Here is a 61,563-nt window from a genome sequence, read left to right as displayed (position 1 = left end):
TCTACTCCTGAAACTGAAATGCTAAAAAAAAAACCCGCTTCACTTTGATGATTGTCAAGACGTGTTCATTTGATTGTGTACTGAAGGTGGATTTTCAGGAAGGGAAATATGTTGACTTGGAATACTTAGCGACACTAAATTTAGGTTTTAAAATGTTCTGTATCTTTTGCAGTATCAATGCTTTGCAAAGGGGGGGGGGGACGTGTAATCAAGACATATTTCTGCAAAGAGGGGCTACTCAGGATAGAAACAACACAATCAGATTAGAATTTAAATACGGCAGAAAGAGATCCCTGAAATAATTCTGCATCTCCATACATCTTCAATAAAGGGCAGTTTGTGCCACCGCAGTGGTTTCCATAGCTCCTCAAAGGACCTCTGCTTCTCTCAGACAGGAAGTAGGAAGTGCGAAGGTCACAGGCAGAGTGCTACTGGAGCAACTGGCTTGTTGCCTGGGAATAATTTTTTTGGTTGAGGAGGTGTTGTGAATTACTGTACCAGGACCATTTTTTCCGGAAGCATGTTTTGGGCAGTGGGAAAGGGAGATGGGTGGGGGGATACAGCCTGAGTCTTACTCCATGCCGGCAGGCTGGAGATTTATAGTTGTAGCCGGGTGACACGGTATAGCCAAAGAGCAATAATAATGTTGAGTGCTTTGGAGGAGAATGCTGAACAAGAGCCAGAAACAAACTGGCGAAAAACAAAGATGGACGATCTAAATTGTGCATATGTCACTATAGACTATTGCAGTATCTACAACTGATTTGAGCTGTAAAGGGCAGAGCCAGTCTGCAACGAACAGAAGCAGCAGAACACAGCAACACAGAAAATAATCAGGGCCAGACTAACCCATAGAGATAATCCTGAATGAATGTTCAGACTCTTGTGGTCTGAACTGTGGCCACAGCATGACTTCCCCTGCCCTGTAGTATGCACAAGGTGTAGCAAGAAACAGTAAGGACTCCAGTGTTTACTCAACTTCAATGGTTACACCTTGCCTGCCGTGGTGTGGTGCAGACGACTGTCTCTGACCTTCTCCCAGCATCAGACGGATCAAAGGGCTTAGGCATGTTGACTTGTTGTGTCTCTTCTGGAGGTGTCATGGACATGTATTGAACCCTGTGTCATCCTTTTTTGCCTGACAATCTGTTATTGCTTCATTTTAGTCTGATCATCATTGGATTCTCTGTTGAGGGCTTGCCTGATCGCCACGCTAGCTGTTTCCCAGCTTGACGTAGGTTATGTTTCTGCCATTAACAACAGCAGCCTACAGTCTGGCCACCCCGGATAGTGAATTGTCCCTGTAGAAGCAGAAGCATATGTGGGCTGGATTATTGCTGGAGAGCAACAGTGTTGTTGTTGTTTCAGTGCATAGCGTCTTGGATATGTGAGAGGGGCCTCTGGCACGCTGAGACTCTGACAGCTGTGTTTGTTTACCAGGAAGAACCACATCACGTCAGTCAGTGGGATCCTTAAGCTAAAAAACTGTCTTATTGGAGGGACACCAGGTGGTAGGTCTAGGAAAGGCCTGCTGGGGCGACCAAAGGCTAGCAACAGCACAGGCCAATTCGTTTGACACATATGACAGTGTGACAGTTCGGATGGAGCCTTAATGCATTGGCGACCATTGTGGCTGTGTTGTGGCCTACCATCAGTGTGACATCCTTCACTATACAGTACATGACCATGGCATTTTGATGTGCATTCGGTCCCTTGAAAACCATGTGTGTAGTGCGTTATTTTGTGCAACACATGTGGGGTCTTTCTGTATAAAGGTGATGTATGTTGTTCAGTAAGTGTGTGACCTACCACCCGCTTTCATGGCTCAATGGGCTAGTAGTATCTGGTAGTATGTGATTGTAGGACACACCAGCTTCTTGAGCGGTCATGGAGATGTACGGCTGATGCCTACGGGTGCAGTCTCTGGAGTTACTGTAGGAGGCGCTCTGGGTATCCAGGGAACATTCTGGTGGGGAATGAGACAACCAACTGGAACGCGTTGAGCTGTGAAACATCAGACTCATGCTTCACTACACCCTCCTCTGCGTCTCCCGCACACCCACACACACGCACACACACCCACATACATACACTCACATTGACGCACACACGCACACGCGCACATACAAATTATCCACATCTGGAGAGGAAGGGGGCTGTGGTGTGATTGTTACAGTACTGTAGCTCTCTCTAAATCTGAATTTCACTGAGCATAGAATTTAGGCCTGACTGAATTTCACTGAGCATTGAATTTAGGACTAACTGAATATCACTGAGCATTGCATTGATCCTTTGACATGATCTGAGACAGATTTGATCATGTAGAAAGATGTGTAAGTATGATGTCAGTATGATGTCAGTATGCTCTCAGTATGATTTCAGTATGCTCTCAGTATTCTCTCTGTATGATCTCAGTGTGATCTCAGTATGCTCTCTGTATGATCTCAGTGTGATCTCAGTATTCTCTCTGTATGATCTCAGTGTGATCTCAGTATGCTCTCTGTATGATCTAAGTATGATCTCAGTGTGATATGTATTTACTGTACATTTCCAATTGATTCCTGAAATATAATATGTTTTATTTATTGATGACCTTGTTCCTGGAATTGAGAATACTCTCCTGATGGGTGTGCTGTGTTTATATCTTTCAGAATGTCTGGGCTCATCATTCTATAGAAGCGGATAGTGGAGGTCCCTCTGAGGCTCTTTTGACATTTTCTTTTGTATGTCTCACTTGGCTGCTTAGTTCTCCAATATTTGTTGCCATTTCTTTCTGACTCAACCTTTATTTCTTGATGTATTAGATGGTTGTCAATGGTTGTGTACAACAACACTTGCAATAGGAAATAGAGAGTGAGAGAGAGATAAGTACACTCCAGTGTGCGATTTATGGGGGGCCAAGGGGGGCTCAGCCCCCGGAATGAGACATGAGCTCCCCGAAATACAACAAAAGTTGTATTTGAACCATTATCCTGTTTGTTTAAAATGAAATGTTATACTGCTACAGTGGTAAATATGAAAATACAAGCTTAGGTTCTTTCATCGCATTCATCTCTCTACTCTGCCTGTCTCCATCTTTCTCTGTCTGTCTTGAGCTTTCGCTAACGAACTTGCAACATTGTTTTGACTGGGTCAAGCCCACTAGCGAACTTGTAACATTATCAACTAGGTCCAGCCTGCTAGTGAACTTGCAACATTGTTTCAACTGTATACTAAGTATTAGTTTCTGTGTTCTGCCTCTGAAACGCAGAGGTCTATAGTCTGCCCTGTAGATAATCATGGCATTCTGCAATAAATGGTTGGCTGATAGGGTATTGGCCAGAATGGTTCACCATGCAAAAAGGCAGTTCTGGTCCTGCCTCTTCTGGATCTTCTGGTAACCTATTGAAAAGTACAACAATGATATAGCAAATTAAGATTCATCATGTGTGCCTTTAATTTTCATGACAAAACAAAGTAGCCTAACACACCTGTGGAAGTGTCGTTTTTTCAGGGTCCAACTCCAGCTCCAACTGACAGGTTGAATACCATGTGCCTTATTTTTTATATTTTATTTAGGGGTAAGGGTGTGGGCTCTAGATGATTCTATCATCCAATCAGGGCAGTACATACAGTACTCATTCAAGTGTTTTTCTTTATTTTTACTATTTTGTACATTGTAGAATAATAGCGAAGACATCCAAAATATGAAATAACACATATGGAATCATGTAGTAACCAAAAAAGTGTTAAACAAATTAAAATATATTTTATATTTGAGATTCTGCAAAGTAGCCACCCTTTGCCTTGATGACAGCTTTGCACACTCTTGGCATGCTCTCAACCAGCTTCATGAGGTAGTCACCTGGAATGCATTTCAATGAACAGGTGTGCTTAATTAAAAGTTAATTTGTGGAATTTCTTTCTTTGAGCCAATCAGTTGTGACAAGGTAGGGGTGGTATACAGAAGATAGCCCTATTTGGTCAAATACAAAGTCCATATTATGGCAAGAACAGCTCAAATGAGCAAATAGAAACAACAGTCCATCATTACTTTAAGAAATGAAGGTCGGTCAATCTGGAACATTTCAAGAACTTTGAAAGTTTCTTCAAGTGCAGTCGCAAAAAAACATCAAAAGCTATGATAAAACTGGCTCTCATGAGGACAGCCACAGGAAAGGAAGACCCAGAGTTACCTCTGCTGCAGAGGATAAGTTCATTAGAGTTAACTGCACCTCAGATTGCAGCCCAAATAAATACTTCACAGAGTTCAAGTAACAGACGCATCTCAACATCAACTGTTCAGAGGAGACTGTGTGATCAGGCCTTCATGGTCAAATTGCTGCAAATAAACCACTACTAAAGGACACGAATAAGAAGAAGAGACTTGCTTGGGCCAAGAAACATGAGCAATGGACCAGTGGAACATGAGCAATTAGACCAGTGGAAATCTGTACTTTGGTCTGATGAGTCCAAATTTGAGATTTTCGGTTCCAACCGCCATGTCTTTGTGTGATGCAGAGTAGTTGAACGGATGATCTCCCCATGTGTGGTTCCCACCGTGAAGCATGGAGGAGGAGGTGTGGGGGTGCTTTGCTGGTGACACTGTCGTTGATTTATTTAGAATTCAAGACACACTTAACCAGCATGGCTACCACAAATTCTGCAGTGATACGCCATCCCATCTGGTTTGCACTTAGTGGAACTATCATTTGTTTTTCAACAGGACAATGACTCAACACACCTCCAGGCTGTGTAAGGGCTATTTGATCAAGAAGGAGAGTGCTGCATCAGATGACCTGGCCTCCACAATCACCTGACCTCAACCCAATTGAGATGGTTTGGGATGAGTTGGACGGAGTGAAGGAAAAGCAGCCAGCAAGTGCTCAGCATATGTGGGAACTCCTTAAAGACTGTTGGAAAAGCATTCCAGGTTCAGCTTTTTTAAAGAATGCCAAGAGTGTGCAAAGCTATCATCAAGGCAAAGGGTGGCTACTTTGAAGAATCTAAAATATCAAATATATTTAGATTTAACACAGTATTGGTTACTACATGAGTCCACATGTGTTATTTCATAGTTTTGATACTTTCAGTATTATTGTACAATGTAGAAAATAGTACAAATTAAGAAAAACCCTTGACTGATATTGTATATTCAAATGTATATCCCCATGCCCACACATTTGGACTGAGCATTTCAGTGGCCCAAGGAGGCTGAGGGAAATAAATTAAGAAAAATATTCTGTTCATTGAAAAATAAAATTAAAAGACTGCATGCGGTCCTGAATTCAGGCAAGAAGAGTGTAGGCCTACTAATGACAATCGCCAAATGTTACTCTTTTAGGTGTTTTGTAACAGATGTCTCTTTCCATTCATTAAATGGCGGGTACACAGTACAATGTTTGGATGCTGGAATTATTTTGGAGTGGACAAACATGTGCAGGTAGCCTACTTTTTGAAGTGATTTGTTTGACAATCAGAAGAAAACATGACTGGTTGTGTTCATACCCCCTTAAAAGCTAATACATGTTTACCATGAACCATGTCAGATCCCAGGAAAAATCGTCTTTTTATTCATCTGAGTTTCATTTATCTGCATGTCCAGCCCTTATATCCAGCCTCACAATGAAGTGTTTTACCATCTTCTTTTCAGTACAACAAATAGAACACAAAACCATTTGACATTAACAGTTGCATTCATGTGTTTTAACTCAATTTTATTAGAGCAATAAGGTCCGCCAATGCAAAAACCTGATAAAAATGTATTTATATGACTGCTGTAAGTACAGAAATAGTTTGCTCATGTCACGCCCTGGCCTTAGTATTTTGTGTTTCTTTATTATTTTGGTCAGGCCAGGGTGTGACATGGGTATTTATGTGGTGTGTTTTATCTAGGTTTTTTTTGTAGGTTAGTGAAGTAGTCTAGGAGAGTCTATGATTGCCTGGAGTGGTTCTCAATCAGATGCAGGTGTTTAGCGTTGTCTCTGATTGGGAACCATATTTAGGCAGCCATATTCTTTGAGTGTTTCGTGGGTGATTGTTCCTGTCTTTGTGTTTGTTGCACCAGATAGGGCTGTTTCGGTTTTTGTATATTGTTCATTTATCATCATCATCATCATCATCATCATCATCATCATCATCATCATTAAAGCTGTATAAAGATAACCACACTGCATTTTGGTCCTCTCTTTCGACAGAAGAAAACCGTAACAGCTCACTGGGAAATGAATATCCAACTACGGTAGTCAGTGACAACTGTGTGGAGTTTGTGACCGCAACTACAGTGCCTTCGAAAAGTATTCAGACCCCTTGACCTTTTCCACATTTTGTTACGTTACAGCCTTATTCTAAAATGTATTTTTTTTAAACTATTTCCCTCATCAATCTATACACAATTCCCCATAATGACAAAGTGCAAACGTATTAAACCTAAAAAACAGAAATACCTTATGTACATATGCATTCAGATCCTTTGCTATGAAACTCAAAATTGAGCTCAGGTGCAACCTGTTTCCATTGATCATCCTTGAGATGTTTCTACAACTTGATTGGAGTCCACCTGTGGTATATTCAATTGTTTGACAGGATTTGGAAAGGCACGCACCTGTCTGTATAAGGTCCCACAGTTGACAATTCATGTCAGAGCAAAAACCAAGCCATGATGTCGAAGGAATTGTCCGTAGAGTTCTGAGACAGGATTATGTCGAGGCACATTTGCACAAAATTCTAAAAAAACGTTTTTGCTATTTCATGATGCTATATTGTGTGTAGATTGAAGAGAAATTATTTTTTAACATTGATTTTAGTATAAGGCTTTAACGTAACAATGTAGAAAAGGTCAAGGGATCGGAATACTTTCTGAATGCACTGTATGTGAGCTTATTACAGTATAGACACTATGTCCTGGGATTTCCAATGATCTTCAATGTAGCGGAACCCCTTACCTTCTAACGACTTTTGTGTAGCTAGTGAGCGTCCTAGAGCAAAACATGTCACATGTCCTTCTTCGTGAGAGTCTCAGCTTTTCATAGATATCTTTTCAGAGAAAGTTCAAACTACTCGAACTCCACAGACTTTTTTTTGTTTAAAGGACACATACCTTTTTTAAACACGTTTTTAAAAAGGGTTAGAAGTCCAACATGTGCCTGCGATACAGGGGGGACTCATTGGGTTAAAATACATGTCTTTACTATAGGTCATATTAAGCCCATAAAATAGGAAGTCCTGTGGAAAAAAATAGAGACCCCCAAATGTTACGGTATAATTCACACTCTGCCCTGATCCCAAGCCTAACAGTTTCAGTAACACAGACCCCTCCCAGCTTCATATTGAATGATAATCGTATTTCCGTAATCCTCAGAAAATGTGATTTACACAAGTCTAGAATATTTCAACCTTTTTAATTAGTAAGAGTACTGATCATGTATTTAGTGTTTACTCCTGTTTTTCACATCTTGAGTGCTGTTTCAGAGCAGGGGACAACTGAGTAGGAAATACATATTTATTGTGTATTGTCTTATCTGCCAAGATGTCAAAGTGTAATATTTTTTCTATTTTGGTCCATTTAGTCTTTCAGTGATGTTTTGTGTTTTATTTTTACTATGTGTTGTGTATTGTGTGATCTATCTAGCCCATACAGGTAGTGTTTGTTTTATCTGGGGACCCATCATTAAACTGTATGGTTTTGGTGTTGAATGCTGAAAGGGAAATGTGGGGGATGGGAGGAGAATAGAGGGGAATCAGGGGTTGAGGTTTGGGGGAGGGGGATTTTTTTGAATATTTGTGCTTTGTGAGTTGCCTCAGGGACATTCGCTGGTATTGTAACAAAAAAAGAGTTCAACCTCAATCAGTCTCCCACTGCACACTTACGCTTGAACATGTCCATATTCATACGGACATGAGTGTAACATGACAAAGAGCCAGAGGGATGGGGGATAAGGGCAGTAGCTCTCTGCTTAATATATTGTACTGTTTACTGACGGCACTGCTCTCATCCCACTTGATGTGAAAGAGACACAATATGAACCGGTTGTTTCAATAAGGTCATTTTTTTACAAGACATGATCGGGGAAGAAGAGCGTGCCAAACTCCCTCTGTTATGCATTTTATGCAAATGAATGAGTCACGAATGAGAAATTATTATTAAGAATCAGAAATGCTTTGGATAAGCATATGGATGAGTCGTCAAAGCGTAAGTGATCACTTATGCTTCTGTTTTCAGAAATCGTAGATATCTATGGCTGTTCATAGCCCTCCCTGGATTACTGCATATATGGTGTGGATTGGAGCTCTATCAAAACATGCATGCACTTTGCCCCTTAAAGACAAATTGTTGTGATTCAGATTTTCTGCCATGGTGTTTGAGATGATGCATTTACCTTCGTACAGTATCATTTCTTTCCATGGGGGTGATAAAGGGTGCATGAAGTGTGATCCGCATCCTAAATGTACTCGACCTAACTCTCCTGCTGTGTGTCTGTAGAGTTGTTCAGGGAAATAGGCGCGATGGCCAATGCCTCCACAGATCTGGACAACGCGGAGGCCCAGCGCCAGCTCAACAACAACAACACCCGTCTGGCCAGCAGCTCGGGACACTGGGAAACCGAGGTCACCAGCTCCAAGCTGTTTGAGTGTTCCCGCATCAAGGCCTTGGCAGGTGGGTGGATAGAGAGACTATCCTGGACTAGAGGAACAACAGCACCTTCACCTGCCTCAGTCACAGCTAGATCACTTACAAAACACACAAGCTTCGTAGACCTTCCAGTATACCTGATGGATGTTCAAAGTTGTGGAAGGACTTGATTGATGATCTATCATACAAGGGGCTACTGACAAGGAGGTATGGTTTATATATCAGAGCCAGTGTTGTAGTTCTTGAGTCTAGGACTCGGACTGGACCAGTAGTGACTGGGGACACGACTCAGATGAGAGGTTTAGTAACTACATCACTGATCAGAGCTCTATCCGGATGAACTACAGAAGTAGGAACTTAATTTGATTACTCTTTTGTTGCACCATAGGAAATGCAAACTTGTAGTGTGGTTCAAGGTTTAAAAACTATTCTAAAGTTAGTAATATCCATTTCCATTTCCACTAAAATGGCAGACTTGATTTGCCCTAACATAAAATGGATCAACCCCTACAAAAATGTCCATTCAATTCCACATAATAATTCACATTTCCTGTTGCTGCAGGTTTATTTTCTTGCTGTAGCAAACTGGTTTTTATTAATATCCTACATCTGTAAGCCTTGTGTTTCTTTCATTTCTCCTGCAGAAGAGCGAGATGCTGTCCAGAAGAAGACCTTCACTAAGTGGGTGAACTCCCACCTGGCCAGAGTGTCCTGTCGGATTGCTGACCTCTACAACGACCTCCGGGACGGCTACATGCTCACAAGGCTGCTGGAGGTCCTGTCTGGGGAGATGCTGGTTGGTCAACCCATTCTCTGGTTCACAACCTCGGGCTACCTTTAAGTCAGTAGATGCTAGGAGAACAAGCACAAACGATTCAACAAAGAGCTCTCTCTGCATTGTAGTTAGTTTTTGTTACAAATATTATCCAGTCACGTCTAAATGTTTCATGAATGTTGTCAGCACTGCAGCTACATGTCATGTGTGAGAATAGTCCTCCGCATAATGTGGTTTGACAATTGGATGGGAACAGCATTTTGCACGCTTTCTTTGCCATTGCGTTTTTAATGAGGAAAAATATTGTCTTACTGTAAAGGCATTGAGATCAAAGCAGTATTTCTCCTGTATTTCCCCTGCAGATTGCTTTCACCATTCAAGTATGACTCCTCTCTCTCATTCCCTCTACCTCCTTACCTCGCTGTTCTCTCACCCTTCTCTCCCTCCCCCATCCCTCCCTCCCCTAGCCGAGGCCCACGCGGGGTCGCATGCGGATCCACTGCCTGGAGAACGTGGACAAGGCCCTGCAGTTCCTCAAGGAGCAGAGGGTCCACCTGGAGAACGTCGGCTCTCACGACATCGTCGACGGCAACCACCGCCTCACCCTTGGCCTCATCTGGACCATCATCCTTCGCTTCCAGGTAGTGACCTTGCCCACCCGTCCTGGTGTTGTCTGTCTCTGTCGTTTCCGTTGTGGTTGTATTTACATTTTCTTTATTTTGTCATGCAGCCAACTCCTGTGGGGCCGTACCTGTCCCCTGTTGGGATTGTCCTTAAGACCTGCTGGTAGCTTAACCTCTGCTGAGGTATTTTGGGCATCCAGTTGCTGCAGGCCTGTGTGTGTCTCATGTTGGGGACGGTATGTTCTAGTGCTGTGTAGCTCTATTCCTTCTTTGTCCCCGTGGGGTACTTTTGAACTCAGTCAGCATGTGGATGATGAACCTCATGTGGGTGTGCACTGTTGTTTCTACAAACTCCTGTTTCCGACTGGTACATGTTCTATGGTGTGACGTCGTAGACAATCTGCCCCAAGACAATACAGTTTGAAGTGACTGAAAACCATCAGAAAGGTATTGGGATGTTCAGAAGATCATCGGGCAATCATTTTGTATGATCTTACGTGTAGAAAAGAACATCATCATTGATTTAGTGCCTGGTCTTGTCCACTCTGTTCTAAAGAGTCCTGCCCGGCTTGTGGGCTTAAACGGTTCAGAAGATAGAGCCACATTTCTATGAAGAAAACAGGAACCGCTATGTTTAGTACAACTGCATCTACCAGCTACCAGAGGTTCTATGATCATTGAAAAACAAATGATTTCAGAGTTGCTCTTTGAATCGTTGATATCCCAGGCTGTGTGCAATAGCCTGGGGTACGACATTATAGTACACCTACTTCAAACACAAGAACAAAGTCTTATCGCACATTTTGTCACTCTTTTTCATCAGTCTTTGAGCTAAGGTGAACCCATCTGAGAAAGAGACAGATTTAGCACTAGTTGGGTAAAGGTATCCATCTCGTGTGTCCCAGGGGTAAACAGAAGTAGGCCAAAAATCGGTGTATATTATTGTCATGATTTTGACACAACAGGCATGCTGGTTTCAGCACCGTCTTCATTTAGGAGCGAAAGGGCAGAAATCAGAGTGATTTGTAGACTGGCCAAAAGACTGTATGGAGAAGCCCTGAAACATGCCGCATCGTCACTGTGTGACGTTACTAGCAAAGCTTGAATGTCACTCTGGTCCTGATCGTTGTTGGATCTCAAACAGGTACATACTGTCTGACATCCGCCTCAGAGACATACTGTACACATACAATGGGCACAAGGCCTTACAGGACGCGATACCACAGACAAGTGACAGGCATGTACTGTAAGTAGCGCAAAATCATTTGGCTTTTGTTGTCGCCTCAGGACAGTGGTGGTCTCAGCATAAACGCATGTCTTGCATTATTCAAATCAGCGTTACTCTGTACATATGATTCAGGGACAAAGGCTAGTGGTTCCTACGGCATCATGGGGAGAGGCTAGCATGGCATAGCTTATCGCTCTGCCTTCTAACAGTGATTATGGGTTGACTGGGGCACTTTTGGCCGGCATCCCATTCTACTTCACTGACTGTGGAGCCAGCGAGTCGATGGCCTCTTCAATTTTGCTAGCAGTGAAAGAGGAGAAGCGCGTTATTGGAAACGGATTTGTGCTGTAGGGAGCAAGGGGTGGGGCTCCGGGCAGGGCTTAGATGCAATCAGGGCCTATCCTCCTCCCCACCCTTCCCTCCATCTCTCTCTGCCACTCCTACTTCCTTCTCGGTCACCGATTCTGCAACCGTTTGGGGTTGTCTTGTCACTCTCCCCTCACACTCCTCTTTTTTAGTTTACTACGTCTCTCCTCCCTTTCTGTCTCCCTCTCACTTTCTTTCTCCCTCTCTTCCACCCCTCCCCTACCCTTGGACTGTTTCAGTTTACTTTGCCCAGTCAGCAGGTAAGACCTAGCACACTGCAGCAGGCAGCAGACACAGCGAGAGAAAGGGGGGAAAAGAGGACTCCAGGAGGTAAATGTTCTCCAGGAGCCGATTTCAAGACCCTAGTAAACACTTGACTCCTCCATTATAACTAGTAACTTAACTATTCCTTTCTAGTCGCTTCGCTCCGCGTCGTTGTGTTTGTGCTACTTAATTGTGACCTGCGTGGTGTATGCCTCTCTGTCACTGCCAGATGGTTTGTTTTTCTCAGGACTCTTGTTTATTGTTGGATGATATGCACTGCGATCAAGGGTGTTTCAAATCTGCCTGTTCTGAAATGTGAGCAGGACATTTTAGAGATGGAATGTCCTCATTGGCTCTTGTAAAAAGTCTGTTTGGTTTCTGGGCAGCAGTTTATTTGAAAAATAGTTGTTCAATTAGACAATGACTAGTCCTTCTCTTTATACATACCGGTAGTGTTATTCTATCATCATTTAAATCATAAATAACCGTTCCCTGTAGGTGGAGACTAAACTGTGCGTGCAGTATAGTCCTATAAACCTCCAGTTGCTTTCCAGTGTGAGTGAGCATGTACAGTATGTGAGCGGATGAAGTGCGATTGGTTGATATGGGTGGTCTAGCAGAATCTAGGGTGTCAACCCTCCCATTAACATGTATCATGTCAGGGTGACATGATTGGGCCAATGGCTGTCGTAGATGATGAGGGCGCACGGTGATGTTGTCATGATTCTGTGGCCTTCCTCCCAACATGACAGGCACATGTCTGTGTGCGAGTTAGTGATGAAACATGCAATGCAGTTGTGTGACTCTTGGGTTGTATTCATTACGTCTTGCAACGGAAACCGTTTACCATTTAAGAATCAAACGGAAGCAAACAGAGTAAATGGAACGAAATGGGGAGGGAGGGACCTACCTGAATTTGTCCAATAGAAACTAACTCTTGTTTTCATTGCAAAATATTTTGTGTTTAGAGTAAACGGTTTCTTTTGCACAACATTTTGAAATAGACCAAACTGTTTGCAACGGAATCGGCATAATGAATACACTCCTGGTGTGGCTGTTGAAAGGCACTGGGTTTTGGGTTCAGTGTGTTTGAAACTTACCAGCAACATGGGTGTGTTTCCTAACTGTTTTCTTCTCAACCTCGTAGTAATCTGGTGATTTTACTGAACTGAGGACAGTTTTGAGGCTGATTTCCTTGACCGTGGTTGTTTGTCTTCTGCTCTCCTTCCCTGTGTATACAGATCCAGGGGATTAAGATCGAGTGTGACGACAACAGGGAGACTCGGTCGGCAAAGGATGCCCTACTACTCTGGTGCCAGATGAAAACTGCTGGGTGAGTGTCTTAATTGAACCAAAAGCCAAAATTGAACGTCAACCTCTGTTGACAGGGTGTTGACAGTTGTTTTGCTACTATTGTTTCATGCCATGTCTTTAGTTATATAGGATATATGCATTGGACCAATGGTTGTGAGTGTGTTCTGTGTCCACTGTCCCACAGGTACTCTGAGGTCAACATCCAGAACTTCACCACGTGCTGGAGAGATGGTCTCGCCTTCAACGCTCTCATTCACCGACACAGGTCAGCATTGGCTAAACAAGCAAGTCTTGCTTTATAATATGTATTTATGTGACCATGTAGAAAGTGAACTAAGTGACCTACTTTACTACAGGCCTGATTTGATTGAGTTCCATAAGCTGATCCGGTCCAATGCCACACACAACCTCCAGCAAGCCTTCAACATTGCTGAGCAGAACCTGGGGCTCACCAAACTCCTGGACCCTGAAGGTAAGACTGCACAGAGAATTCAAATAGCAGCTCGACACACTCCTCAGCAATTCATGGGCATTTGGTGACACATATCTCAAACGGCCAAACCTTCGCAGACTTTTAGCTACAGCGACCATAGTTCTGTTTTACACGACCTGGAATGATTTCATGTGAAGGAGTGATTGTTATATATTGTATGTGTGTGCTGTAAGTGTTTGTGTATTGTTGTCCTTCCTGTGTGACTCTGCAGATGTGAATACGGAGAACCCAGATGAGAAGTCGATAATAACCTATGTTGTGTCCTACTACCATTACTTCTCCAAGATGAAAGCCCTTCGAGTAGAGGGCAAGAGAGTGGGAAAGGTAGGAGAATGTTGATACACTATTTAACCCTGGATCCTACTGTACGTGGCAGAACAATTGTCATTGGAACCTGTGTATATATCTCCTACAGTATACATACAGTGATATGTACTGTATGTTTTGAACACATGAGTAACGTGATTCATATGTACAGTGCCTTCGGGAAAGTATTCAGACCCCTTGACTTTTTCCACATATTTTGTTATGTTACAGCCTTATTCTAAAATGGATTAAATAAAACAAATTCCTCAGAAAACTTCACACAATATCTCATAATGACAAAGCAAAAACAGAAATACCTTATTTACATAAGTATTCAGACCCTTTGCTATGAGACTCGATATTGAGCTCAGGTGCATTCTGTTGTTTCCATTGACCATCCTTGAGATGTTTCTACAACTTGATTGGAGTCAACCTGTGGTAAATTCAATTGATTGGGCATGATTTGGAAAGGCACAAACCTGTCTATATAAGGTTCCACAGTTGACAATGCATACCAGAGTAAAAACCAATCCATGAGGATGAAAGAATTGTCCGTAGAGCGCCGAGACAGGATTGTGTCGAGGCACAGATCTGGGGAAGGGTACCAAAAAATGTCTGCAGCATTGAAGGACCCCAAAAACACAGTGGCCTCCATCATTCTTACATGGAAGAAATTTGGAAACACCAAGACTCTTCCTAGAGCTGGCCACCCAGTCAAACTGAGCAATCAGGGGAGAAGGGTCTTGGTCAAGGAAATGACCAAGAACCCGATGGTCACTCTGACAGAGCTCTAGGCTTCCTCTGTGGAGATGGGAGAACCTTCCAGAAGGACAACCATCTATGCAGCACTCCACCAATCAGGCCTTTATGGTAGAGTGGCCAGACGGAAGCCACTCCTCAGTAAAAGGCACATGACATCCCGCTTGGAGTTTGCCAAAAGGCACATAAAGACTCTTAGACCATAAGATTGTCTGGTCTAATGAAACCAAGCCTGAATGCTAAGCGTCGCATCTGGAGGAAACCTGGCACAATCCCTATGGTGAAGCATGGTGGTGGCAGCATCATGCTGTGGGATGTTTTTCAGAAGGCAAGGACTTGGAGAATAGTCAGGATCGGGGGAAAGATTTATTTTTTATTTAGATTTATTTTACTGTTATTTTACCAGGTAAGTTGACTGAGAACACGTTCTCATTTACAGCAACGACCTGGGGAATAGTTACAGGAGAGAGGAGGGGGATGAATGAGCCAATTGTAAGCAAAGTACATGGAGCAAAGTACAGAGAGATCCTTGATGAAAACCTGCTCCAGAGCACTCAGGACAGCAGACTGGGGTGAAGATTCACCTTCCAACAGGACAATAACCCTAAGCACACAGCCAAGACAACGCAGGAGTTGCTTCCGGACAAGTCTCCGAATGTCCTAGAGTGGTCCAGCCACAGACCGGACTTGAACCCGATCGAACATCTCTGGAGAGACTTGAAAATAGCTGTGCAGTGATGCTCCCCATCCAACCTGACAGAGCTTGAGAGGATCTGCAGAGAAGAATAGGAGAAACTCCCCAAATACAGGTGTGCCATTCTTGTAGCGTCATACCCAAGAAGACTCGAGGCTGTAACCGCTGCCAAAGTTGCTTCAACAAAGTACTGAGTAAAGGGTCTGAATACTTATGTAAATTAAATATTTGCGTTTTTTATTTTTTAATAAATTAGCAAACATCCAATTTTTGCTTTGACATTGTGGGATATTGTGTGTAGATTGACGAGGGGAAAATAACCTAACAAAATTTGGAAAAAGTGAAGGGGTCTGAATACTTTCCGAAGGCTCTGTATATCATACTGTATGTTGTGCTCACATCATTGTAGTTGTGTAGGTCAAAACAAACTGATAACCATTCAATCTATTATCTATCCACTATCGAAAGCTATGAATTAATTCACTCCTACGTAGTATCCATCCATGCTAAATGTTTATGTCTTATACAGGTCTTGGACAGTGCCATTGACGGTCAGAAGATGATCGATCGATATGAGGCTCTGGCCTCGGAGCTCCTGGAGTGGATCGAGAAGACCATAGGCATCATCAGCAACCAGAAGTTTGCCAACTCCTTAACGGGTGTCCAGCAACAGCTTCAAGCCTTCACCACCTACTGCACCATCGAGAAGCCCATCAAGTAAGTCAACGCTGTGCAAATGACACATAATAGCACCACATTTAAAAAAGAAAATCTACTGTATAGTGGTCCCGTTCATACAACAGAAGGTTTCAAACTTCAAACTTTTGTTTTATACAAATATCACTAAACAATTTTTGGATGCTTTAGTTTTAGGACATGATTTAGGTTGAGTCAATAGTTTCACCCTTTTATAGTTCTTATAGTTTGATGTTATTTTCTCAGTGAATGCCCCCAGACAAATGCTTTTGATTCGTCTGATTCTCATTTGATGTGTGCTATATGACTTAACTGTTGCGGTATTCAACAACAACAAAAAACTACACATTGATGGGTGTGGGCACAGTAGTACCAGCATGAGTCCCAGCATGAGGCCCTAAGCTGGCATGTCTGGCATAATTAAGCACCCAGTTAGCCGTGCCATGTGACTCAAGCCCTATTTGACCGAAAGGGACTGGATCTAAGTGATGTGACACCCAAATGTGTCTCGATAGACATCTCCTCTGGTGACTAGTATCTCTGAGGCCTTACCCGGCTTCTCACCCAGCCTAGTTGTCCTGGCAGCCCTCGATGGCCAGAGGTGGTCACCTATCATATGACTCTGGAATCTGCTCAGTGATGACTCGGGGATGACCACTTATTATTTTTGAATTAGGTTACAACTAGACAGTGTGTGGAGCTAGGTCACATGTAGTAATGAAGGCCTTTGCTGTGAAGGTCAAGCCTGCAGGAACTGTCACGGATAATCTATTGATGAGTGGCGTAATTCATAGGACTGGCACGATGATTGTGTAAGCGACGACTATGGATGAAGACCGTCATGAAAACCATCATAAGTGTTTTTTTTGTGTGGAACAAACAGCTGACTGACGACATGGCGGCCGGGCATTCGTGCAGTATTCAAACGATTATAACGGTGATCGTGGTCATTTGGCTGACCGATAGTCGTCCTCAAATTCCATGACCGTCACTACCCCTAGTAACTTAATAATAGGGAAAAAATACAGGTCTGTTATCACTTTCTGAGCAGATGGTTATTTTAAGTTACAGGATCTGGGATATGACACCTGTGATTTTAGGTTTCAAACAGAGCCCACTTTGTGCACAGTACTGTGTCTCAGGATGTTTGTGAAACACTTTGTCTTGTGCTAGGTTCCAGGAGAAGGGGAACCTGGAGGTGCTCCTCTTTACTATCCAAAGCAAGCTCAGAGCTAACAATCAGAAACCATACGTGCCCCATGAAGGGAAACTCATCTCTGATATCAATAAGGTAATGAATACTGGTATAAGTGGGAATAAGGAGTGTCTCAAATGCCTGGGCAGATAATGCAACAACTGGACAGGTCTTGGCAAATATAAAATCCTTCTTTATCAATATCAGGTTCTTTAAAATGTAGCAAATCCGTGCAAATTACTCCTCTTTATGTTTTTTACCATGCTGCATTATGGGTACATTTTCCTCTGTTTTTCATTTGGCTAGGCGTGGGAGAGGCTGGAGAAGGCGGAGCACGAGAGAGGCGTGGCACTACGGCAGGAGCTGATTCGCCAGGAGAAGCTGGAGTTGCTGGCCCAGCGGTTTGACCACAAGACCACCATGAGACAGGCGTGGCTCAACGAGAACCAGCGCCTCGTGTCTCAGGTAGGGACCACAGGGCCGAAGTGACAGATGTCTCTAACATATCACACAGGGGCCATATCATCACAGTTATATAGCAATAGTCTTATAGCTGTGGATTGAGAATGAAATGTCTTTAGAATGTCTTTTTTAGAACCAATGGCAAAGTATTGTGTAACATGAATTACTTTTAAATATACATTGGTATATTTAGATGTATTTTCCTATGACTGCATTTCTCTGACTGGGTAAACCCTTCCACAATCACCTGCCTGTAGTTAAGTGATCCTCTGCCTGACTGAATGTCCCGTCCCACCAGGATAACTTTGGCTACGACCTGCCAGCGGTGGAAGCCGCCATGAAGAAGCACGAGGCCATTGAGGCGGACATCTCGTCGTACGAGGAGCGCATCGGGGTGGTGGTGGAGCTGGCTGGGGAGATGGAGACGGAAGGCTACTATGACATCCGGCGCATCTCGGCCCGAAAGGAGAACATCCTGGGCCAGTGGAGCCTGCTGAAGGAGCTGGTGGTGGGGAGGAAGGCCCGGCTGGAGAAGAACCTGGCCCTGCAGAAGACCTTCCAGGACATGGTCTACATGATCGACTGGATGGAGGACATGCAGGTGAGACAAGTATTGTGTCATGCATTTGACGTTACATGAACGCTATACCATCTCTAAGTTGTGTCGACTCAACAGCATAGACTGTGGGTTGACATTTGTGTACACATGAAATGGTAATGTGGAGATACAGTACATGAAAAAACAGTGAGAAACCCTTGAGAAATTGACTTTGACGTTTCAGTACAGGCAGCATAGTCAGTGGAAGCATTGTTGAGTGTCAGGAAGGTGACCAATGTCCCTCTCACCACAGGTCCAGCTCCTTTCCAAAGACTTCGGCAAGCATCTGCTGGAGGTGGATGACCTGCTGCAGAAACACAGCCTCCAGGAAGCTGACATCACAGTGCAGGCAGAGAGGGTGCAGACCCTTAACACAGCCGCTCTCAAATTCACCACCATCGAAGGTAAGACATCAGATGGCTATGTTGCCAGATCATCTTCAGTGAGAAGTGGAATGTGCTTTGATATAAACTTGGTGATTTTGAGGGAGGAAACATTTGGATACGATAGGATTAGAAATACTGACTATTGCTGTTATGTCTCCCATGGTCCTGGGAAAAAGCACAGTTAACAAAAAAAGGAGTGTTTTTGTATTAAGAGTGTGTAGGAGTACAGTTTACTGTACATTGAGTGGTGAAGATGACCATGGTACTTCCTGAGAGACCCACAAGAGGGCAAGTGTGACTTTCCACAACTTATTTTCTGAAGATCCATTTACAATACAGAAGTGAATTAATTTAGTTATTTCAATTTTGTGGATATTACAGTTATTTTGTAAAACTTTCTGCCCGTTTTACATCAGTAGTAGTGTTTTGTTGACATGCAAAGTTAATTGAGTCTTTGGATACAGTCCCCCATAGACATCACTAATAAAGACATGTATATTGAGTGCTGTCCCCTGTTCCCTATTCTCTCTCCTTCCCAGGCTACCAGCCCTGTGACCCCCAGGTGATCTGCAACCGGGTCAACCACGTCAGCACCTGCCTGGAGGAGCTCAAGCAGCTGGCGGCCAAGCGGCGCTCGGAGCTGGAGGAGTCTCAGCACCTTTGGGCCTTCTTCCAGGAGGTGGAGGAGTCTGAGGCCTGGATCCGCGAGAAGAGCTCCATCCTGGCCGCCCAGACCTGCGGAAAGGACCTGAGCAGCGTGCTGCGGCTTCTCCAGAAACACAAGACCCTGGCTGGGGAGCTGCTGGCCCACCGCTCCCTCCTCCAACAGACCATGAAGAAGGGCAAGCAGATCCTGATGGAGAAGAGTTTTGGCACGGGGGGCATCCAGGAGCGCATCATGGAGGTGAAAGGGGAGTGGAAGAGGCTGGAGGACCAGGCGGCGCAGAGACTGGGCCACCTGCAGGAGGCACTGAACTTCTTCCAGTTCAGCACAGAGACGGACGACTTGTTGGCTTGGCTGCAGGATGCCTACCGCCTAGTGTCCAGCGAGGACTTTGGCCACGACGAGTACTCCACCCAGTCACTGCTCAAGAAGCACCGGGGTGTGCGCGAGGCCGTGGACAAGCACCGGCTGCATGTAGTAACTCTGCGCAAACACATGGTGGCGCTGCCACTGCACTACCGGGAGCTGGACGAGGTGCAGTCAAGAATGGGCGAGGCGGAGCAGCTGTACACCGAGGTGGCCGAGGTGGCCGTCCTGAGGCAGCAGTGGCTGCACGACGCACTGGCCGTCTACCTCATGTTCAGCGAGGTCAACGCCTGCGAGGTGTGGATCGACGAGAAGGAGCAGTGGCTCAACAAGATGGAGGTTCCAGAGAGGCTTGAGGACGTGGAGGTCATAGCCCATAGGTACAGCTCCCGTCTGCGGTGGAGATCATAGGGAGAATGTTAGATTTAAGTCAGGCTTTAAGTATATAAAGTTATACATCATTAGGGAATCTGTTCCTTGAACCCTCCCTCATAAGGGCTACATAACACTGTCATTTTAAAACACACATTCTCCCTCCTCTCGTTTCACACTCTTTGTAGGTTTGAGAGCCTGGACCAGGAGATGAACAGCCTGATGGGAAGGATCCTGGACGTGAACCAAATAGTGCAGCAGCTCCTGGACAGTGGTCACCCCAGCTCTACAGAGGTCAGAGGCTGTCAGGACCACCTCAACAGCAGGTAACCCACTCCACTGTTCTCTGACTGACCAACTCCGAGGTGTATTCACTAGGAACCAAACAGAAGCAAAAGGCCAAAACGGGGAAGGACTAAACTGAACTTAACCAATAAGAATGTTTTGCTACAGTTTGCTATGGTGCGCAGTAATGAATGCACCCCAGGTCTACTCCACAACCAGACATAACATAGACCTACGGGTCTCTCTATTTACCCACACAGCACCAATATGTGATGAAAACGTTACTTATCTGCATTGCATAATAACATGGGAGTTATGTTTTGTTGAATAGAGATGCATCAACACAGGATTAAAAAAAAATCTAACTGAACACTAGATAGGCTGCGTTTATACAGGCAGCCCGATTCTGAAAAGATCTGATTCGTCAAAAGTCCAATTCAAAATGAAATGAAAAGATCAGAATTGGGATGCCTGTGTAAACGCAGCCATAGAAACACATCTGTCAATCCATGTACAGCACATGGGGTGTAGTGCATTGATGATATTTTTTTCAAAGTGGCCCAGTTACCTCATTCTTAGATCATTTCCTACCATATAAGGGAAGGGAGGAGGGTTGATAAGAAGAATCTGTTCCACTGTTCTTATTTGGCCCAGATCGGGAGCAACAGAAACCATGATGATCACATGCTCCCTGCTGATAGACCTGGAAGGGGACTGATTGGACCAGAGACCCTGGTGACACCATGGAGAAACAGGCAGACAGATCTAAGGCCAGGGCCAGGGTAGTGGATGATGGTATTGGTGAAATGCTACAGTGGCCCAGTTCCTCCTGACTTTGGCATACATAGCCTATCTCAGGGTGACCATCTGTGTCGACTGCCTGCCACACTGGGTGCAAGACCAACCTGCCCAAAATGTGTTCTATTTGGCTTTACTATATTCTCCCTCAGTCTCAAACTGTTTTAGTTGTGACTAAATATAGCGTTCATTGATATTGTACATCTCGGTGACATAGTTTAGGTAGACTTCGGCTTCTGATGTTCCTGGTTTGCTTAATGCTTTGACCATATCTGGCCAATGGTGCTTAATGATATTGATACCCTTTGAAGCCTCTGGCTATAGGGTTCTGGCATGACGTCATGTCAGATATGCTTCGCTAAATGACTATAATTCATGCCTGTTCTTTTGCATGGGGACCATATTAACAGCCTGTGTGAAGAAAAAGACAAAAGCCTTTGAGATGCAAATGACAACTAACAAGCAAAACCAATGTCCCTCATTAATGCATTTGATCAATTGCACTATTGATTCCATCCTCTTGGGCAAAATGAAAATTGTAACAATATTTAATACTTAGTGTATGTTTTAGTATACTGACTGAATTATATGTGAATTATAAGCTTCAAGCAGATGCAGACTAACCCTGCCCACCTCCCCACCACTGTGCCCCTGTCTGTTACCTCCCCCCTCCACAACCCTGTGCTCTTGTCTCTTCCCCACCCGTGTGCCCGTCTGACCCGCCCTCCCCTGTGCCCCTGTCTGTCCCCTCTAGATGGAACCGCATCGTGGAGATGGTGGAGCAGAAGAAGGACCACCTGGACTCTGTCCTCCGTCTCCAGAACTACCTGCTGGAGTGTGCTGAGATCAAGTCCCAAATCCAGGAGAAGCGCAAGGCCATCGACGCCACTCAGTACGTGGGGAGTGACCTGGGCGGGGTGCTGGCCCTGCAGCGCCGACTCTCCACCATGGAGGGGGCCCTGGCCGTGCTGGAGCCCAAGCTGCTTCACCTGCAGCAGGAGGCAGAGGAACTGGCCATCTCGCACCCGGCCAAGGCCATGGAGGTCCTGGAGCCCTTCGAGGGCATCAGTGTAGAGTGGGAGGAGCTGAAGCGCACGCTGCAGGGCTGCGAGGACTCTCTGATGGTGGCGGGGCGGCTGCAGCAGTTCATCCAGGACCTGGACTCCTTCCTGACGTGGCTGGTGCAGACGCAGACGGCGGCAGCTAGCGACGAGCTGCCCAACGCGCTGGAGGAGGCAGAGAGGCTGATCAACCGCCACGCGGCGCTGAAGGAGGAGATCGGGAGGTATGAAGAGGACTACGAGCGGCTGCAGGCGGTCAACGAGCTGCTGGAGGCCGAGGAGGCGCCGCTGCCATATGCGGCGCTGCAGCAGTGGCTCCAGAAGCTGGATGTGGGCTGGAACAAACTGCTAGAGATGTGGGAGAGCCGGAGGGAGGTGCTGGTGCAGGCGCACATCTTCCACCTCTTCCTGAGGGACGTCAAGCAGGCCGAGGCCTTCCTCAACAACCAGGTCAGTTAGCCTCTTGTTGGACATCCCAACACCAGTATATCCATTAGCAACGTCTAGTAGTTATTCCTACTGAGTCAATTCATCCCAAATCATCATTAGCTTATCTGTGTTATTAGTCAGTAATTCTTATTAAACATACATAGCTAAAGACGGTACAATATGACTTCTGACTGTACTAGATATGGATGCTGTGGAAGTACAGTGCTATTACAGTGAGGGTCAGTGCTATTACAGTGAGGGTCAGTGCTATTACAGTGAGGGTCAGTGCTATTACAGTGAGGGTCAGTGCTATTACAGTGAGGGGCCAACGTTCTATACCCGCTATGCTGCCAGGGAAAACCCCAGGCCTGCACTCTTAGAAAACAAGGTGCTATTTAGAACCTAAATGGGTTCTTCGCTGTCCCCATATGAGAACCATTTGAAGAATAGTTTTTGGTTCTAGGTAGAACCCTTTTGAGTTCCATGGAGAACCCTTTACACAGAGGGTTCTACCTGGAACCAAAAAGGATGTGTAAAGGGCATTGTGGAAATGATCAGACGGTTGCTTTTACAGTTACACACAGCACAGCATATGCCTGTGATTACTAGCCTAGATGTAGAATTCATAGGAGGCTCTATAGCAGGAAATCCCAGCAAGATATGTGTCATGAGGGTTGCCAGGTGTGCTTCATGAGGGTTGCCAGGTGTGCGTCATGAGGGTTGCCAGGTGTGCGTCATGAGGGTTGCCAGGTGTGCTTCATGAGGGTTGCCAGGTGTAGGTCATGAGGGTCGTGAGGATCATGTGGGTCATGAAGGTTGCCAGGTGTGCGTCATGATGGGTTGCCAGGACCGGTGGATAGTAAACCGGCGACGTCGAGCTCTGGAGCGGGAGTAGACATGACAATAAGGTTAAAATGTCAACATGTAGTTCATTTAAAAAATGTTTGTTTTGCATTTATATTCATGCACATTATATCATCCTTTATTGTGCCATGTGTGTGAGTATGTACAGTATGGCGGTCTATAGGCTATGCATGCCGGAATTATGCACACCATTTTATAAAGTGCACTCCATTGCAGAACAGTGTTCCATTCCAGTTGAAATGTCACGCATTTCCCCCGACTGCTCCGTCCGTGTGTCAGAGCAAGTCTGTTCTGGTTTGCTGACATACCTTTACCAGAGACCCAGTTCTCCCTTAGGCACAGAGGCCAAAGGGTTTCATTTTTTTATAATTGTCAAACGGAGTAACATGACTTGTTTTTGGTCCCCCCCCATGTTTCTCTCAACCCTTGTAGCGTGTATCTGACCATACATAAAGGAATGTCCTTACGCTATCGCTTTCCTTTATGTGTGGTTGTGTTGAACACAACAATTCAGCCGTCGCAATTCAGACATCCATTGATCAGGAAAACAATGTAGTGTTCCTTGCCAGTAGTGACTGAAACCTGACCTCATTATAGTCCTTAGAGATCAGCATATTTATCATTCAGCGAAATAGAATCTGCACCTCTTTGCATGTACTAAACATGCTAATGTAGTTATTGCTAAAATGCCATGAGATGATACCCATGTCTGCGAGCACATACTACACACGGGCTTGTTACAGTAATATTCCCATTTTCTCTCTCAGTTTTCACTCTATTCCCTCTAATCTCTTGGACATTTACAAACTCGTCACTGACGTGTGGTTCTGACTCTGTCCATTCTCCCCGTCCCCCTCCAGGAGTCAGCCTTGGCCCACGTTGAGCTCCCCGCCACGGTGGAGACGGTGGAGGCTGCCATCAAGAAGCACAAGGACTTCACCACCACCATGGAGCTCAACCTGCATCGCATCAAGGCTGTCATCGAGGCCGGAGAGAGCCTCATTAGCCAGAGCAACATCTACTCGGACCGTATCAGGGAGCGTGTGGACACCCTCGCTAACAGGTGGGTGGCGACATAGGATTGTTCCATTCTGACCATGCGAATGTATAGCAAAGACATTTTACAATCTTTCTTAAACATCTCTGGCTATGTTTAGAAGGGCACAGGGGCATGAAGATGAAATGTGAGGCTAGTTCGACCCATAAATGACTGAAGATTCACCTGCCCTTATTTATACGGGGGGGGGTGCTGTGGTCAAGTCTGAAACGCATGAGGTATAGGTAGATGTGTCACTTGTCACTTAGCAGAGGCACAACACCATATTTGAATACACTATGGATATTGAAATTGAAAATGTTGTTCATCCTTGAAATACGAGTTAATTACTATGGTGATAATGCAGTGGTCTTGGTAGCAGGTGGGCCTCACTAACACAATGGTACACACGAGGAGACAAAGCATAAGCAACCGAAAAGAAACTCCCCTTGTTAATACTTTCTTTTAACAGCAGAGCATGACATTCATACTGATGGGTGAGGCGAGGAGGGGCCTAGTCAACCCGTATTCAATCCTCCACGCCAACAATAGCATGGGGTGACCACATGTTAGGGAGATATTTAGATGAGGCCGTTGGCCGACTCTCATCTTTACAATGGACTCACTGTTGCTCGGTGTGCTGCACCAAAGCCACCAACCTCATACATGGAGTTACAGTTGCAGATACCAGTAGAGTGATTGCTGCACTGTGTGAATGAATGGTTCTATGTTTCTCTCCTCCACAGAGGCAACCAGAACCGGGAGCTGGCCCAACAGTGGCTGGAGAGGCTCAACGGCCAGTGGGGGCTCCAGAGATTACTACAGGACTGCCACGAGGTAGGACACAACATGAAAAAAAATGTCACAACCAATGCTGGCATATCAATGGAATAACCAATGGGAGGATGTAGGGGTTAAAAAAAGGGCTTGTGTTCAGAGCTGTGCTGTACATGGCTTTGCTTGGGACCACAGGAGGTCAGGCTCAAACCTCCAGATGGATATTGTGTTGCTGGATCCTTCAGTGCTATACTAAAACTCTGCTTAGCTGAAATTGATGACATCTGACAGACCTGTGGTGGGGTCTATCCCTTCCTCAATCTTTATATCAGGGTTGACAACATTTTTTTCTTTGTCTATGTAAGTTCAATGATTTGAGCCAGCCGGCTGCTGTGTTAGATGATTAACTTGGGATGTGAGCGACAGACGAGATTGACTCTTCTGAGGTTTTGATGTGATTAGTTGTCGTTGTTGACCTGCTGGATCTTTCTGACTGGACAGTCAACTTCTGGCATACCCCTTCAGAGAGGCGGACCTAGTTGATAGTCGGTGAATATTTGTCATTTGGTTGTAAAGGAAGATGATGCTTTGCTATGATTGACATGACTTTGACTGCCATGTTTAAGCTGTGCTGTGTGCCTATGTGTCAGAAGAGCCATATTCAGTGTCCAGTGCCGAACCTGGATATTAAAGGTCGACCGATTAATCGGAATGGCCAATTAATTAGGGCCGATTTCAAGTTTTCATAACAATCGGAAATCGGTATTTTTGGGTGCAGATTTGCCGATCTATATATTTTTTACACCTTTATTTAATCTTTATTTAAACTAGGCATGTCCGTTAAGAACACATTCTTATTTTCAATGACGGCCTAGGAACGGTGGGTTAACTGCCTTGTTCAGGGGCAGAATGACAGATTTTCACCTTGTCAGCTCGAGGGGATCCAATCTTGCAACCTTACAGTTAACTAGTCCAACGCAATAACGACCTGCCTCTCTCTCGTTGCACTCCACAAGGAGACTGCCTGTAATGCGAATGCAGTAAGCCAAGGTAAGTTGCTAGCTAGCATTAAACTTATCTTGTAAAAAAAACAATCAATCATAATCACTAGTTAACTGCACATGGTTGATGATATTACTAGATATTATCTAGCGTGTCCTGCGTTGCATATAATCTGACTGAGCATACAAGTATCTAAGTATCTGACTGAGCGGTGGTAGGCAGAAGCAGGCGCTTAAACATTCATTCAAACAGCACTTTCTGGCATTTTGCCAGCAGCTCTTCGTTGTGCATCAAGCATTGCTCTGTTTATGACTTCAAGCCTATCAACTCCCGAGATGAGGCTGGTGTAACCGAAGTGAAATGGCTGGCTAGTTAGCGCGTGCTAATAGGTTTCAAAAGTTACACTGGCAATACTAAAGTGCCTATAAGAACATCCAATAGTCAAAGGTTAATGAAATACAAATGGTACAGAGGGAAATAGTCCTATAATTCCTATAATAACTACAACCTAAAACTTCTTACCTGGGAATATTGAAGACTCATGTTAAAAGGAACCACCAGCTTTCATATGTTCTCATGTTCTGAGCAAGGAACTTAAACGTTAGCTTTCTTACATAGCACATATTGCACTTTTACTTTCTTCTCCATCACTTTGTTTTTGCATTATTTAAACCAAATTGAACATGTTTCATTATTTACTTGAGGCTAAATTGATTTTATTGATGTATTGTATTAAGTTAAAATAAGTGTTCTCATTCAGTATTGTTGTAATTGTCATTATTACAATATATATATTTTTAAATCGTACGATTAATCGGTTTCGGCTTTGTGGGTCCTCCAATAATCGGTATCGGCGTTGAAAAATCATAATCGGTCGACCTCTACTGGATATATCACCTGTTCAAAGGGTTTCATAGTGTGCCCCTGAGCTACCCTATCTAACACAGAGCTTTATTCTGTTTCTGCAACTTTCTCTCTGCGTTGAATAATTCACCACCACTTCCCTATATCATTAATTCAGGGTATAGGGAGTGTGTATCTGTGGTAGAAGGCTTCCCTTCCAGTGTGTGGCCTACTGTATGAGAATGACACACACTGCGACAGTTTGTAAGAATGTGCAGAAGTGTGTTCTTAACTTTCACTCTTATGATACAGCTGTACTGGCTTGAGAAAAAAAGGGTTGATGCACATCCAGTGGTTGGTTGTTACCATGACCCCCCAAAAAATGTAATGTTTTTTTTCTCCCAAATTTTGTGGTGTCCAATTGGTAGTAGTTACAGTCTTGTCCCATCGCTGCAACTCCTGTACGGACTCGGGAGAGGTGAAGGTCGAGAGCCGTGCGTCCTCCGAAACACAACCCATGCAAGCCGCACTGCTTCTTGACACAGTGCACTGCTTCTTGACACAACCCGGGCGGCCCTGGGCCAATTGTGCGCCGCCCCATGGGTCTCCCGGTCGCGGCCGGCTGCGACAGAGCCTGGACTCGAACCCAGGATCTCTAGTGGCACATCACATTGATCTGACCTGACTGTGGACTGGAGACAGAGGCTCATCATCTCTAATAGCAGTGATACACTGGAGTCTATTTGATGATCGCCGTTCTTATATTTCCCATAAGCTGCTGCCTCCCAGTCTCCACATGGGTACAATTAATTTGGAGTCCCAGAGGGGGCTTATCTGCCTGTGACCCAACTGACCTCTCTGGTCAGGAGGGGAGCATCCAGGGGTGGTGCCCGCCTCCAGAGAGTAGGATGCTAAGAGGTTGAGGAGAATAGCGGGCCGTCGGAGAGGAATATACCGTGGACCCTTTAAACCAAAGCAGAGCAGTAAATCTATCAACCCCCCACACTCAGTGATGTAATTTCAAGTGCAGAGCATTCTCCCTGGTGACGCCTCACAACAGCGTAGGATCTCTCTCTCTCTCTGCTGCTCACCCCCCCTCTCTTTCGCTCTCTCGCTGGCTCTCCCTCGATGGCTCGATCCAGTGCAAGCTTTCGATCACCTCGCTCTGCTCAGCCACTGCAGCAGCAGCAGGGTCGGAGATACTGGGGCTTGTGACAGCCCGGAATACAGCTGCGTGCACCTGGAAGAGGCAAGGACTGCAGCAGAGGGACAAACCAAGAGCGAGAGAGAGCCAGGCAAAAGGGGTGGGGGTTGGGGGTGGAGAAGAAGGACAATAGGAATGTGATAGAGGGAGTCGTGAGGTGTCTGGATTTCGTGTCTGGATTTCTTTGGAGGAGCCAGAGGAGCAGAATCTCTTCCCCCCCTTGACACTATCAAACGCCAGCCCCCTCCTCCCGCATCTAATCCCTCCTTCCTCCCTCCCTCACCTCACAGCATTACTAACCACAACCACTGAGCCTCCAGGCTATCACGGATGCCTCCAAATCCCAGCCCAGCTATCTGTAGGTGGGGGCTGAATGAGGGGGAGAGGATAGGGTTCATGGGGAGGGGCAAACCTGCTCCTGGAGCCTGCGAGTTTATTGTTTTGGGGAGATTTTTCATTTCTCCATTTCTCATTCTCTCTCACTTGTCAGTGGTCCGCCTCCTTCTCGTCTATCTCCCTCTCTCTGGGTTGAACACACCAGCCAGAGCAACGCGCCACGGCAACGCAGCAGCAGCAGGGCTAGTGTAGCCTCAACGTCATCTTATCTGGGGTTTTTTTGGGGGGGGGGAGGAGCAGCTTTGCCTTGCTGCTTGTTTGTTTTGATTCCTGCAGCATCTCTCTTTGACTGTGGGGATTTGTGCTTTATTCCTACCTGGACGGGCAGGTCGAGGATGTGGATACGTACCGCTACCCATCACAACTCTATGAGTCGTTCCCGTTAAACGCTGCCTGCCGGTAAATGGAACCGATTTCCCGTTAAATCTCAGGGGACTAGCAGTCGAGGACGAGAGAGACTAGTTCAGAGGATGGGGGTGGAAATATGTGGGTGGCAGGCAGGCGATGGAGATATTGCTTGTACTGATGATGTTGAATGGGCAGGGATATTTGCAAGTCCTTTTGTATGTTTGGCCCTAAATGTAATGGTTAGCTTGCTTTTATAACTAATGTGCCAATGGACTATGTGCTTGTGTTGACGTGTGCTTATGTGTGTTCTGTGTACATGTGAATGAATTGCTGTTACCATGTGTGTGTACAACACGTGTGTCTGCATTCATGTGTCTGCCGTATGTGTTTAATATGCATGTGCTTGACCTCGTGTGTGTGTGTGTGTCTCTGTGTTCATGTGTTTTGGATGATTGCTTTTCTATTATTTCCATGGGTGTTCATTTTTGTTTGCATTTATCTCTTAGGTTTTCACATGACTATGGTCATATGTTCAGCCTGAATACGTCTCTGTTTGTGCTTGTACAGGTATTGTGTGTGTGCGTGTGTCTCTTATGTATGTGTGCATCTATGCTACTCTGCATCCATCTGTTAGTAGCCTACATTGTCCAACTAGATGACAGTACAAATGCATTGAGTGGCATGATCACCCTGTACTGACAGCTCTGTCCCTTGTCCCTCAGCTTGGAGACTGGGTGGCAGAGAAGATGCTCATGGCTCGTGACACGTCCCGCGATGAGACGCAGAAGCTGCACAAGAAGTGGCTGAAGCACCAGGCTTTCATGGCCGAGCTGGCCCAGAACAAGGAGTGGCTGGGGAAGATCGAGAGGGTGAGTACACTACCGCTGGGGCTCCACACAGAGGCTGGGGGTGGGTGTCTACCATGAGCTGATGCTCAGGAATGGGGAAGGGGAGACTGAGCTGGCTGCTCTGTTGGGGGTGGCAGAGTTTTGGGTGTGTGGTTGGGGATGGGGAGGGTAAGTTGGTGTCAACTCATTCTTTACTACGCCATTTGTTTTGTAGGTTAGAAATACAAAGTTCCTTGTTACAATGTGATCAGACCAGCATATATACTGTATATAAATCAACTAACAATAGTACCTGCAATATTTGTGGTTCGTAACTATTTTTATATGCTCTTATATGATTTATTTAGCTATTCATGATTTCTAAGCCTGTTTGGAGTGTGACACAGAAAACACGCATAAACTGGACGAGAATTGTCATTTGGTTTACTGTTAGTTGAATAAAAGCACAATCACGGGCACTGCGAGTGGATGGTTGAATGTCAGTGAATCGTCTCTAAGAGCTCTGGTGAAACCAGAGATTCCCTGATGTGCCTATGAGCTCACCACGAACAGCTTTGCCTGAAATCTCCACTGGTCACATCACCACATCATATCTATGGGCCCTGCCTGCCCTATCAGATTGATACAAACTGTAACATCAGTGGGATAATTGCTTTAGGCAAGTAACACAAGGACACCCACTGGCTCGGTTGTGGCTCATTGTACCCTGTTATATCCAGTCTATTCCTCCTAACCGGAACAGGGCTGCACTAGGTGCACATGAAGTTGAGTGGGAAAGCGAGCGTTTTCACTGAAAACTGTCAGTATGGGAACGTGGAGGCCATTTAGGCCTAAGTATATACAGAAGTGTAATGCAGTGGCGTCAGGGGGTACGATCCATTATAGATAAAAATTCAGGTCATCTGCGTAGATAGATACTGGAGTGGTATTGGAAAGTGCTTACTGCAGCTACTGTACAAGCGAACGATTGCTTGGAGGCGCGCCCATGGGCATGCCGATAAGCTCAGGAGAATAATTGGAAGAATGTTATCTGCATATAGCTCCTCTTACAGTAAATTATTTCTAGGTACAGTATGATAAACCACATGTCCTCCCAGTGATGCTGTGTACCCAAACAGAAACACAGTTTTCTCCCCCAGGGCCCCCGGCATAACGTTGGTGGGAAAAACAGAATAAACATGTTGCGACAGACACCCTAAACACACCGTAGCACAGCCCTACTGTGTGTATGTGTCTCATCTGAAGCCATGCCAACTGGTGACCTGCTCTGTGTGTTTGTGTGAGAGAGTATGGGGGTTGCCTGATATGTTAAATCTGAAAATTATTGAAAATATATTCATTCGGAAAGTATTCAGAGCCCATGACTTTTTCCACATTTTGTTGCATCGCAGCCTTATTCTAAAAGGGATTAAATCCTCATCAATCTACACACATAACAAAGCGAAAACAGTTAAATTAAATAAAAATGTTTTTTTAATTTTTGCAAATTTAAGTATTCAGACCTTTTGCTATAGGACTCGAAATTGAGCTCAGGTGCATCCAGTTTCCATTGATCATCCTTGAGCTGGTTCTACAACTTGATTGGAGTCCGCATGTGGTAAATTCAATTGATTGTACATGATTTGGCACATATGTCTACATAAGGTCCCACCATTGACTGCGCATGTCAGAGCAAAATCCAAACCATGAGGTCGAAGGAATTGTTCGTAGAGCTCTGAGACTGGATTGTGTCGAGGTACAGATCTAGGGAAGGGTACCAAAAAAATTCCTACCAAAAAAATTCCTGCAGCATTGAAGTCCCCAATAACACAGTGGCCTCCATCATTCTTAAATGGAAGAATTTTGGAACCACCAAGATGCTTCCTAGAGCTGCCGCCCGGCCAAACTGAGCAATCGGGGGAGAAGGACCTTGTTCAGGGAGGTGACCAAGAACCCGATGGTCACTGACAGAGCTCCAGAGTTCCTCTGTGAAGATGGAGGAACTTTCCAGAAGGACAACCATCTCTGCAGCACTCCACCAATCAGGCCTTTATGGTAGAGTGGCCAGACGGAAGCCACTCCTCAGTAAAAGGTACGACAGCACACTTGGAGTTTGCCAAAAGCCACCCAAAGGTCTCTCAGACCATGAGAAACAAGATTCTCTGGTCTGATGAAACCAAGATTGAAATCTTTGGCCTGAATTGCAAACGTCACACCTGGAGGAAACCTGGCACCATCTCTACAGTGAAGCATGGTGGTGGCAGCAGCATGCTGTGGGGATGTTTTTCAACGGCAGGGACTGGGAGACTAGTCAGGATTTAGGGAAAGATTAACAGAGCAAAGTACAGAGAGATCCTTGATGAAAACCTGCTCCAGTGCGCCCAGGACCTCAAACTGGGGCGAAGGTTCACCTTCCAAAGGGATCACGACTGTAAGCACACAGCCAAGACAACGCAGGAGTGGCTTCAGGGCAATGTCCATGAGTTGCCCAGCCAGAGCCCGGACTTGAACCCGATCGAACAACTCTGGAGAGACCTGAAAATTGCTATGCATTGATGTTCCCCAACCAACCTGACAGAGCATGAGAGGATCTGCTGAGACGAATGGGAGAATCTCCCCAAATACAGGTGTGCCAAGCTTGTAGCATCATGCCCAAGAAGACTCGAGGCTGTAATCGCTGCCAAAGGTGCTTCAACAAAGTACTGAGGAAAGGGTCTGAATACTTATGTAAATGTATTAGTCTAAAAACCTGTTTTCGCTTTGTCCTTATGGGGTATTGTGTGTAGATTGATTAGAGAAAAGTCAAGGGGTCTGAATAGTTTCAGAATGCACTGTATATTATGGAGGAATCTAGCTTGGAATCCAGACGTGTAGAACCACAGAGGTTCATGAATATCTCTTTGCTTGACAAATTCAAACACAGATCAACTCGAGACATTGAGTTTGATCTCTGTTCACGATTCAGGATAATGACCATGGTTTTGTTCTCAGATTGAGACATGAATATCAGATATGCCTTAGAAATATCTCAGTATTTTAGAAAGAGTAGCCTTTATTCCGATTTTTTTTTTTTAAACCTACACTGCATGGGTTATATTAATACTGTAGGCTATACCATAATATTGAATAACAGTGGAGAGGTTTTGCATTTGGCATTCATGATGTTTTTCATGGATGTGAACTTTCTATTGTACTTGCACAGCAGACATTTTTCTATAAAACCATTTCAGAATAGGTTATAATACTGTCTGTTTTCGCCGGTATTCTGTCTCATATATTTTACTCATCTGTGTTGATACACTCTGACCTGCCTATAGATTTCCCTCTGTAACGGCAACACTGAGATCGCCGTAGGCGAATGTAGCCCTCTGTAAAGGGCAAGTTGGTGGTCTTACGTGGGTGCAAGAATCCATTTCATATAGCCAATGTTAAGACTACCCAAGGGGACAGGCCTAGCAAGCTGTAGCTGTGATAAATCTGTTGGGGTGGCGCTAGTGTTACAACCCAATGGGTTTGAGTTAGGGTAGTCCTGGGAAACATTATTTTCCCCCTCCTGGATTTTCAAGAGCTGTGCTCTCTATCGAACATTTTACCCAAAGCAAATTGGTTATATATGAAAGGGTCTAGGACTGTCTCCAAGGTTTTAAGTAAATAAAGTCTCCGCCTATATAGCAGCTAGAATCTCTGGTGTTACTGAACCTACCAGCCTTCTGAAGCAGGTGACCCTCTTACCCTGTGACTGTCACTGTTCTAAGGTAGTAGACATTTTTACGTAGTGGATTTTCTCCCCGACGTCACATGTCCGGCAGCTGTTGGAAGGTGCAACTTTGCCGGATACGGATATGTGGCCGCGCTTGCAGTGGTTGCCAGGCAACTGCCTGTCCCCTCCCGGCGTACCTCATGTGTGAAGGTAATTTGTCCAGCAGGAAGTGACATATTAAAGGGCTAGTGTGAAGAGTACCAGAAAATGTATGACTTCAATGATAAAGAATGAAAATGTATGCCCTCACTACTGTAATTACAGGGATCCGATGCAGGTGAGACAGCTAGCTGGCTACCCCTTAGTTGCTAGGTCTGTAGATGTCATCTACAGCTAGGGTTCTTGTTTCTAAATGGAAAGTCACACCTATGTCCACATCCACCTTGATATTCTGAAAATCAATACAACGTAGTTGATGGACATTTTGTTACACGATGTTCAATGTGATAACGACCCGGTGTCTGGGTGTCGAACCTAATTTTGGAAGTGTAGAATTGAACATGCTTCAGGTGGGATTGTAATCATTGGATCTAGTGCTTGTTCCTGCAGTATGTAGAAGTTGTTACAAATTCGGCCTACCGCTGTTTCTCTCAATGCTATTGTTACCCAAAGCCCAATGGGCTCTTATTTCCCCTTGCCCCTCGCTTTTCAGATACTTATTGTAGATATGAGGCCAATTAATTATGTGAATCTCACCCTTCTATTCTCTAGACCCCTCACTATTATTATAATAGGGACCTCCTGGATAAGTTACAAAGGTGACTCTCTCTCTCTCTCTCCCTCTCTCTCTTGTTTCAGAGTGTATGTGTGTACATCGTGCGTGTGTGTGTTCTGGGTTATATATTATGAAAAGCATTCAGCATTATCAGCAGCGACCCTGACACTCCATTAATAGTGATGCCATAACAACATAATCACTGCCTTTTATAGTTGCAACTCCATCTGTTAGGTCCTTGGCATCCCACGACTCGTATCCTACACACACACACTTTCCTTAACCCCTTTGGGAGTAGAGTTTGACCCTTGTGTTTTTGCAGGCCCTGCAATATACAGTAGGGGGAAAAGTATTTAGTCAGCCACCAATTGTGCAAGTTCTCCCACTTAACAAGATGAGAGAGGCTTGTAATTTATCATAGGTACACTTCAACTATGACAGACAAAATTAGAAACAAAATCCAGAAAATCACATTGTAGAATTTCTAATGAATGTATTTGCAAATTATGGTGGAAAATAAGTATTTGGTCAATAACAAAAGTTTATCTCAATACTTTGTTATATACACTTTGTTGGCAATGATAGAGGTCAAACGTTTTCTGTAAGTCTTCACAAGGTTTTCACACACTGTTGCTGGTATTTTGGACCATTCCTCCATGCAGATCTCCTCTAGAGCAGTGATGTTTTGGGGCTGTTGCTGGGCAACACGGCCTTTCAACTCCCTCCAAAGATTTTTTATGGGGTTGAGATCTGGAGACTGTCTAGGCCACTCCAGGACCTTGAAATTCTTCTTACGAAGCCACTCCTTCGTTGCCCGGGCAGTGTGTTTGGGATCATTGTCATGCTGAAAGACCCAGCCACGTTTCATCTTCAATGCCCTTGCTGATGGAACGAGGTTTTCACTCAAAATCTCACGATACATGGCCCCATTCATTCTTTCCTTTACACGGATCAGTCGTCCTGGTCCCTTTGCAGAAAAACAGCCCCAAAGCACAATGTTTCCACCCCCATGCTTCACAGTAGGTATGGTGTTCTTTGGATGCGACTCAGCATTCTTTGTCCTCCAAACACGACGAGTTGAGTTTTTACCAAAAAGTTATATTTTGGTTTCATCTGACCATATGACATTCTCCCAATCTTCTTCTGGATCATCCAAATGCTCTCTATCAAACTCCCAGCTCTCTGCAGGTCATTCACTAGGTCACTCCGTGTGGTTCTGGGATTTTTGCTCACCGTTCTTGTGATCATTTTGACCCCACGGGGTGAGATCTTGCGTGGAGCCCCAGATCAAGGGAGATTATCAGTGGTGTTGTATGTCTTCCATTTCCTAATAATTGCTCCCACAGTTGATTTCTTCAAACCAAGCTGCTTACCTATTGCAGATTCAGTCTTCCCAGCCTGGTGCAGGTCTACAATTTTGTTTCTGGTGTCCTTTGACAGCTCTTTGGTCTTGGCCATAGTGGAGTTTGGAGTGTGACTGTTTGAGGTTGGACAGGTGTCTTTTATACTGATAACAAGTTCAAACAGGTGCCATTAATACAGGTAACGAGTGGAGGACAGAGGAGCCTCTTAAAGAAGAAGTTACAGGTCTGTGAGAGCCAGAAATCTTGCTTGTTTGTAGGTGACCAAATACTCATTTTCAACCATAATTTGCAAATAAATTCATAAAAAATCCTACAATGTGATTTTCTGCGATTTTTTTTCTCATTTTGTCTGTCATAGTTGAAGTGTACCTATGATGAAAATTACAGGCCTCATCTTTTTAAGTGGAATAACTTGCACAATTGGTGGCTGACTAAATACTTTTTGCCCCACTGTATGGGGCGTGTGAGCCAAGAGGGCGAGTGAGCAGAGAGAGAGAACAGTCAGAGCTTCCTAGACGACAGGACATGGTAGGAATGTAGAGGGAGGCAGACAATTATGTCATACAGTTCCATGTTCAACCGTGTCAGGACATTGCTAATACCTAGCTATCACAGTGTCCTCTTAATGGTTAGTGGAACATTGCTGTTAACACCGGTTCTTCACAATATCTTCAACATTTTTGCTTTTCTTAATTAATAGAAGATACTGTGCTATAATATTATGGAAGGCCAAGTACATCATGTAGACTTGTAAAGTTGACCCAATGGCATTATTTGAATGGTGAGGAGGCAGTAATACAGATCAGATTGAGGCCTTTTATTTGCAAGTGATTTAGCCACTGAACACCATATAAAAAAATAATTAACTGGACACATGGAACATAAATCAAATCAAATAGAGCTCAAAAAAACAAACAGGTTTCAATCATACCTGAAAACCCAGAAGCATGCCGACTTTACCCTTTCTCTCCCTCTAACAAGGAAATTACAGGACTAAAATAATAATAACACTTCCCATTATGCATTTGACCAATGAGAACAACCCAATTGACATCATGGTCAATTATCAATTACAAGGCATGAAATACCAAACAACACGTTCAGTTCATAAACATATACATATTTTCCTAGCACACACATCAATACAGGTGCTATTCCATGCTTTAGAGCATAAACACAATCTGGGATATGAACAAGTCCCCCCGGATAAACTACTACTGCATTAAACGTATCATAAAGCATGCACTGGAACGCGCCCATTCGCCCATCAATTCTCAGACCTGGAAATGAACAGAACCCTCTTCAATCAATGAGAAAAACCAAGGTAATAATTTACATTTCTTTAGATTAACCTTAGCGTATCATTTGTCAAACATGCTCACATTGTATTTATACTTTATACATAAAGAGCACTATTTTGACAAACCTAAAGTAATGGTAAATCTTAGCGCTGGTGGCAGCTTTATAGGTTTGGGGTGTGTCAAATGTTTCGGACATTTTCACAACCAGAATTATGGGCGCATTAGCTGGCGGTGTCGCAAAAGGGTTGGGTTTTGATGAATGATTAAGTTGACAGTTTGTCGACGCTTGGCCTCTCAATGGCCTATCAGAGCGTTGTCATCAACTCCAATTCGAATGTTAGTCCGTTATAGCCTAGTTCAATAGCCTGCCCAATATTTGCTCAATATTTTTAACATGTTTGCAGTCTACATTATTCTAATTGCATTGCTTTAATATGGAAATACATTGTTAAACACAGTTGTGCGACTATAGTATGCGTTGGTTGAAACTCAATGTTAAATTCAAATCTCCCAACCAACATGTGTATGCCAATATGACACCAATGTTGATGAAAATTTGCAAATCAACTTCATTGGAGGTACACAACACTATCTCCACCTCTCGTCATGATCCGAGAACCACTATACCGGATTTCTGACAGGGTGATACACATTAGGATTGTCAGACAATGCCCAAACCTAGTTTGCCCAAACCTAGCTCAAATTCTAGACATCGGATTAAAACGAGGCGACATAGTCCATAAGGTGACCATTTGGACTGAAAACGTTTTTAGGTGCAACAGTTTTGATTCAATTCACAATTTAGTGCTCTCACGTGCACATTTCTGCCCAATATAAACCAATGATGTGCTACATTTCTTATAGCATTTCTGACCATGCTAACATCTTTTCTGCTGAATCTGAGTTCTAAAACCGGATGCAACTCGTTTTCTACGCAACAGTAGCAGCTAGCTAGTATAAGGCTAACAGCTGTAGCTAGCTAACTAACGCCGGGTTGGATGAGAAGCAAAAGGAAGGTAGCTAACAAGCTAGGTATATTGTGCTATGGGAGGTTTTTCACATGGTTGAAGTCCAAATCAAATACAATTTTATTAGTCACATATTTAGCAGATGTAATTGCGGGTGTAGTAAAATGTGTAAACTGCTGACCTGGACAGTTGCGTGTAACCAGAGCACAAACAAATAAACGATTGATTATCCTTGGATGCTATTATAGGCAGTTAAATACACTGAACTTGGGGAAACCGCCACGCTGTTAATTTATAATACATGTGCACACCAAAACAGACGCATGACTGTTAGAAGATCCAAATTCTATTCCTTACCTTATGCATTAATGTCAATGCAATTTTATTTTCGTCATTATAATCCACATTTGCAAGTGTCAAGTTCATTTTCACTGTGTACCCAAAAACCTGAAGTCGCCCACCACAAGTAAAAAGTAGCACGGGTGCGGGTTGCACATAATGATCATTGTTTGCTTGCGAGACCTGTGCGCAGTCAAAAGAAAATGCCATGCTTGCTAACTCCGTTAGCTATGTGATCAAATGAAATTGTTTTAGACTCTTGTTTTTCAACAAGCTAGAGAAATAAACATTCACTCAGTACAGAGTGAAAGAACAGAGACATTGCATTATTGTGAGACCACCTCCTCTAAGAGTATGAATTAGGCTGTTTGAGAAGGTTGGAATCCTAAGCAACCTGCCTACACATCATTGGAAGTACAACAGACCAACATACAGTGCCTTCAGAAAGTATTCACACACCTGAACTTTTTCCACATTTTGTTGTGTTACAGCCTGAATTTAAAATGGATTCAATTGAGATTTTGTGTCACTGGCATTAGACACAATACCCCATAATGTCAAAGTGGAATTATGTTTTTAGACACTTTTACACATTCATTCAAAATTAAAAGCTGAAATGTCTTGAGTCAATTAGTATTTAAGCCCTTTGTTATGGCAAGCCTAAATAAGTTCAGGAGTAAAAATGTGCTTATCAAGTCACATAATAAGTTGCATGGACGATTGTGCAATAATAATGTTTAACATGATATTTAAATGACTACCTCATCTCTTTACCCCACACATACTGTACAATTATCTGTATGGTCCCTCAGTCAAGTAATGCATTTCAAACTCAGACTCAACCACAAAGACCAGGGAGGTTTTCCAATGCCTTGCAAAGAAGATAACCTATTTGTAGGAGAGTAAAAAGCAGGCACTGAATATCCCTTTGAGCATGGTGAAGTTATGAATGATTCTTTGGATGGTGTATCAATACACCCAGTCACTACAAAGATACAGGCTTCCTTCCTAACTCAGTTGCCGGAGAGGAAGGAAACTGCTCAGGGATTTCACCATGAGGCCAATGGGGACTTTAAAACAGTTTAATGGATGTGATAGGAAAAAACTAAGGATAGATCAACAACATTGTAGTTACTCCACAATACTAGCCCAAATAACAGAGTAAAAAGAAGGAAGCCTGTACAGAATACAAATATTCCAAACATGCATTCGGTTTTCAATAAGGCATTAAAGTAAAGTTGCAAAAAATGTGGCAAAGAAATTTACTTTATGTACTGAATACAAACTGTTATGTTTTGGCATGGGTCCCCAGATCCTCAAAGTTCTACAGCTGCACCATCGAGAGCATCCTGACTGGTTGCATCACCGCCTGGTATGGCAACTGCTCTACATCTGACCGTAAGGCACTACAGAGGGTAGTGTGTACGGCCCAGTACATCACTGTGACCAAGCTTCCTGACATCCAGGACCTACAGTATATACTAGGCAGTGTCAGAGGGAGGCCAAAACATGGTCAAAGACTCCAGTCACCCAAGTCATAGACTCTTCTCTCTGCTACCGCATGGCAAGCGGTAAAGGAGTGCCAAGTCTAGGACCAAAAGGCTCCTTAACAGCTTCTACCCCCAAGCCATAAGACTGCTGAACAACAATGAATAAAATGGCCACCCGGGCTATTTACATTGACCCCTGCCTCTCCCCACTCGCTGTTCATTATCAATGCATAGTCACTTTACAGATAACCTCGACTAACCTGTACCTCCACACATTGACTCGGTACCGATACCCACTGTATATAGCATTGTTATTGTTATGTAATTTTCTTGTGTTACTTTTTGATTAGATACATTTTTTTAACTTTAGTTTATTTAGTAAATATTTTCTTAACTCTATTTCTTGAACTGCATGATTGGTTACGGTAAGGTTGTATTCACGGTAAGGTGTATTCGGCGCATGTGACATACAATTTCATTTGATTTATGTTTGTGGCAAATCCAACACATCACCGAGTACCACTCTTCATATTCTCAAGCATGGTGGTGGCTGCATCATGTTATGAGTATGCTTGGGAGTGTTTTTAGGATAAAAACAAAATTAATAGAGCTAAGCACATGTAAAATCCTAGAGGAAAACCTGGTTCAGTCTGCTTTCCAACAGAAACTGGAAGACAAATTCACCTTTCAATAGGACAATAACTTAAAACACAAGGCCAAATGTGACCGACAGGCTGGATTCGGTCTTTGAAATTGTGTTTTTTACATTGGATGAAAGTAGAGACTCAGAGATAGAAAATGGTAATCATACACTACAGTTGAGGAACAATGGGAAAGTAATTCTGCTTGGAAAGTTGATAAACTTGTAACTTCACTTTTGAGAAAATGGATGTTGAATGTTGTTGTACCCACTGGAGAGCTCTTCTTTGTCAACACCCATTCAACATTGTTCACACCCTTTTAAGCTTTAGCCCCACCCATCTCTTTAAGGATTCATATGTGAGGCTATGTACTAAACAACCAAAGATTTACTACGGGTGTGTTCATAAATTTAATCTGGAGTGCAGGGGGTGCTCTTCGTAAACTCAGCGTCCATTCTTAAATTCAGAGAATGCGCTCTCTGCGTGCACGCTGACACTCTGGCCGAGGAGTAGGGTTGATCCAAGTGTTCTGTCCTAACAGCAGTCAAGCAAGCACCCAAGCTAACTGACTAACGCTGGCTGGCTTGCTAGCTACGTCCAAACACAAATGAGAGAACAGCTCACCATTTTACTCGCTCTAACAGAGCTGGTTAGGCAGTTTTTATGTTATCCAGAGCATTGGTGTTTGCAACTGTGCTGCTGGCAACAATTTAATTACGTTTTTTCCCAACATTTACTGACACCGGCTATATTCAACGGGTGTTGAGCGTTCATAAATTAGTCAGTTATTCTGCACTCTGGCACACTCAGACGAGAGTGCTCTGAAATGAGAAAAGATAGCCAGAGAATTTACCAACTACCTCCATCGACAATTGGCGCAGTGACATCATACATATTCTATTGAAATAGTTATTTACATAGTGGAATCTTTTGTTTAGACATGTAGCTAGCTAGCTAAACAATGAACCATAATCACAACTCATAATGTTACTACCGGAATCTGCAGGTAGCTAACCAACCAGGTTCAATGTTAGCTAGCTAACATTAGACTGTAGCTAGCAATTCAAATGGCTCTGAGATATGAATAATATTACTAAACAGATCATACACTTAACGTTAACTAGCTAGCTATCTAACAGTACACTTTAACTTGGAATGAAAATGACTTTCTGACAAAATTAGAAACGTTTAATATCTGAAAATGTAACTAGCAAGACTATCTTACCTGTATACATGGACGTGTTTTATAGAACAGCCTTCTGTGTGTTCTCTTTACAACTCCGTCTGCATATTTGCAATCAAACGCCATCATTTTCTCCATCTCCTAAGCTATCATATTCTATTTCCACTGATTTTAAAAACTCGGTCCTCCGGAAAGTGGAGAGCAACACTTGTAATTCTACTACGTGATATCTTAAAAAAAAAAAGCTATGTTAGAAAGGATTGCCTACACATACTGGCCAGCTCATGTTATAGACAGAACCATGCTACATGTCAGACCAATCCGAACTCATCTCTCAGGATGTCCTGCACACTCATTATCTCAGCCAATCATGGCTAGCGGGAAGGTTGCTGCCTTTTTCCGTGGCTAAACCAATCATTCATTTTAACACTTTTATTCATATTTACAGATGGCATACAAGTTTGTTATTAAGGCACATTAAAGTTCACATGTTCCAGAAGGCATTTCTGCCCAAAAATGCATTTTGATTAAGAAATGTTTACGTTCAAATGGCGCTCCTGTGAAGTAATGACGCATGACATACGCCTAGTTTCCTGAAACGAGTCACAAATATACACCAGTTGCTTACCAAGACGACATTGAATAATCCTGAGTGGATTAGTTACAGTTTTTGACTTAATTTGGCATAGAAATCTATGGCAAGACTTGCCATCTAGAAATTATCAACAACCAACTTGACTGAGTTTGAATTTTTTTTAAAAGAATAATGGGCAAATATTGAACAATCCAGGTGTGCAAAGATTTACCAAAAAAACATCTGTTATCATTGCCAAAGGGGATTCTAATATGTTTTGACTCAGGGGTGTGAATACTTATGTAAATGAGATATTTCTCCCAAAAAAGTAACAATTTTTCACTTTGTCATTATGGGCTATTGTATGTAGAGGGGTGAGAGAGAAATCTATTTAATCCGTTTTGAATTCAGGCTGTAACACAACAAAATGTGGACTATGTCCAGGTGTACGAATACTTGCTGAAAGCAATGTAACTACTCTTGTAGGTCAAAGTTGTGTATTGGAAAACCTTGGTAGAGCAGTACACATTGTGAATTGAATTTATTTTTCGGCTTCAGACCAATGCCTACTTCTCACTGAATTTTTGTAATATTTTTTTTTTTATAGGCTATAGCGTTTGCACTGATATAGGGGCTAGGCCTACTGTAAATTGCAGTCTGGCCTGAAAAGATCGAATTTGAATAAAACGAAACAACAACTTGTTTTAAATAGGCTATCTGTAAATACAGTTTCTCCCTGTGGGTGTGTAATACACACAAGCCAACTTAGACTATGGAGGATTTTACGCACATCCAAACTTTTCACAGGAGCTGGATAAAGATCCATTATAAAGAGAAAGGGGTTACGTCCACCCGACGTTATACTGCTCGCAAATGTAATGTTTTATGAACATCAGGAAACCTTTTTACAGATCATATTTGCACTTCTCCAGAAATAGCAGACAAAATTTCATTCAAGCCGTGAACTTTCTCACCATTAGCCCATGGACGAGGATGATATCATGAATCACATCTCTCGTTCCATGAGCACAAGGCAATGTGTGGCCACTTAGGCCAGAAGACACAGAATTGCCAAAGAGCTTGCGTTTGATACTAGTGACGCCTTTAATACCAGAAGAAAATAGAGCCCAAAGAGTTATTTACTGGCCTGGGCGACGCACGACAACAGGTTTGCGCCCTCAACCAATTGTCGGCGAGCGACCAGAATCTCTCACGTGTTTCTTTACTTCTCCAGGTGATCACCCATCAAAAGTACATCACTATCCACACATAAATAGTCTATTCATTTTAGATTTTTTTAAAAACCTTTTATTTAACTAGGCAAGTCAGTTAAGAACAAATTCTTATTTTCAATGACGGCCTAGGAACAGTGAACTGCCTGTTCAGAGGCAGGACAACAGTCAGCTCAGGGATTTGAACTTGCAACCTTCCGCTTATTAGCCCAACGTTCTAATCACTAGGCTACCCTGCCGCCCCATATTAATAAATGTGCTTCCCATAAACCATTTCATAAACAATGTCTGGCTTCATTATAAGGCATGGCCTTAGATCAAGCAACAAAGGACAATATTCACAAGGCTTGATATTTCCTTCAATACACTCATTGATATATATGTTGACTCCTCTTGATGCCTGCTGGCACATATGGCCATGGTACCCCCAGCATAATCACGTGACTGTGTCTGGTCCTCCCAGGCAGATTTATGCCTTCAGGCCTTCACACATGGAGTAATATTGACACAATTAGCTTCCGTGAACCAGCCAAACGCAATGGCCACACTTGATGTAATTATAATTCAATAACAGATGTTTGATATTGCATACATGATCACATAGTGACGATTCTGTTTTTCCTTGCCATCTGTTATTTGTGTGGTCATTATGGTAATTCAAGTTTTCCTGGTCCTTTTGGCTACTGATGAACTTGTTTTGAACATTTGTACTGACAAAGTCTACGAGTTGGGTAGAATACCCTTGCTGCACCTCTCATCCGGTGATCAGGAAAGTAACATATGCATGCTGAGATATTTTGGCCCTGTTGGGAGTGTGTCCCTTCACAGTGCAGCTGGGGTGTGCTTCTCCAAATGAGGACATCCTTTGTGTGGGCAGATCATGAGAAGACGGTGCTGGATCAGAGGGAAGAGGATACTCCACTGACGGTGCAGCCGTTAAGAGCAGCAGCAAAGCAAATGTCCTCCCAACTGGAGTATATACAATAGAGATATTTCTATGCTTTCTTGTTCTGAGCCTTAAGCAGAAGCAAGTACTGTGTTTCAGGGGAACGGGACTGTTTTTAACTGATCAGAAAGGGAACTAACTAACTAGCATTTCAATCCTTCCACATGAAATGCACACTTAACTCCAATCAGCGAATTACATTATAGTGGCTTGAAAAGCAAATAGATTTTTTGTGTGGGTAGGCCCTATAGGCTCTTTATGGTGCCTTGGGGAAATGGTCAGTTCAGGCAGGCCATCCTTGTTTTATGTCCTTGAGCGTAATATCTGTGAGCTCTGCTGTGCTGACTCACTCAGATCCAGCCCCCCCCCACACACAACCCACCTCTGACAGAGAGTGAATTACAATGGGGGGGTGTTAGACCATGGGTAAGTTAAATCTCCTCTCCGGTCGTCACTGGCTAATGTCTCCATGGCGGCGAAAATTAAGTGAGATGATTGCGTAGTTTACAACCCCCGTTGCTCGGAACACTTGCGTGCACTCAGGCGCACAGGAGAGAGAGCAAGTATATGTCTGTCTGCCTCTCTGCGTCTGTGATGGTGTGTCACGGCAGGCAGCAACTCAGTGTGCTCTCCTCTCATTCGCTGTCTCTGGGGTTGCGGTTGTTATGCGATTAAGCTAGGCTTACTGGAAAGAATCGTGACTATGCAGAGAGCTTTTAAATCTGGGTCTATTCTGAAAAGACCTGAGTGTGTCATGAATGAAATCAACAAGAAATTAGTCAAACCTGAAACCTCCAAACCGATGAAGACAGACAAAGGAGAGATCCATACCAGATGATTCAATCAGGAAGTGAAATGATGTTAAGAGAAGTGCGTTTTATCTGTGAGCTCAGACCTCTGAAGGTGAAGTGGTTTTCTGGGCTGCCAGGGCCAAGCAAGCCCTCCTAACCCAATTTGATGTGCACTGATAGGCCAGTGTCAGGAGCAGCTGGTCTGGAGCCCAGGCTGTAGCCTCCATAAAGGTGTACCACTGAGTCACAGCTCAAGCTTACAAGCTAACAATGGAAGGCATTTTCTTTGTCATTTTACGTGATTGCTTAGAAACCATTTTATTTACCTACCAGATTAAAGATCTAGAAAAACCATAGCCAACTCCGTATCAATCAAATTTACATCAGCAGGTGTAACAAAGTGCTTAAATGTATGCTCACATATGGTAAACTGCCAACGTGGTAGTCACAAATTGTTTCTGCCTATGATGGAACTATTTACAGAATGATTTCAATGGATAAAATCCTACATTTACGACAGTAGATTGTGTATGACACCAATGTTCCATAAGTGATATAAATGAGACTTTATTTTTCATGTTATTATAACCTCCACTCATCAATGTCTAATAACTCTAACCTCTTCCCCCCCCCCCATCTCCCTCTCTCTGTTCCATCTCCTCGTGCTCCCTCTCCATTACCCTAACCTTCAACTGCCATCCTATATCTCTCTCAACCTCTTCTTCCTATCCTCCACCTGCTCCCCCCTTCCATCCTCCAGGAGGGCCAGCAGTTGATCCAGGAGAAGCCCGAGCTGGGCCCGGTGGTGCGGAGGAAGCTGGGGGAGATCCACGAGTGTTGGCAGGACCTGGAGAGCACCACCCAGGCCAAGGCCCGCCAGCTGTTTGAAGCCAACCGGGCTGACCTGCTGGTGCAGAGCTACACCAGTCTGGACCATCAGCTGCATCAGCTGGAGGGACAACTGGGCTACGTGGACCAGGGTCAGGACCTGACCAGCGTCAACAAGCAGCTCAAGAAGCTCCAGGTCTCTTCCTCTTCATTATATGGTCCAACTACTGTTACAGTTTTTGGTTTTGTGATCAGTTGGGAATATTTTTGGGTATGGTGAAGCTATTGTCATACATAATGAAAAACCTAGGGTTGTTCTGTGTGAACAACCTATACAGTAGGAGGTGGTTCAGGTGTTTTTCCTGTCCAGGATGCTCTACCTCTGTTCTGTCACTACTACTGGGTCCATACATCTTATCAGTTCATCATGCGTCTCTCATTCTCCTCTCCAACAGCATGCTGCCCCTAAGGGCTGCTTACAGTTCCCTTTCAGCCTGTAATTGTGCTTTGTGTACAGTATGCTCCACCACCCAACCTCCATCCAGGGGTACAGTAACCTTTTCACTTCAGTTCATTTCTCTCATGGGTACTCTAATCTTTCTTTTTCTTTCCTTTCCATTATTTTCCTTTAATTCCTTCCTTTCCTTACTTCCTTCCTTCCTTTCATTCTTTCTTTCTTCCTTTCCTTTCCTGTCCTTTCCTTTTTCTCTCTTAATTTATTTATTTTATCCCTCTTTATACTCTAATGCTAGTATTATTTTTTTTCTTTCTGCTTCCTTCCAGCCACTACCACTCACTCATCCTGTCCTGCTGTTCACCCTGTGATCTATGGTGTGAGCAGAATCACTGTCTCATCCTGTCCCGCTGTTCACCCTGTGATCTATGGTGTGAGCAGAATCACTGTCTCACCCTGGAAACTTTGGCTTCATATGGAAATGTATGAAAATCTCCACTCCACTGTGTGTGTCTGTGTGTCTGTGTGAGACTAAGAAATGGTCCTGTCTATTAATTCAAGGACCATTTCTTTCAAAATTAGAAATAATGTTCCCATGTTTTGTTTTATTTGTGATTCAATGGGGTAACATTTGTAAGCCAATAGAAAGTGTGCTTATTCTCGTGCTAGTCTCTGATATGTGTCTCTGAGAATGTCAGGGGATTCATTTAACCAGATAGAAGGTACCGAGGCAGCCGTCCCGAAGGCTCTTTTCCTCCCAATTCCTAAGAATTCCCAAAGTCAAATCGTCATGTGAATTCGTAAGGGATTGATCGGCCTCATTCTGCCTCCTACTCTAATTCACTTTACCATGGCACCCATGCAACAACTCTTTGCATCTGGCCCACTTTTCGAAGTAGTTAGCCTCAGTGACACTACTTCACCTCCCTGGTGATCTCAACCTGATGCTTGTGTCCCAAAATGAGTGTCACTGCCTTGGTGAGAATCACCACCCCCCTCAGAATTACCTGACAGCTCTGGAGAAGTAATTGCCTTGTAGTCAATTGCAGTAGATCTAACTACTATCATCCAAACACTTCTCATTAATTGTTATGACAGACTGACCAGTAGAGCAACTGATCATGTACACCTAGGAAATCCATCAGTGGCTGACTCCTGAGTTGGATGTTGTCCGGATATTTTGGTGAGAGGGGATCGATAGATGAACCAATGTATCCCCTCAATACTCACCAGGCGTCTCACTGTCCTATGGACTACCTCCCTCCCGCTCTTTATTTCCTAACCTATCCTTTCTCCCTCCTTCCTTCACTCGCCCCTCCTCAAACGCTTCGATTCCATCCCCCTTTGCGTCCATTCTACCTCCTCTCTCACTCCCTCTCACATTCCCTCGCTCCCTCTCTCCAGACGATGGAGTGTCAGATGGAGGAGTGGTATAAGGAGGTGGGGGAGCTGCAGGTGGCGGCGGCCTCCGTCCCCCAGCAGGGCCAGGTCATGGACACGGTCAGCGAGCGCCAGTCCGCCGTGGAGACGCGCATCGTCCGTCTCATCGAGCCGCTCAAGGAGCGCCGGCGCATCCTTCTGGCCTCCAAGGAGGTTCACCAAGTGGGCCGGGACCTGGAGGATGAGATAGTGAGTGGCCGTCCTGATCGTCCTCCGATTATACCCACACACACCACGCACACTTACAGACACTTAGAGAACACCCGCACACCTCGACCAGTCTACTCAGACCACTTCACGCATACATTTGCTTCTAAAAGTGTGACTTACAAGTGTCATCGACAAGGGTTGAAGTGTTGCTTAAGTCGGCGACTAACCCCCCTTTTTTTGTTTGTTGAAGATTTATCTTGAAGAAAGATGCATGTAACTCTAAACTGATGCAGTACCATGCTGGTGATAACCCTAGAACAGTTACCAGAGTTTGCAGGTGCTTCTTTGCTAGTTTAACCTGTGATGTGTTTGCAGCTGTGGGTGCAGGAGCGGCTGCCTGCCGCCACGTCTCAGGAGCACGGCTCCAGCCTACAGGCTGTGCAGCAGCTCATGAAGAAGAACCAGGTGTGTGGCAGCTAGCTGAGAATAACCACATCTTTACAGTACATGTCTGTCTATCTATCTATCTGGACACCATCTTTCTGTCCCCCCCAGACTCTGCAGAGGGAGCTACAGGGCCATCGGGCAAGGGTGGAGGACGTCCTGGAAAGAGCTAATGTCATCGCCTCCATCCGCAGCCCCGAGGCTGACTGTGTGCGGGCGGGCCTGGAGCAGCTCAGCGGGCTGTGGGGTCTGCTGTGGGCCGAGACGGAGAGAAGACAGCTGGTGCTGGATGCCATGTACCAGGCCCAGCAGTACTACTTTGACACGGCCGAGGTGGAGGCCTGGCTCAGCGAACAGGAGCTGCACATGATGAACGAGGAAAAGGGAAAGGTAGGCGGCTAGGAGCCAATCACCAGGCGCTGATGTACTTAATCTGCCCAGTTACCTTTTTACAGTAAGATGATTGGCTTTTTGGAAGAGGGAAAAGTTGTATGTGCATAGGTGTAGTACAATGTCATTGTGTCCCTCCAGACATCAGCAACTGTACATGAACACCAGTGGAGGCTGCTGAGGGGAGGACGGCTCATAATAACGGCCGGAAAGGAGCAAATGGAATGGCATCAAACACCTGGAAACCAGGTGTTCGATACCATTCTACCGATTCCGCTCCAGTCATTACCACGAACCCGTCCTCCCCAATTAAGGTGCCTCCAACCTCCTGTGATGAACACTCCCCTTGAATTGTTAGCATTTTGAAGTTTGTGAGAATGGACTGTCAAGAGTGTTGTGGCCTCCCCTTCAGGATGAGCCCAGCACACTGCAGCTACTGAAGAAGCACCTGGTACTGGAGCAGACGATAGAGGACTACGCTGAGACGATAGGCCTTCTCTCCCAGCAGTGCAGGCAGCTACTGGAGATGGGACATCCAGACAGGTCAGTGTTGGTGCCCCACAAACCTTTCACCACGCTACACCACACCAAGACTTTCGTGGGATCGAACGTTGGTTATAGTAGCTGTAAAGTGAGTGTGTCATGAAATGCACATTTAAAATACTGCCTTAAAAGCTCAAAGGAAATCCCATATACGATAACTAAGGATCTCATTTTGTGACTTGATTGAAGAGGACCCAGGGCCTCTACACTCTGTCTACTGGGTGCTGAGGAGTAACCCGGTAGTAAATGGCAGGCTGCTTGAATGACATAACCCCTGTAGAGAAGGTAGTACAGCACAGTAAAGTAGGCCAGTCATAGACTCCTGTTGCTCTGTTATGGCAGCAGAGTGAATCATGGTGACATCAGGGTCAGCACTGGGTCCGTAATACTTCTCTGTCTCTGGTGTCGATGCTAACGGCGCTATCACCTTAGCTCTTAGCTGTTAGTCGACGCTAGACCTGCATCTCTGCACTAGTAGGGTATTGGTTTTTTTATGGGCTGTCCATGTCGTTCTCATGTTGTTCAGTTTGCTTTGTAAGTCTTATCCTCCTCACATTTACTCCTTCTGGAAACTCAACAGCAGCTCATGGTTTTACATGTCCAAATTAGTTTCACTGCAGGATCTCAGCTCCCACACATTACCCCTCAATTTTACCCTGTGTTTACTATTCATCTCTAACCCTGTCTCTGGTGTGTGTGTGTGTGTGTGTGTGTGTCTCAGTGAGCAGATCAGTAAGCGTCAGTGTCAGATGGACCGGCTGTACGTGTCTCTGAAGGACCTGGTGGAGGAGAGAAAGTCTCGTCTGGAGCAGCAGTACTGGCTCTACCAGCTCAACCACGAGGTGGACGAGCTGGAGCAGTGGATCGCTGAGAGGGAGGTGGTGGCCAGCTCGCCAGAACTGGGACAGGACTTTGAACACGTCACGGTCAGTGGGACCTGAATGGACAAAACATTCAACAATCTGATAATCCTGGTAGTCCTCTGTAGCTCAGTTGGTAGCGCATTGGCGCTTGCAACGCCAGGATAGTGGGTTCGATTCCTGGGACCACCCATATGTAGAAAATGCATTCCTGCATGACTAAGTCGCTTTGGCTAAAAGCCTCTGCTATATGGCCTCTATTGTTATAGCGTGTGTCTAAAGACTGTTGGCAACAGAGTTAATATGGCTCAAAGAATGGTATACAGTACACTGTATTCTTGCTTAGTAAGGAAGTAGCATGTATTTCAATGGATTTAGTTTTTCTAAGTAGCCCATTACCATTTTAGCAACAGTGCTTAGCTTGGCCAAACAGATATTGATCATCCCTTCATTCCTCTCCTCCTCTCTCCTCCTCCTCCCTTCAGATCCTGCAGGAGAAGTTCACAGAGTTTGCGTCGGAGACGGGCAGTCTGGGTCAGGAGCGTGTGACGGCGGTTAACCAGATGGTGGATGAGCTGATCGACTACGGCCACGCCGACGCCGCCACGATCGCCGAGTGGAAGGACGGCGTGAACGAGGCCTGGGCCGACCTCCTGGAGCTCATGGAGACCCGGGCACAGATGCTGGCCGCCTCGCACCAGCTCCACAAGTTCTTCACCGACTGCCGCGAGGTAGCGTTTCTACCACAAGAAGTGCTAAGGGATACAGGTCTGTGTCGTGTTTTGATGTGTCTCTGATGGGCCGGTATCGCATTGTGCTGCAGGTCTTGGCCCAAATCGATGATAAGCAGCGGAGGTTGCCCGAGGTGCGGGCGCGCCAGGGTGGCACCGCCAACACCAGCACGCTGCAGAGGCTCATGCAGAGCTTCGAGCACGACATCCAGCTGCTCGTCACTCAGGTGAGGCCCCGCCCACTGTCACTATTTTACATGCACATAAGGCTAAAAAAGGAAGACTGAACAAAACAAGCAGTCAATGTGGTAACACGTCACATTACATTTCTCATCACATTACTACAGTAATCTTTGCAGTGTTTTTAGGCATTCCTATGTAATTTACCACCCGTCTCTGTCTGTCTGTGTCCAGGTGAGGCAGCTCCAGGAGAGTGCGGGTCAGCTCCGGACCATCTACGCCGGGCAGAAGGCTGAGGCCATCGCCGGCCGGGAACAGGAAGTGATGCATTGCTGGAAGGATCTCTTGACTTCCTGCGAGGAGTGCCGAGTGCAGATCACCACGGCAACAGACAAGCTGCGGTTCTTCGGGGTGGTGCGAGACCAGATCATGTGGATGGACAGCATCATCTCTCAGATCGGCACAGGGGACAATCCAAGGTATACAATTGGGGTCACAATTGTATATTTATGGTTGAGGCATACACTTTCTATTAAAGTGAGGTGAGCAAGAGAAAAAAAAGAAGGGTGAAAAAAGTTGACCCTTTTGTTGAAAATACTATAGGCCTAGCATCCTTAGTTCAACACCTAGGAGAGGCTGAAAGATGCATAATGTACTTCAGCTAGAATCCAAAAGGAAGTTGTGTATCTCTTTACTGGAAGGTTGTATTTTTTTTTTTATGTGAATGGGGCATTTGTTAAACATTCAATGAAATATCTATATTTACAGTTTGTATGTATGGTGTATCTCATACTGCTCTGTGTCATCCCTCTGTCTGTCTACCAGATGGGATTGAGTTGCAAGTTCAGGGGCCTGTTTTGATTTTAGTACCTTATCATAATATAACTCAAAACGGAACTCATTTATGTTACGGAAATGCCAAATATGGAGAGCTGCACCAAGAGATGCAGAGAGAGAGAGAGCACAGAAAACACAGAGAGCAAAAAATTATCATGAAAAATGTCAAAGCAATGCACTGTGAGCGAGTTTTAATATAGTGTTATTTTCTGGCCCTTGTCTTCCATGGTGGGTAACCCTGTGCTCTTCTCCTTCACTGTCAGCATTCCCTCCAGCGATATAACGGGCTCTGGACTCTCTGGTCCTTTCAGGGATGTGTCCTCAGTGGAGGTACTGATGAACTACCACCAGAGCTTGAAGAGCGAGGTGGAGGCGCGCAGTAAGAGTGTGCTGCAGTGCATCGAGATGGGCAAGACGCTGCTGGCCGCGCGCAACCCTGCTGCTGAGGAGGTAACAGCACTGTTGCCAGGGTTCTGCCATAGAACATGGAGGATGGTACTGTAGTTTAGATGACATTTACAGTCACTAGTTCAGATTTAACTCAATGGAAATGCTATGTCTTTTTAGATCAAGGAGAAGCTGGATACGGTGGTGGCCAAGCAGTATGAGCTGTCTGAGAAATGGGACAAACACTGGGAGGTCCTGCAGCACAGTGAGTCCCTCTGACTTTACCTGAATGGAACTACTCTAGTACCTGGCACCTCAAGTCTCTAATTGATATTATCCCAAGGCATTCCATAATACAGTTTGAACCACAGTAAGCTACAATTTGATTCCCATTGTTCTCAGACACTGAGTTCCTCTTTCTCCTCTGCCTCAGTGCTGGAGGTGCACCAGTTTGCCCAGGAAGCGGTGGTGGCCGAGGCCTGGCTGACAGCCCAGGAGCCCTTCATCAACAGCAAGGAGTTGGGCGCCAGCGTGGACGAGGTGGAGCAGCTCATCCGCCGCCACGAGGCCTTCCGCAAGGCCGCCGCCACCTGGGAGGAGCGCTTCAGCTCGCTACGACGCCTCACCACGGTCCGTCACTATCCCTAGCTTACTAACACTACCCTTAGCTGATGCCGTCTTTCTTCTGGTTGCTTACAAGAGGTTGTAGAGCACAGATTGTTTGAAGTAACTTGTCAAATGGCTTCGTGTTTACGTTATGCTTAATTTTGTTGTAGAGGAGATTCTACAATGAAGTGCTGATGTTTAGTTAACCTCGATTTGGTTCCAGGTGGAGAAGATGAAAGCGGAGCAGAGTAAGCTCCCTCCCACCCCCCTGCTGGGTCGTAAGGTGTTCCTGGACCCCCAGGAGACGTCCCCTGCCCGGAGCCAGGGCTCCCCCCTGATGAGACGGATCCTTTACGAGCAGGCCGAGCCCAGAGCCGAAAGGCCCCCCCAGGAACCCTCGCCCTCTTCCGTGGCCCGCCGCCTGGGCTCCACCGTAGCCAACTACACCCCCATCATGAACGGCTCCAGTGGCTACCGCAGCAGTCTGGAGGCCCAGGCCATCCCCATGATGGGGGGAGTGGCTGGTGGTGTAGTCGGGGTGGCAGCCAGGCTGGGAACAGCCGCTGTGGAGGCAACAAATTTAGGGACCACCGCCGCCATGGAGGTCCGAGGGGTGGCAGCAGGATTTGGGACTGCCGCCTCTGAAGCCAGAGGGTTGGCAGCAGGATTGGTCACCCCCTCGGTCGAGGCCAAAGGGATAGCTGCAAGCTTTGTGACTGGGGCAGCCGCCGCAGTGGAGGTGAAAGCCTCGCAGTACCTCCGGCAGCCTAAGATCAAACACATGGACGACATGGTGACGCCCATGCTGGTGGCCTGTAGGCTGGAGAAGGCGAGAGAGAAGGAGGTGCGAGAGAGGGAGCAGAGAGAGAGGGAGAGAGATATTGTGTTAATGGAGCCAGCGCCCGTGATGCCGGTGATGGCCGAGGTGGTACTCCAGGAGATGGGGAGGGAGGGGATGGGCAGGGAGAGGCTGAACAGCGAGCCCAGCAGCAGAGACCACCGGGCGGGGAGCAGCCGGTCGGAGCCCCAGCAGAGAGACAGGGACAGAGACAGTAGGGACAGTAGGGACAGTCACAGGGAAGCCAGGCTGGAGCGCCAGCACTCTAGTGAGGCGCTGATGATCCAGGCGCGGCGGGATGAGCTGCCCCAGGAGGTGTGGCGGGAACGGGCCGAGCGCAAAGAGAGGAAGCTGGAAAGGCAGACGTCCAGCGAGCAGGAGGGCCACGGACACGAGGGCCGGAGGAAAGACCGCCACCGGACGGAAAGACAGGAGTCCAGTGAACACGACACAGCCAAGGAGCAGTCAGACAGACGTTCTACGTGAGTACTACATTGCGCCTTAGTGTCATTAAGTGCTGTTTGCAGAAAGGTGTATCACTTTTTGTCTTGGCTGATTACAGGGAGAAAAAGTCAGGTGGCCAGACCTTGTTTGATATAGTGGAGCAGCTAAAAGAGAGAGAGGCAGCAACGGTGAGTCTTCTGTTCACCAGCTATGCCGCCTTTATTACACAGTTATCTATACATAAATACTGTTAATGAGTGTTTAACGGCTATGTATTGTATTTCTAGTCTAAGCTCTGCCTTCTCTCTTCTCCCCTCAGGCACGAGGGGAGGTCCCTAAAGTGCCGAACGGCGTGCCAGAGAAGTCTTCCGGACGTCCAGACCGGCCGCGAGCAAGGGATCGTCCTAAGCCCCGACGGAGACCCCGGCCCAAGGACCCATCTGCAGGAGAGGCCACCACCCGGCGGTCGCGCTCGGCGCCGGAGCCAGGGGTGGCTCAGGGCGTGAGCCCTTCGGTCCCCCAGCCTCCCAGCCACACAGCCCACCACGAGGGCTTCCTCTTCCGCAAGCTGGACATCGAGACCATGAGGAAGAGCTCTAACAGGTGGGCATCCAGGTTCCTGACGGGGGGGGTCTGACAAAACAACCAGGCATGATCTTATGAGCATGCTAAGCTAACAAAACAACTGACTTTACCTACGAAATGTTCAATTGGTTGCATGTCACTGGCATTAACATATGTTCCAGCATCTGATTGGTGCCTTAGGTCTCGGTCGACATATGCTCATCCTATTGGAGCTTTAGCACTGGTCTGACATACTGTATGTTCAGACATTCCTATTGGAGCTTACGACCCGAGTTGACATATGCTCTTGTAACCTATTGAAAATAGAATTCTGATCAGAAGTGTATCAGAATGAGAGTTCAACCAAGAGATAGCCACCAGCCATTCCACTGCTTGCCACATGCATGGTGCCTAACCAACACGGCCCCTGACGGAGAGCGGTCTGGTTGATGGATGTTGTTGCTGGGCCTAAGGTCGAACCTGGTGCTGGTTCTGGCCCATAGCCAGTACGATATGCAGCCATAGCCATGCTACACGCACAGGTCCCTGCAGAGACCCACACATCACTCCGCTTCCTCCCGAGAGACGTTTCGTTCAGTCGGCCATGCTTGGTGGCCTACCACGGGTCTCTGGCCCCCGGAGACTGAACCGTCCGCCTCTCGCTGCTGCACTGCCCCCTGGAGGCCATGGCTGACACGCAACGCAACAGACTCATCCCACAAATGAGACCCACTGCTCACTCACCAATTGGATGAATGTTTCTGATGTACATGTAATGCTATGTACATGCCAAGGTAAAGCCTAGCTTTTTGTTTGTTACACTCAATCATCTTAAGAGGTGAGATGAATGTTCACTAATACCAATACTGTCATTTAACCAAACTCTGTTTTTTTTTTCCTCTCTCCTGTTGCTCCTTGCTGCTGGCTGTTCTTCCTACCTCGCCACAAAGGTAAGCCACGTGTATGCACCTATGCACGCTACGGTCGGCGGTTCATTGTTTGTTCGGCAGTGTGTTCCCCCTCGGACCACTCCGGCCAGTCATCTTGAACTCCCCCAGGTGAGTGAGGTTAGGTGGCATTAAACCTGTGGTTGGTTTTTGCTGAACGCGCCCCGTTTCCCCCCTCCCGCCCCTACAGCAGATCCTGGGTCAACCTGTACTGTGTGCTGAACAAAGGAAAGATAGGCTTCTATAAGGACGCTAAGAACACCGCCACACCTTACAACAACGAGCCCATGCTCAACCTCGGCCACTGCCACTGCGACGTCACCCTTGGATACAAGAAGAAGAAAAACGTCTTTACTCTTAAGTTAGTACTCTGCCTTTTAGGCAGTCTGTCAATCAGGGTCATGCTGCTTGTCTTGTCTACCGTACAGATAGCCATTTTGTGTGTTACCCTCAACTTCTCTGTCCTTCTGTTTCAGAACGAAAGACGGAAGTGAATTTCTGTTCCACGCAAAGGATGAGGTAAAAGGCGTTCGAAGGTTGACTGCTCTTTCATGGAAACACAGTCATATATTAACAATGTGATTCTGCAATGTTTGTCCGTGTGCCAAATAACTTTCTTTCTGTCTCTCACCCTCTCTCTTTCCCTTTCTTGTTCTTTATCATTCGTCCTGTCCCATGCTCTCTCTCATCTCCCTTTCTCTCTCCGAGTCACAGGATGATCTAAAGGCCTGGACCACCAACATCAACAAGAGCATCGCAGAGCATGAGGAGATTGCCAAATGGGGTCAGCCCCAGCCTACTACCTCATCCACGGACGAGGGCACGCGCCGCGACGGCAGCAAGGCCGATAACAAGTCAGAGCGGGGAGAAAAGTCTGACCGGGGGGAAAGGCCGCAGAGAGCCGAGCGCTCTGAGAGGTCGGATAAGGGTGAGACCAAATCGGACACCAAGCGTTCAGAAAAGTCCAGCAAGAAGAAATGAGTTTGATGTTGTGCGGTGGGTGGGGGAAAGGGAGAGGGGTATAAAAGACTCCCAGTCAAGACCCAACCCTTTCCTCTCATCTGTCTGCGTCAGTTCTGTTTAGTGTCGAAAAAGACAGGAAAATCACCCTGGTGAACTGACATGAGGGATTTGAAGCACGAATATCAGTGTGCCCCTCGTTGCCCTCTCTCTTTATCTCTGTTGCTCTGAGGGTGTCAGACCTGGTCACTAACACTTATTGCCTGGCTCGTTCCACCTCTGTCCTCTAGTGGTGACACCGGTGCACTGCAGAAAGCAGATCCTCCTCGTCAGGGCAGCAATGTGAGAGAGATGGACACTCATGTAACAAGAGGGTTGTCACTGGTAGTATGAAAAAGTAGCTCCTAACGTTTTACGTTTTATTTTTTGTAAGAGATGAGCTGTATCTGTATGTAACTCTTGTCTGTCTATTTATGTATTGTATGTCTAGAACATCCAATTGTATACTCCCAAACAAAAGAGAATGAAATATGCCTAAATGTTTGACACAACGGCCTCTTTTTGGAGAACAATTATTTTCTGTTTCCTTTTTTGTATTTCTGCTCGTTCACTCTGCCATCATTCTTTTCTGGACTCTCTTTTCTCACTTTGACTTTCTTCAGTACAAAACTGTAATATCATCAAACTCATCCAAATTGAATTTGTACAATTCAACAATGAGCCAGAGGAGAAAGAGAAGAGGCAGGTAACAACAGTCTTCACAAAGCTTGTTCTGGCTTTTGAATGGATGACCTGGAACCCTTACCCAGAGGCTAGGCTGGCCCCCACGGCCATACTCAGCTATGCCTTCCTCTGGGGCCCCTGAGAGGCCCCCAGGGACCCAGCAGCCATAGCCACCCAGCACCAGAGGGATAGGACTGGAAGCCATCTCACAAGACCAAATCCTCCCCCTTTCTTCTCAAAGACTATCAGATGGTGGTAATCACACTCCACATACCCAGTCAACATTATTTTTGTCCATTCAGAAAATATCACAATGCTTTTTATAGACAGTCAAAGATACATTAAGTTGTGTGTGTCTGAGTGTGTGTGTGTGTGTGTGTGTGTGTGTGTGTGTGTGTGTGTGTGTGTGTGTGTGTGTGTGTGTGTGTCTGTTCAGCTGCTCACCACTCCCAGGGTTTTCATAGCTCAGGTTTTTTTGTTCACATCTGCGTCCTCAGTTCTCCCTCAGTCTTCCAGGCACTGCCGTTCCACAGGCCAGGCTTCTAACAGCTCAACTAACCACAGAAGTTGATGAGGACACAGCAAGGATCTAAGTTCAGGGGCCACACAGAAGTAATACGGTGCCGATTGGTCACTCCAAGGCCTCAGGAGTGCAAGTCGATGTCAGATGGATGTAAACAAAAGCTTCTGGATGAATGAATCACATGCATGTCTTGCTTGGGATAAATCTCTTGTTCCTCTCACAGTATGTAGCTATCAGCAACGATGTTCACTTTGTTCCTCTCCATGCATCATACAATACAATTGTCTGTTTGTCTTAGCACTGCAAAGCCATATTTGGTAACGGGAAGTCTTACATTATGGAAGCTAGTGGACAAATCCTTTGCCTGTTCCTTACATCAGAGATTTGTACAGAAGTGAGGAGTGACGGCGACGAGATAGTACAGTGCAAATATCATGAGCTCTTTCCTGAGTAGCTTTTTCTACCTTGTTTTTTTTTTAAACACATTTTATGCATCTATATAGGCGTTGAATGCCAAATCAGTGCAATCCATAACGCTTGTTGGACACAACAAGGCAAGGATCAGCAGAACTTATTTTTGAATGAGCATAACTATCACATGGAATGTGAAATGCAGTACAATACATGACATAGGACACACTCAAATAGGGCACTGTGGACATCTATGAGATTCTGTGGTGAATTTTGAGACTCGTATGACACACGACTGCGTGGCATACAGTACAATTAGCATAGTGTAGTGGGGAGGATTCTAGCAATAAACTGCTAGTCTGCTGAATTCTTGCATTCAGGAGTTTCACTGTGCAGTATTCACTACTATCTGTTGTTAAGTCTACTCTAATCTTGCCTGGGCAGCTCGTATGGAGGATGGTCTCATTCCAAAAACAATATGCTCAATAAAAACGAGTTGGTCTCAAATTGATGTACGTAACTGTCTTAACACTAATTTGGATGTCTCCGAATGGTAACTTTGTTTGGAAATGTTGCTTACCATTGCGTTCTCTGTGTACTCCTGTCACAGATCTCCTATTTGTATGCCATAGTCTCACTCTAAACAGATGGTATGCGGTCCAAGTATTATGGTGGCTTCGGGAGGTGGCTAGGAACTCATTGTTGATGCGAAACGAGAATTTATATGCAACTTTTCCTTTGCACTAAAACGCTCCCCCATTGCACAGTGCTATTGCTTGAGGAGCAGTGGTGCTTCAGGGTCCTAGAGGGAAATGTGTTTATTGGATTACAGGAGTATGAGGTTTTATATTATTTTCATGAATGAACATGAAGTACACCAGCCTGAAAATTGTGAGCGTATCATGTTCAACCGTGATATGAGATTTCGTATGGCTGTTTATCTTGTCTTGCTTGTTACACTTTACTAACAGCTGGACTTCCAGCCACAGAGCATGAAGTACGATCACATCCTAAAGCCAAACATGCCTATACAATTATTCATGCTAAGGTTTCATTCAGTAGCTATCTGGATAAATGACCAGTAGTCATTTTTCCAAATGTTGGCCAACCCGTCTGTTGTCATGGCCAAGGGCCAAGGGATCCATGTTATCCTGTACTTTTCTGTCGCACAGAGGGCAATTTGAGCTTATAGACTTTCAAATGACAAACCAGCTGGATGTTGTTAATGACTAGAAAGCACAATTTTATAACCTGCAGTTGATGCACACAAGCATTAGCGTGTCACAGGGAGACTTGTGAGAGGAATCTCATTATTGATACAATGCTTCTGTATTAGCTGTGCAGTCATGATGTTTCAGTTATGTTAGAACATTGCGTAACTGGGCATCTGTGATGTGCGTTAAGTCCTGGAGTGCTTCCTTCATGAAAGCATTCACACCGCAACCGTTACAAATCAATAGTCTAATGCCATTATAAACTCAAATCCGTATTTTCTAGAATACGTTCTTTTTTTCATTTCAGGGAATAATGATTTCGTTGCTGTTTTCATCCAGGGTGTTCCATTGTTAGTTGTTTAACTAAGTCAATGCTCAACACCTACTGTTCATTTCCTGACCTTTGACCCTAGAGCACCACTGTTTTTAGGGAACTACTGAATGGATGTTTTGCAAATTTCAACAGCTTGATGACCTGTACAATATGTAATTGCTTAATGTATTTTTTTGTAAAGAAAGAATTTACGTTAGGTTTTTTTTTGCTGTGAAAAGGAAAAAATGTTGTTTTTTTTGGGGGGGATATTCATGGGGCAAATGGTTAATTTGTACAACATCAATGGAAAACATCACAATATCAGGACACAGAAGTTGCATGAATTACATAGTCGCTATTATGATACTGCTCTGCATGTTTTGAAGTCTCATCCCGTCGCTATACAATCACTGTACAATAATGGGGTGACACACTTACGTACATGGAAAAGGTGAATGAATGAATAATAATGTATAAAACAGATCCAACTTAAAACCATTGACTGTGTACAGTTGTTTCTTTGAAATGATAAATACAAATTGTGATATTGGAAAAAAAAAAAAACACTGTGTTGTTAATTTTGTTTGCATGTGCAGTTCAATGCCAACATCTTGTCAATTGGCTCTACAAATATATGCAGGCCAAAGGACCATGTTGGACCAATACTAATTCTAGTTACATTCACTCTTCTTTACATAATTAGAAAAAGGTGTAAAGTACTTTTTTAAATATATTTTTAAATTTAATTTTTAAATGTATTTAACCTTTATCTAACCAGGTAGGCAAGTTGAGAACATGTTCTCATTTACAACTGCGACCTGGCCAAGATCAAGCAAAGCATTTCGGTTAATTTAAGTGTTTTAGTATTAACACTGCTCATGCATAAAAACATACATTAATATGTCACTGCTACTACAGCCAGGGACAAAATAGCAGCAAGTCCACATAATATTATTGAAGCTAACAACTACAGACCTTCAAACATTTGATCTGTTTACGCAGTTTTACATGTATTGAATGAATAATGCTTTGATTCATTGTGATAATGTTCAGCATGCCTGTAAACCAATGTGCCTAGTTGCTTGGAGCCCAGTTGTGAGGGGAACTTTCTGTTTTTACTTCCTGTCTGTTATGTCACTGTCACCTCCACCCTGAGTAGATACACCATATATACAGAAATATGTGGACACCCCTTCAAATTTGTGGATTTTGCCATTTCAGCCCCACCCATTCCTGACAGGTGTATAAAATTGAGCACACAGCCATACAATCTCCATAGACAAACATTAGCAGTTGAAGGGCCTTACTGAAGCAAGCATTTCGCCACACTCGCATTAACATCTGCTAACCATGTGTATGTGACAAATAAATTTGATTTGATTTGGAAGAGCTCGTTGACTTTCAACCTGGCACTGTCATAGGATGCCACC

At 44.9% G+C, this 61,563-nt stretch overlaps 1 protein-coding gene and 1 long non-coding RNA gene across 6 annotated transcripts; one reads left to right on the top strand and one right to left on the bottom strand.

Moving 5' to 3' along the window:
* Positions 1-8,467: 8,467 nt before the first annotated feature.
* Positions 8,468-60,628, top strand: LOC112265118 (spectrin beta chain, non-erythrocytic 4). Of its 5 annotated transcripts, XM_024442170.2 has the most exons (36): positions 8,468-8,635; positions 9,256-9,407; positions 9,854-10,027; positions 13,109-13,200; positions 13,366-13,446; positions 13,538-13,653; positions 13,886-13,998; positions 15,963-16,150; positions 17,303-17,420; positions 17,631-17,789; positions 18,085-18,387; positions 18,638-18,788; positions 19,310-20,180; positions 20,361-20,498; positions 22,010-22,766; positions 24,470-24,672; positions 25,392-25,482; positions 29,938-30,084; positions 46,107-46,370; positions 48,033-48,257; positions 48,594-48,683; positions 48,774-49,052; positions 49,465-49,595; positions 50,317-50,521; positions 50,941-51,186; positions 51,279-51,413; positions 51,601-51,845; positions 52,467-52,653; positions 52,771-52,855; positions 53,024-53,220; positions 53,420-54,516; positions 54,597-54,666; positions 54,798-55,081; positions 56,183-56,350; positions 56,466-56,508; positions 56,698-60,628. In XM_024442170.2, the coding sequence occupies exons 1-36, from the start codon at positions 8,485-8,487 to the stop codon at positions 56,968-56,970; spliced, it is 8,229 nt and encodes a 2,742-aa protein (XP_024297938.2). In that variant the 5' UTR covers positions 8,468-8,484; the 3' UTR covers positions 56,971-60,628. The 5 variants fall into 5 exon arrangements, 4 of the variants coding, with proteins under 4 accessions (XP_024297938.2, XP_042151834.1, XP_042151833.1 ...); XM_042295900.1 differs by lacking the exon at positions 8,468-8,635 and having other exon boundaries at positions 9,263-9,407; positions 52,515-52,653; XM_042295899.1 differs by lacking the exon at positions 8,468-8,635 and having other exon boundaries at positions 9,280-9,407; positions 56,704-60,628.
* LOC121839086 lies at positions 36,684-38,817 on the bottom strand. Its single transcript, XR_006078657.1, has 2 exons — positions 38,508-38,817; positions 36,684-37,161 (listed from the first exon to the last, which is right to left on the bottom strand). It is a non-coding gene; the product is annotated as an uncharacterized LOC121839086 (long non-coding RNA).
* Positions 60,629-61,563: the final 935 nt, after the last annotated feature.

Source organism: Oncorhynchus tshawytscha, linkage group LG13 (genome assembly GCF_018296145.1).
Source record: "Oncorhynchus tshawytscha isolate Ot180627B linkage group LG13, Otsh_v2.0, whole genome shotgun sequence".
Classification (NCBI taxonomy): domain Eukaryota; kingdom Metazoa; phylum Chordata; class Actinopteri; order Salmoniformes; family Salmonidae; genus Oncorhynchus; species Oncorhynchus tshawytscha.
Note: the sequence above shows the minus strand (reverse complement) of the source record. Positions and strands in the feature narration are given on the sequence as shown.

Coding starts and splice junctions, on each gene's coding strand:
- LOC112265118 (XM_024442170.2), top strand. CDS start 8,485: ATGGCCAATGCCTCCACAGATCTGGACAACGCGGAGGCCCAGCGCCAG. Junction 10,028..13,108: donor CCATCATCCTTCGCTTCCAG/GTAGTGACCTTG, acceptor CTGTGTATACAG/ATCCAGGGGATTAAGATCGA. Junction 56,351..56,465: donor AAAAACGTCTTTACTCTTAA/GTTAGTACTCTG, acceptor CTTCTGTTTCAG/AACGAAAGACGGAAGTGAAT.